Source organism: Phoca vitulina, unplaced genomic scaffold, assembly GCF_004348235.1.
Source record: "Phoca vitulina isolate PV1807 unplaced genomic scaffold, GSC_HSeal_1.0 scaffold30, whole genome shotgun sequence".
Classification (NCBI taxonomy): Eukaryota; Metazoa; Chordata; class Mammalia; order Carnivora; family Phocidae; genus Phoca; species Phoca vitulina.
In genome coordinates this window covers 22,682,855-22,753,345 of record NW_022589733.1, presented here as the reverse complement: position 1 = coordinate 22,753,345, position 70,491 = coordinate 22,682,855, and the positions used below count along the sequence as shown (strand labels likewise).

Genomic DNA, 70,491 nt, shown 5'->3' with positions numbered 1-70,491 from the left:
GCTGCCACGCCCATGTGGGAAACACAATCTCCAATAGCTCACGTCTAGGATGACCCCCAACATCAACTTGGTCCACATGGTGCAGTATCCAAGCACGTTCTTGAGAAACCCCAGGATAATAGCCACATTCGCTCTTCAGGGAGCCGGCTTGACGCCTCTCAAGCAGCCAGCATCCTTGCCGGGGTGCACACACCTTACCAGACCCTAGACGTCTCGGTGTAGGTAACATCTGTCATGGCACAGCCATGGTGTGGTGCTAGCTGGAATCCTAATCATCATGCCCATGGGACCAGCCGTGCAGATGACAGTCCAGGCCATCGAATACAAAGGGGACTCAAATGACCACACTCAATGCTACTGACACGCACCTCCGCGAGCTGGACGCCACACTGCTCTGACACTGGGCGTTACTGACAAGACCCCCAAATCCCACGGGGCAAACACCAGCCGCTTCGTTTAAGACAATCCATCACCCATGGACACTGGGGAGGGTATGTGCTCTGGTAAGCACTGTGAATTGTGCAAGACTGTTGAATCTCAGATCTGTACCTCTGAAACAAATAATGCAATATATGTTAAGAAAGAAAAAAAGAAGAAGAAGAATGTAGCAGGAGGGGAAGAATGAAGGGGGGGAAATCGGAGGGGGAGAAGAACCATGAGAGACGATGGACTCTGAAAAACAAATTGAGGGTTCTGGGGGGGGGGGGGGGAGGATGGGTTAGCCTGGTGATGGGTATTGAGGAGGGCACGTTCTGCATGGAGCACTGGGTGTTATGCACAAACAATGAATCATGGAACACTATATCTAAAACTAATGATGTAATGTATGGGGATTAACATAACAATAAAAAAAAATAAAAAAAAAAAAGAATGGTGCTTGACAATAAATAAAAACCATTAGGAAACCAAAAAAAAAAAAAAGACAATCCATCACCCAGAGGTGCTCGTGGCTGCCACCCCAGCATTTCCAAAGCTTGCTTCTGCTGTCTGCTCCCAGGCATCCCGGTCCCAACAACAAGGGACCATCGATCGTGCTGGCAAACCCACGACTGAAGGACTGCCCCACAGCAAGCTCCACGAGCATTCAGGAAAAAAGCTGCCAAAGCCTGGAAGAACATTCTCACTCCTGGGCAGCGACAGGGGAAATCCTGGGGAGATGTTAGAGCAGACACACAAGGAGTTAAGCAAGAGGAGAGCTGAACCTTCTACATCTATGGAGGAAGATTAATCATTTGAAAGGCGAGGAGTCAAAGACCCTCATCATATGCAGGATGCCCCAGCACGAGGGCGCCCAGAGTCAGGAACTCTTAGACCACTTCCTAAATAGTGGGGACCCCCAATGCTTCCGATTGTTCTTTCACATCTGTTTCCTACTGGGTCATCTCCTTAAAACCCTTCTCTGCCCTTTCCCCTGAATGAAGAACTACCAATTTGAGGTCTGTGGTTTAAAAAAAAAAAAAAATGTATTCACCACAAAAGAAGATTACCTCAAGATCTTGTTCTCCACAGAATTAACTATTTAATTGTCATTGCAGCTCAAGTTTTAATAGTAAAGGACTGAGTGATTTATGTTGCATTTAATGCTCTAAAAGCCTTTTAGGTTTGAGTGAAAAAGAAATACAATAAAAATGAAGTTCCAATTGACCCAGCTGCCCAGCCAGGTTAAGGAACCAGTAATTTATATCAAACAGGGCTGAGGTTTGGAATGCCTATGGTCCACCAACGCTGAAAAACCCTTTGCCAGGATTTCACTGGACCCTCCAGACTGTGCACAGAAGGAGGCAGACAAACGGAGGCTCAGAAAAGTAACTTTGCTATAAATTTCAGGACAGCAAATAATGGCCCCTTACGGAAGGCTTGCTGCGTAGAGAACTGTACAAAGCAGGAGCTCTCCACCAGAGGCAACCTGTCCCCCCCCCCCCCGAAGACATTTAGCAATATCTGGAGACATTTTTCATTGTCACAACTAGCACCTCGTGGCGAAGAGCTACAGATGCTGCTAATCATCCTACAATGCACAGGACGGCCCCCCACGACAGAGTCATCCGGACCCAAATGTCAATAGCACCGAGGCTGAGAAACGCTGGTCTCGAATAAAGACACTTGAAACCCCCAAGGCGTCCAATCTTGTCACGACCCCCACCCCACCCCCGCCGGCATCTTAGTATGCAGACCCGGTGCTTGGGGGGACAAGTGACTTATGCACATACACACAGACACAAGGCTTTGCGGTCTTGGAGCGGGTGGTTCACCAGTCTCTGATGCCATTCAACCCCTGATGTCCTTCCACAACCCCCCCAATATCAGGCACCCAAAGATATTGAGGTCAGAACTCTTCCTAATTAGGGAGTATTCCCTTTTTTTTTTTTTTTTACCCTTCTAAGTAGAAGAAATCCTGCTCCAAAGAACCTGTGGCCTGTATTACCTCATTTAGACCTCACGGCCGGGTAACCGGGTCTGGACTGTTCTGTGACCATGTGACAGAGGACGACCCTGGGGCACAGAGAGGGTTAGGTAACTCTTCTAAGGGGACACAGCCAGGGAGTGGCAGAGCTGCAGGTGAGGCCCGGGCACTCCAGGTTCAGGATCCCGGGAAATGCAGGGCACTCCGACTCCAGCCTGGCTTTCCGTGGGGTTCCTGCTCCCGAGCCGCCCTCCACTCGCTGGCCAGCCCTGCGACAGCGCCCTCCGTGGGACACCCAGCCTGGAGCAGAGGCAGCGCCCTCCCAGGGCGGCCGCGTGGGTGGGGAGAGGGCCCCTGCGTCGCCTCCCCAGCCTCCCCGAGGGGCAGGACTGGGCAGGGAGCCACGGTCTGCGTCAGCGCTTCTCATCTCCGAGCGCGCCCACCTGTGAACGCCACCCGCCACCCGCCACCCCGGTGGCCGATTCACGGAGCCAGCAAGTCAGCGCCAAGGCACATCGCCCGTGCATCACCTGTGTCACCCGAGCTGCCCACCCAGGCTTCCGCCAGGCCCCTCTCTGAGCTCCTCACAGGCCCCCGCAGCCAGCAGGCATCTGGGAAATAATGAGTAACGGGGAGTCCCCGAGGAGTCCTCATTCTTCCTCCATTAAACCTCTCCTTGGGCCCCTGAGTCTGTCTCTGCTTTTGTTCCATGGCAAGAGGTGGCCGGGGGCGCCGGCGGGCCAGCTGTGGTGAGGGACCGAGCGGACTCTCCTCCTCCAGCTGAGACCGATGCCCGGGCTCAGACATCTGGGCCCCAGGACTCGTCCTCTGTCCTCATTTCCGGCCAACGACTCTTCAGTCTCACCACCGGCTTCCTGTGGAAAGCCACCCAGCGTGGCGCCTTCGCATCCCCGGAGGCCTGTGACAAGCAGGAGACTGCATTCGAGCAAACTGTCTTCACAGGCACATTTTTCTGATAGTTTGTAAATAGGCGTGTTCAAATTGAAAATCTTTGTTTCAGAAAACAACAGCCACCCCGGTTTGACAGACGTTACCCATCTGCCATATGGGCAATACGGCCCACATCTGGCCCCGCCTGGCGCTCCTCCACTCCCCAGCTCCGTTCCTTGACTGGCTTGCTCGTCCCCCTAGTTGTGCCTGAGTGGCTTTTGGGAAGGGGCTGGGAAATGCCCAGTGCAGGACCAGTCTCCACAGCAGGAGAAGGTGGGTTTTCTGGACTCTGGTCCCCTAAGGGCAATGTCTGAGGCCATGAAGCATGGAGATGGTCCACATAGCAGCACCACAGCCCAGGATGACCTGGGGGTGCTCTGCATCCTCAAACAGGCTAGAAGGTATGCACCCTGCCATTTGATGGAGAAGAAGAAAGAGGCCCAGAGAGGGGAAGTGAGTGTGTCGAGAGCACACAGTCAGTGTCAGGGTAGGGAGGGCAGGGACTAGACCTGCACTCTGGGCCCCAGGCCTTAGTGTAGTTGAGAGCTGGTGACATCACCAGAACCTTCTTACTTTTCATCCCAGAGAACAGGCTGTGAAGACGAGGGTCTCTTTCCCCATGCTCGGCCCCACAAGGAAGAGCCAGCCAACTGCCCTAGGCTCAGAGCTGCTGCAATTTCCCTTGTGGGCATCCTGCCGCTGGGGTCAGCATTTCCAGTCAAGAGGGAGAGGACTAGGACACCACAGGTAGGGATCTAGGTGGGGCCAGAGCGCCCCCTGCTGTCTAACTGCTAAGCAACCCAAACCTCGGGTCTGCCTCTCAAATTTCTTAGGGTCCCTGCCCAGGAAACTTGAGGGTCGGGTTCAGCGCATACCCCTCCTGGGGAGTTTCTCCTTTAGCTCTAGACAACCCCAGAGGAACCGCCAGGATCCCTGTTAATGGGAAACTCATGCCCACCATCATTTCCTTTCTCTCCCTTGCTGCATCCCCGAATGTGTCCGGTCAGCATCACATATTGGTGGCTTTCGGCAGCCCAGCCACTGGGTCTGGTACGTTAAGAACCAGAAATGAAGAGCCACTGTCCAAGGCCCCGTGGAGTTTCCAGAGTGAGGCAGATAACCAAGGAAACAGTGAAGCAAAGATTTGATGAGGTGACTGCAGTGGGATGGGGGACCAAGTACCAAGCAAATGGATGGGGGTGGCGGTTCTAGTGGCAGACATGTGAGCTCTCAAGAGGAAAACAGAGGGAGACAGAACATGGAAAGGCATCTCTGGGGGCAGGGACAGACACAGCCAACGCCCCTCCTCACTCATCCCTTGTCCCAACTGCTGCTTCTTCCTCCCTCCTTCTGTCCCTCCTAACACCATGGGTCACAGTGGCTGTCCACCTCAAGAATCTACCCATCTCTCCAGGCTGGCCTCTCTGGCCAGGTCCATGTCTGGTGGGATCCCTAGGACTCTCCCAGCCCTCTTACCTCGGCCCTGCTGATGAACACTTGGGTTTCCTGAATCCTGCACAAGCCTGTCCACAATCTGGACATTTGAGAATTCAATACCTGGGAGATACTACACAGGGGATTCAGCAAAGTCTAAACCATCCTTTGGCCCTAAGAAAGAGAAATCATCCCAGGGAAGCAGGAAAAGTATAAAGGAGTCATGCTGAAGCAAGTTTCTCTACAAGTTCAGAGCAAGGATCAAGTTCACCTGGGCCCTTTTAAGGCCAGAGGAAGTGGTGAGGAAGGGATGTGGTCCCTATGGGCAATAGTGGCAGGATTTGCATGGAGAGGCAGAGTCAGGAGCAAAGACTTGGAGCAGAAAGGCTCAGGATGAGTCGGTGGGAGGTCCCAACGAGTACTTCCCAAGAGGCAGCTGGAAGGTTGGAAGCAGGAAAGGGACATAAAGATTCCCAGCGGCTATGACCAACCTACACTCCAGCCAGGGAGGGTGGGGACAGCTTGAGGTCACCCACATTTAGCAGAGCCTCGGCCCTTGAAGGTGTCCTGCAAACGACCATCTCCATAGGAGGCCAGCATTCAACTCAAGGGCCGTTTAATACTCAAGGTCCAGATCAAAACAGAAAATTTAAGTCATACTCTTGTACCTTAAGCCTGTTCAGCATAGAGTGGGGATGATGAAAATCCCTCATAAGGTTACAGTGAGGACTGTCTGTGCTAATACACCTTCCCTACCTGGCGTCTGGCAGCCGCTTGAAATCATGACGACTCCATTCTACTTCTTAAAACCCGCTCTTTCCAAGGCTTGGGAAGCCTCTGCAGCCCCTTGACTTGCTCCTTCAGTCTCCTCTTGCCCCCTAATTAAACGGTAGCATTTGTGAGTACTGCACATACCTGAAATCACTGTACATATATGAGCCATTTAATCCTACCACCCTGCTTTCAAGATACGTTCTGTTCCTTCCCAATTTAAAGGTGAGCAAACTCAAGGACAGAGCTCCCACATGCACACAATAGAGGTCTGAACGGGGGAGGGGAGTGTTACTGGATCAAACACCCCTCTCCTAGGCCCGTGTGCACAGGGTTCCCCATCCAGGACCCTCAAACCATGCCTTCTCGCTCCATAATCCCTCCCCTGGCAGCTGTGGGGGCCAGTCTCACTTCGTTTTGAGCCTCCGTCTTTTCCTTTGATCAACAGACCCACAGTTCCAAAGGCCAGTGTATTATATGCATACAGATGGCTGTCTTCCCCTGAAGCCCGACCAGCTCCAAGCGCCTGAGCCTTTCCTCCAGCCTCAGCCTCAGGCACCTCCCCAAGAGCACGGGGTTCACTCTCTCCAGAAGGCTAGTTCAGGTGGCCGTGCTGGTCTCCTGCCCCCGATGTGGGGTCCTGGGGAGCAGCAACCTGTCCTCAGGAACCACTCACAGACCCAAGCATGGTAATGAAGGACTCGCCTATCTCAACCAGTGAGCCCTCCCAGCTCCCCTATTTTGGCTCACAGCACTACCTTTCATCCAGTCCTCCGAGACCCGAAGCTGTCCCCTTGACCCATCCCTCTCCAGCAGCCTTCTCATTCCCCCAACTGTCCTCTCTGCTTGGAACCACCCCCCCCAACTGCCTCTCAGATTGTCCCCTTTCCCCACATTCCAACTGACCAACCGCCCACCTGCAGCCCCCGGCAGGTTCAGGTCAAATCCAAGCCCCCCTGGGTCTTGACCACACTCTGGCGTCTGTTAGAGTTAGTTCCCAGGGTGCGTCTCAGCCAGTGAACCACAAACTCCTTGAGGACAGGAACTGGCTCTTCTTCCATTTTTCATCCCCATGAAACTGATCGGCCTGGCACACAAAACCATCGATATATTTTGAGTAAATGAATTTGGGGATTTAGTTAAAGCAGAAAGTGTTTGATTGATAGAGAGCCTTTGATTTTTTTAAAAAATGTTAATTATATGTATTTTCTGACAGAGAAACATGAAATTGCCCAGGTCTATGCTCCTCCTCGTGCAGCCATCACACCTACAGTGTTGGTGTTTTATTGATCTATTTGTTTATTCTGTTTTGAGTGTTGACGAGTCACTCAAACATTTCTGGAGCCAATGAATAAAACTGGTGTTAAAGCTCACCTGGTCCAGGGCGATCTGCACCTGAACACTAGAAGCGCCCAGGGAGTTTGTTAAAAATACAACCCTTAGCCCCCTTTCTAAGAGTCACCGAATGACAATCTCTGGAAGGAGGGCAGAGGGCTTTCACTTTTATCCATTTGTTTTTAATTTTTAAAACTTTTCATTTTCAGACTTAATAATCAAGCTCCCACATACCCTTCACCCAGCTTCTCCAGATGTTAGCACTTAGGTAACGGTGAGCGCCAGGATCAAAACGAGGACATGCACGTGGAGATGTTAACTAATCCGCAGACTTCACTCAGATTTTGCCAATTGCTCATTAATGTCCTTTCCACGTTCCAGGAGCCAATCCAGGTCACCACCCGGCACTCAGCTGTTTGAGCTGACGGATCTCTGGCTGCGAGTGCGCTTGTACACGTTCTCATATGTTTGAGGACCGCTGTCTTTGGGTGTGTGTGCGAATTGTCTGTCCAAGTCTTTTCCCGTTTTTCTTTTGGAGAATCTCATCCTCTGTCCCTTAATTTTTAAGAGTTCTCTACGTATTAGGGATCTTAAACTCTTCATCCTTGCGGCGAAGCCCTTAGTTTTGGGTGTTGCGAGTATTTTCTCCCAATTTTTTAATTGTCTTGACTTTATGGTGTTTTTTGCCACGTCCAATTTGCCAATGGTTCGTTCAACTGCCTCTGGATTCAGAGTCACGGTTTGAAATCCTTTCTTTATATGGAGCTTAAGTGGAATTTACCCATGCTTTTTTTTTTTACCCCACTAGTACTTACATGGTTTCATTTTTTACATCTAAATTCATGATCCATTTGAGTGTATTCTTCTATACAATGTGAGCTATGAATTTAATTCTCTCTCTTGAAATGACTGCCCAGTTTCCCAGCACCATTTATTAAAAAGTCTATCATTGCTTCTGAGATTCGAGATGCCACCTTTATCACACACTAAATGTCCATTTGTACTTAGGTTTATTTCTGCACTTTCTGTTCTATTCCACTGGTCTGTCTATTCATGTGCCACGGCCATACCGCTTTAATTACAGACGCTAATGGTTTGTTTTAATGTCTGGTGAGCAAACACTAATGGACCCTCCACCTTTCCAACGTTTCAATGTTTTCCCTGGATATTCTAGCAGGTTTATTTTTCATATGAACCTTACTATCAACAAACCACGCCCCTCAAAACAACTCCAGGAAGAAGTCACCAGAAACTTCCTAAAAGACACCCTCAAAGGCCAGAGGAGAGTTCCTCTGGCCCAACCATCAACACAGGTGAAATCTGGCTCCCGGCACCAACAAGAAGCCAACCTGTGGGGTCTTATTCTTCCTGCTGAAGGTGCTCCATGTGAGCCGGAAGCCTCAAAATCAGTTCCTAGGAGTCATCTGGGGTGTCAAGTGGATGGCAGGCCTCCTCGCTCACCCAGCTGGGGTCCCACCAACAAGAAATCCTTCTCCTCGAAAGAGTGGATGTCACAGGCCACCTGTCATCTCTATGATTTCCATGATCATCCCAAAACAAAGATGCCCACTCCACCAGGGAGCTCCAGCACAGCCCCACCCAGGAGGACCGCCTGGGCCCCCCTCCCCCAGCCCAGGATCCCACATACAGTTAGTTCCCCAAGACCTACTGAGAAGACGCAATCTGCACTTTCCCCAAGTTAAGAACCTCCTTTTGCCCAAGAAGGTATATGCAGACAACAATCTGAGGTTTGGGAGTTTTCAAAAACTGACCACTACAAAGACCACTGCCTAAATGCTTTCCTCCTACCGAATGACCTTCTTAGTTTAGCTCCTACCAGCTCTATAAGTTAGAAATTTACGATGAATATAATGCTGTAAATAAGTACTTTTTTGTGGATGAATAGCAAGCATTCCCCAGTTATTTTGATGGGCAGCCGGGTTTGGAAACCAGGGGAACAGAACCGAGGGGACTGGGATGGGGCAGCTCCGGGGGCTCCTCCTGCTCCCTAGCAAGCGCCCTTGAGAAGAGCTGGACCCTCCACACCAGGCAGTGAGTCGGGGAGCTCAGCAAAGCCAGAAAAGGTCCTCGGGCTCACAGTGCTCAAACGATCAGCGATGAGCAACAGTTACCACGGCTGCCTCTCTGTGCTAGGTGGACGCCGAAGCCCAGCGAGGCTGATTCAGGTGTGATCACCACTTGATGGGAATAGAGAGGTTAAGACAACCAATCATGGCCGACCTGGAGATGAACAGAGGCACCTCACTCCAGCAGCCACGCACCGTTGTCTCCAAGACCTGGTCCTCTTAAGGGCATTACGAGAGGTAGAAGGCAGAGGACTTAGTCCCCCCTCCCCAGGGGGCATGGCCACGGCCCAGGGAATTTATGGGACGCTGGTATCGTAGAATAAGCTGGGAGGGACTGACCCTGTTCCTTCATAGAGGAGAAACAAACCCAGGAAGTGAAGACACTTTCTGCAGATCACGCAGCCAGTCAAAGCAGAGACCAGAGGACAGGTCTCATAGGCAAGGCTCCTTGGCATCCACTGCAAAGCAGTTGGGTGTTAGAGGCAATGCAAGGCTGCCCCCTGGAGGAAGGGCCGGAAAACTGCAGGCATTCCTTCACTTCGCATGCTGGCGGATTTCAAGACCCTGACCCTCCCCGGGTGGGGGTTGGGGGGGAACGGAGTTCTACTTTCTTTGCTAGTGCCCTCCTGCCGAATCCCCAGGACCCTGTCAACGAAGTCCTATCAGGGGCCCAGTACACACAAAGCAGCTTTTCCTCTCACCGCGTCCCTGAAATCACCGACCCCAGGAACACCTAGAGAGAATGGCTTTTCATTCACGGAAGAGGCATTGGGATGGATGCAGTGGAGACAGAACCTGAGAAGATAAACCTGTCCGTCTCCTTGGAGGTGATAATGTGTTGGGTGTCTCAAACACAGTCTGTGGTGCCCAGAGAGCTGGAGTGGAACAGAGGGGAGGACCAAATACCCACCAAAGAATCAAGGGAGGGGCTCACGGCAGGCATCATATCTGAGCTAAGTGTGAAGAGGGAATGATTTCAGTAATGAAGAAGCCAGTAAGAAAGTCCCAGGGAGAGAGAGAAGGCAGAGCCTCCCCCTTACCATTCCCTGGTGCCTGCTTTTCCCCTCAGCTCCTCACTCCCTGCCCACCCAAGTCCTGGGAGGTCTCTGACACTGACTCATCACCATAAGCCCCCACCCTCAGCTGCACCGGCCTCTCCTCTCAGGCCCTCCCCTCTCGGACCTATCAATAAGCAAAAACTAGTTCTTATGTACCTGCTGCAGGGAGTCCAGAAAATTCCAAATCAACCTCTGCCCCAAAGAAAGAAATCATCTCAGGGGAAGAGCAAAGGTTGCAAAGAAGTGACGGAGAGAGAGAAACATCTCTGCTAGTTTCAGGCCCCTGTGCAGGAGCCCAGGAAGCAGATTAGGATGAGCGGGCAGACGGGAGGAAGGCAGGAAGGCCCTAGATGGTTCAGCAGGACAGTTCATCTCGTCTGGCTGGGAGGCTGAGGGTCGGCCTTATCACTGCAGGGCCCTGATGGCTATGTCCCCTAAAGGACAGTGAGAAACGACTCAACATTGGGCGCGGGAACACCTCGCCAAATGTATCTAGAGAGATTCCTAGAACAAACCGTGTCCTTCCCTCTGCAGCTTCTCAAGGTGGGAGAGGTAGAGGGAACTCTGGCTTCACAGCTCTGACAGCGCCTGAAAACCCCTCCAGCTGTCAGACTCTGCCTCCTATTCTTGGGGCAGAATTTGTGCCACCCCAGGACGAAAGGGAGGGGAAGCCACAAAGTCAAGGCTGGGTAGCGGCTGAAAGGAAACCAAACCCAAGCCGGTGACTCTCCATGCAGTGCTCCTTGCTCACTGCACACTCTCCGGTCAGCTCTGAGTCTGAGCAGGAGATGGCAGCAGAGAGGGCTTGGGGTGGGGCCCAGAGCCCCCGCCACCCATCCTTGTGAATATGCTGTACTTAGGGGTGGCCCAGATCCTGTCCCTGGATCACAGAACACCCCATCAAGAGAGGAGGCAAGACTGACACATAGGGAACTGAGAACAATCTGGAAATCCAGGGAAGTAAGAGGGAATCAGTGTGAACTGTGTGGTACGAGAGATGACCTGAAACCTGTTTCCGATGGAGCACCAAAACCCTTAAAGGCGCAAGGAGGGGGGAAGGGGCTTGTCCCACCAGATATGAAAATATATTGTTACTGTGGCGAAAGCAAGAATTCCACAAGAGCTGGGGAGTGAAGAAGCTGACAAGTCCAACGTAGTCTTCTTACCTGTAATACTCGCCAGGTAAATGGGACAGGTAAACGATTCCTTGGGAGCCATCCCTCTGGGCATCTGCAACAGAAATTTCCCTACAGGAATAAAGGAAGAGGGAGGAAAAAAAAAGGAATAAGGAAGGAATGCCTTCCTAGAGAGGGTTGTATGTTCAGCCCATCCACCCATCTATCCACCCTACATTCTTATTACAATGAAATTTAAAACCCTGCTTGGGGGAGTGGCACCAGTCTTCTGCCCTTCGAGATGAGATGCCCCTATAGGTAATAAGGGAGCAAATTTTTGGAAAAAAAAATACAAAAATAGAGAGTCTAATAAACTGACAAGTCCAAGGTAACCATAGTTTCTTCCCTGCACTTTCCTACTGAATTCACCTCCCAAGAGTCTTCTGGAATTTTCTCTCCCTTCCCCTACCTCACTCCCACCCCTAATCCAGGACCAGGACATCACGCCCCAAACAGCTCTCAGCCCCTCTCTCTCCGTCATCCCACTCCGTCCCGCGCCCCGCCTGCTACCAGGGCCCTACCCACCCCCATACTCAGGGGCGCCCCCTGCCGCCCACCCGCAGCCGGTACCGCCCCCTCCAGCCTCTGTCCCCGCCGGTCAGCACCGCGAGCCTGTCCTCCCTCCCACCTCCCCGCCATCAGGACTGACACCTGGGCTCGGAGGGCCCCTCTCACCTGCCCTGCGCCCGAGTCAGGCGCGCGCCTTCCGAGTGCCCGAGCGCGCGGGTGGGGTCACCCTCGGAGCCGGTGCACCTGCCCGGCGCGCCGCTGCTCGGGCCGGGTCGGCGCGGGGCTGCGGGGCTCGGCGCGCGTTCTCTCCGCGGAGACCGCTCTTCTCCCAAGACCGACCCTCCTTGCCCCCGTGTCTGTACATCCAACGGCGTGGGGCCCGCTGCGGGGCAGGGACCCCCGGGTCGCTGCAGGGAGCGACAGACGCGCGGAAGCGGCTCAGGCGGCGGAAGGGGCCGTAGGCACTTCTCTTCACTGGTAAAGAAGACCTCGCTTCCAGCGGCCCTCTTGGCGCAGTGGGCAGCGCGTCAGTCTCATAATCTGAAGGTCCTGAGTTCGAGCCTCAGAGAGGGCACACTTATTTTGCTGTGCTCCAATGCGGTGTGTGCAGAAAGACTTGCAGCGAGGGGCTCCGAAGCCCTCCCGGTAGCGGGACGCCCGCGACCGAGGAACGCACGTCCCCAGCAGCAGGGAGCCTCACTCAGCAGGAACGCAGGCCGGAGGAAGGACCGCGGCCCCGCCGCCGAGAATGAAAAGCCGTAAGTGAGAAAACGCGCCGTGTTGGCGCGACTGCGGGGAGATGGACCGAGCGTCGCCGAGTGGTGCGCTTGCTTTTGCGGCATCTGCGAAAGTGCTTCTTCGGGATCACTTCCCTTTGCCCCAACTTCTCTCTACTCGGAGCAAGACCGTGTCTCCACGTTCTTTTTGGCTGTCTCCAGAGGCTGTACCCTCGCTCCATCCCAGACCCGGCTTTCAAGAGCCGGCCGAGGAGTGGGGGGCAACCTGGGCAGGCAGCGCGGGCCCCCCACGTGGCCCAGGACCGCGAGGTGGGGCGCTGCCCTGGCGAGGCCTCGCTCTACCCACAGCTGCAGCTGAACCCTGCAAGTTTTGATTATTCAGTTTACAATAGCTTCCAATTACTTTGTGATTCAGTTTCCTATTATTTACAAGTATATTTCTTATTTTCCAAAATAGGGAAATTTCTGCTTTTTATTATTCATTTCTATCTTAATTGGTTGCATTGTAGTCATAGTGATGTGGTTTGAAGTGGGGTTCCCGAACCAATGGTCAAAAAAGAATTCTTGAGAGGTTTTTGGTGCAAAAAGGTGAGTTTTTTTTTATAGCCCTGGAGCAGGACTCATGGGCAAAAAAGAGCTGCAGTGGGATTGTGAGGAGCAATTGATGATCTACTTTGGAGCTGGCGGAGGTAAAGACAAAGGAAGTTTCCAAAAGGATTTTTCGTATGTTAAAGAAGACTTACAGGATCCTGGAGGCCTGGAGAATGTCGAGCCAAGGTGGTTTTTCCCTCTAGCAAAGCATTGACAGTAAAACAGTTGGGAATTCCTGGAGGAACGTCTTACTCTGCCTGTCTCAAGTATTTGTCAATGGGCTACAAGTTATAAGGAAATTTAATTTTATCTACATTTCTTTTGCCTTTGTTCTCCACATCAATAAAATATATTTTTTTATTTTATATACGTTATATATTTTTACTTCTTTTTAATTTTTAAAGTAAGCTGTACACCACGGAGGGGCTTGAACGCAACACCCTGAGATCAAGAATCACATGCTCTACCAACCGAGCCAGCCAGGCACCCTGGTCATAGAATATATTCTATAAGAACTAAATCCTCTGAAGTGTATAGCTCAGTGTATGGTCGTGTTTTGTAAATGCTTTTTGTGTATGTGGGGAAAAAATACGTATTCTGTACTGGTTGTATGCATTGAACTATGTTTCCTACTAATGTTCATCTTCTGTATTCTTTTTTTTTTTTTTAAGATTTTATTTTATTTATTTATTTATTTGAGAGAGAGACACAGCGAGAGAGGGAACACAAGCAGGGGGAGTGGGGGAGGGAGAAGCAGGCTTCCCGCGGAGCAGGGAGCCCGATGTGGGGCTCGATCCCAGGACCCTGAGATCATGACCTGAGCTGAAGGCAGACGCTTAACGACTGAGCCACCCAGGCGCCCCTGTATTCTTTTTTTAAATGTTATTTTTTTTGTCTGTTTCAACTGTTGGTTATTGATAGATTTGTCTATTTTGTCAATTTGTATATATTTTGAGGCTACATTAATAAATGCATAAAGCATAGAATTCTCGTATCTTGGGAATTGAACACTTACGAAGTGCTCACCTTTTTTGCAAATACTGCTTTTAATTTTAGACTACATGTGGTCTAATAGTAATATAATATCAGCTTGCTTTGATTTAGTGTGTAGAAGCATTTTTTTCTATGAGTTTCATACTTTCTGTATCCTTGTTTTAATGTCTCTTTTAGGGGCACCTGTGTGGCTCAGTCAGTTAAGCATCTCCCTTCAGATCGAGTCCCGCATCGGGCTCCTTGCTCAGCAAGGAGCCTGCTGATCCCCCTGCTTGTGCTCTCTGACAAAATCTTTAAATATATATCTATCTTTTAAACACATATATTTGAGGGCGCCTGGGTGGCTCAGTCGTTAAGCGTCTGCCTTCAGCTCAGGTCATGATCCCAGTGTCCTGGGATCGAGCCCCGCATCAGGCTCCCTGCTCAGCGGGAAGCCTGCTTCTCCCTCTCCCACTCCCCTTACTTGTGTTCCCTTTCTCGCTGTGTCTCTCTCTGTCAAATTAATAAATAAAATCTAAAAAAAAAAAAAAACCACACATGTATTTGAGGTATTTTTAACCCAGTCATATAACCTCTATAGATTAATAGGAATATTTACTCTATTTATATTTAATATAATTTATTGGTATGTTTAGATTTAAATCTACCATTTTATTTTATTTTTAAAGATTTTATTTATTTATTTGACAGAGACAGCGAGAGAAGGAACACAAGCAGGGGGAGCGGGAGAGGGAGAAGCAGGCTTCCCGCTGAGCGGGGAGCCCGATGCGGGGTTCGATCCCAAGACCCTGGGATCAGGGCCTGAGCCGAAGGCAGATGCCTAACGACTGAGCTACCCAGGCGCCCCTGAATCTACTGCCTACCAAACCTGTAAGGTTTCCATTTTTGTTCTGCCTGTTTTTATTTAAATTCTAGTTAATTAAGGGGCACCTGGGTGGCTCAGTCAGTTAAGCGTCTGCCTTTGGCTGAGGTCATGATCCCACAGCTGAGGTCATGATCCCAGGGTCCTGGGATAGAGCCCCACATCGGGCTCCCTGCTAGGCGGGAAGGCTGCTTCTCCCTCTCCCACTTCCCCTGCTTGGGTTCCCTCTCTCACTGTGTCTCTCTCTGTCAAATAAATAAAATCTTTAAAAAAAAATATTATGTTCCAATGTGCCAGCATTTTCCATCTGGAAACTGTACCCTTAATATTCTTTTAGTAATTAATCTAGAAATTCCAATGCTACTACTTGACTTATGAAGACTACTATTAACTGGGACTTTCACCTTTTTTTTTTTTTTTTTTAAAGTAATCTCTACGCCCAACGTGGGGCTTGAACTCACAACCCTAAGAGATCAAGAGTGGTGTGCTCTGTGGACTGAGCCAGCCCAGCACCTGAGGACTTTTACCTTTTTTCCAGCAAAAAAATTTTGGAATTCTTTTATCACTCTAGTTACTGCCTCCCCACTTACATGCTTTTTTCTTCTTTCAGTTCTCTCGGACACGTGCCTAAGAGTGGGACTGCTGGGTCCCATGCTGACTCTAGGTTGAACATTTTGAGCTACCAAACTGTTTTTCAAAGCAGCTGCACCATTTGGGGTTCCAATTTCTCCCCATCCTTACCAACACTTGCTGTTGTCTATTTTATTCCAGCCATCCTAGCAGGTGTGACGTGGTATTTCGTTGTGGATTTGATTTGCATTTTCCTCAGTGATGGTGAGCATCCTTTCCTGTGCTTACTGGCCATCTGTGTATCTTCTTTGGAGATACGTATATTCAAATCCTTTGCCCCTTGGACAATTGGTTTACTTGTCTTTTTACTGTTGAGTTATAAGGATTCTTTATATATTTTGGGTAGAAGTCCCTTACCAGAAATAGGATCTGCAAATATCCTCCCCCCTTCTGTGGGTTGTCTGTCCCCTTTTATGATGGTCTCCCCGAGGTGCTCATTTTTTATTCTGATAAACTTTATTTTTGAAGAAATAAACACTGCAGATGGAGTTGAAGCTCCCTTTTTGTCACTTTACGACCCAGTTTCTCTCCCTCCCTCCCTCCCCAGAGATTACCACTATTCTGAACTTGATCTTTGTAATTCCCTAGTTGTTGGTTTAATTGTGTAAAATACACATAACAGAACTTATACCATCTTAACCACCTTGAGGTGTATAGCTCAGTGGCATTGAGTACGCCCACGCTGCTGTGTCCCCATGACCACCATCTCCAGAATCCTTATCACCTTGCCAAAGTGAGACTCTGTCCCCATCAAACACTAACCTCCCATTTCTCTCTCTCCCTCAGCTCCCTGTAACCACCCTTCTGCTGTCTGTCTCTCTGAGTGATCGAAAGACCTCGTAGGAGTAGAATCACAGTATTTGTCCTTTTGTGACTGGCTCCTTTCACTTCCCACAAGGTCTTCAGGGTTCACCCATGTTGCAGCAGGTATCAGAATTTCCTTCCTTTTAAAGGCTGAATCATACATTCCCTTGTGTGTGTGCATATTACAGATACATCACATTTTGCTTGTCCGTTCATCTGTAAGTGGACACTTGTTATAAGTTTGTGTCTTGCCCAGTGGATGCTTCCACCTCATGGCCCTGCAATGCCCCAGGGCCTCCACCTCCTCACCTTGAGCTGGTAGGAGACTGAGAACCTGGAGGGGACGTCCCCTACTCCTTTAGCCTTGGTCCAGGAACGAGGCTCATTCCTCTCTCATGATCCATCGACAGGAACTAGGTACCTGACCGTATCTCGGTGCACAGGATGGCATGCTTGGTCCCTGGCTTTGCGCCTCCTCCCAGTGACAACCCTAAGCTACCAACTTTAGCTGTCTCAGCTGTGCCAACACCCAGCAAAGAGGAGGCAGAATGGGCAAGGACAAGGAAGCAGGCCTCTATGACTTGATTTCAGGAGCTGGGCTTTTTCTACCTCGAGAGGGCCAGACAGAATATTACAGAATGCCAGAATGAAAATCAGGCCTTCCAAAGACTCAAATAAAGCCAGATATCCTCAAGCAGCAGCTGAGAGAGAGAGAGAGAGAGAGAGAGAAAGTGCACGTGAGAGAGCGTGCACGAGCCCTTCCTCGGGATATGGTTAGACCAGCTCATGGAGTCTTAACCTGGGTCAGGAATGGAGTGTTGATGGTCTACACTTACAAACAAAACCTAAGTCTGGTGTAAAATTCCTTCCTGAGGGGGATCTAAGCAATCCATCACGAGGAGTTTGTTCTTTGAAAAAACTGACCACATGATCAGGCCATTTTGGTTTTTGCTCTTCTATTTTGTTAATTATAAAGGCAAGTTTCCCCACCCAAACCCAGAAATCAGTGGTAAGAATACTAACAGAGGAAAAACCCCTACGCCGTATCATAAAAACCTGCGCACACAGGCGAGGCGTGTCCTGGGGGGAGGGAATGGACAGAGCCCGGCCACCAAGGGTCAGGCAGGGCTACCGGGGCCGCGGAGGCTGCCCTCCCCTCAGCCTGCCGGCCTCCTCCGGGTCTTCACCAGCAGCAAACTTCAGTACAAGAGCTGGTAAACCGTGGCTCTGTTCTCGGAGCCCGTGACCAGATACTGGTTGTCAGAAGACACGTCACAACACAGGACATCCGTAGGCTCCTCTACCTACAGGGAAGGAGGCTAGAAGAGTGACCACAGGCAGGGGCCAGGCATGGGCCACAGATGAAGGCCTCACTTGGGGCTGTTTCAAGGGTAAGGACAGACCTAGGGCTCGGTCTGGAGACAACGGGGCAGGTCTCAGGGCTCACGGTGGAGCCCGTGAAGTCACAGAACCTTGAGTCCTCATTCCCCTGGATCTAGTAAATGGACCCAGATACCACCCCAGAGGTATTTTCCGGCACTGTCCTCGGGACCCGGCCCACTGGGATCTGGGTCTGAGCTCTGAGAGCCTGGGTTTGCACATCCCTCCTCCCAATACCTGAAACAACCTTTGTAGAGAAGGTGCGGCTATGCAGTGGATCGCCTCGTCCAGTGTGGTCACAAAATAGCTCCCTGGCGAAGGAAAGGCAGGTGGGGAGGCCAGAGACCAAGCTTGCGTTCCAGTCCCAGCTCCATCCCCAAGGTGACTAGGAAAAGAGCAGCTCTTCCTCTGGCTCAGTGTGCCCATCTATAAAAATCCGAGACAAGAGCCCAACCATTCCCTCCCCTGGCCCTATCCTCCTGCCACACTCAGGATGGTGCTCAGTATCACTGCACAAAAGGACAATCAGATGGGGCTTCGTGCCTCTTCTGCCTGCCCGTGTCTCCAAGCTGCTCTTCTGTGTAGGAAGGCACCGTTACAGAGAGCCAGAGAGGAGAGGGATGGGGACAGAAGACAGGCAGGGCGCCAGGCCACAGAGGGAGAGGCGGCGGGGGGCAAGGCGGGCGTGGGTGCAGAGGTGAGAGCGGCAGGGACACAGACACCTGCGTCTCCACTTGGCCGGGCTTGGGGCTCAAGAGGGAGGAACAGAGCCTGGAACAAGGCTGGGCCCCAACTCTGCAGAGAAGCAGACATCCCGGGGTGGGACAGGACGCCTAGAGGGGTCGCCTGGCTTCCACTCACCACAGGCGGCAAACTGGAGGTTGTGGTGGTTGACATATTTATGAAGGACTGCCTTAAACCTCTCCCTCCGGTGTGTGTGGAGAATGATGATATTGCTTGTCCTCAGGCCTACTAGCACCCACTCCTCACTGGGGTCGTGGGTAATGCTGAGGATCTGTTGGGAAGGACCGGAGTCAGCACTCCAAGCTGCCCACCCCGTCATTCAAGCCCCCTCGGGAGACTCAGCCCCCGGCCCCCCACCACGGGGACCACCCTCAGCCCCCGGTGGCTGCCCAGACACCTCTTGCCGTAATTCGTGCTGCTGCAACCTCTGGTAGCACCTCAGGTCCCAGGAATATAGTCTGGTGTCTTCTCCTCCTGCCAGAACTTACTGCCTGCGATGTCCACACAGCGGGACCCATATTCGGGGACCTCATGCTTCCTGGCGGGAAAAGAACTCAGAGGTTCACGCGCTGGCTAACCACCGGGACATTTCGGGCCCAGGAAGCCCCCAGGAGCCCCCCACATCTATTCTCCGCACGGACTCACCTAGTCCTACTGCACAGGGGTGCGAGAGAGGTCCAGAAAGGCACACAAGCCTTCCCAAAGGCCTCACTGTCCAGCCCTCCCCTGGGTCGTACCTGATCAAGATTTGGTTCTGCAAATCCCAAATCTCGACAAATCCTTTGAAACAAGCCAAGCAGATCTGGGCATTGGAGGAGAGCGCCCCGGAATAGCACATGGGGCCCGTGGAGGCCAGCTGTGCCCTGACACGGGGTGTGGGTGCCAGATCCCACAGCGTCAGGTTCCGGGACAGACCCCCAGTGATGAGGCGCTGCCCGTCGGGGAACAGCTTGCAGGCGAGGACGCGGGAACAGTTCCCGCCCTCACATCACCTGCTCGAGGCCCGGGCTCCGAGTCCCACGACAGAGGTCACGCTGGGGTTCCCCCAGCCCTCCCCGAACACCCCCCCACACCTGCGAGTCCAGCAGGCGTCCAGAGCGCTCTCGTCCCAGACCCTAATGTAGCCGTGGCCACACGCGTACACGTGGTGAGTCGAGCCGCTGGTGGCAACGGCATAGACTTTCTTTCCCTGGTGGAGCCTGTCAACCTGCCAGCACCTCCGAGGGACCCTCTGCCTGACCACGGCTTCATCCGGAACCGGCGGCTGGGGAGAGAAGAAAGCGGGTGCCCATCGTCCACGGGGGACCGCCTGCCCGGTCCTCTAACTGAGTTCCTAACTGTTCACCCAACGTCCTGAGACAACGCTGCTCGCCAGCAGTGAGAGCAGCGCCCGGCTCAGAGTGCCGCCCCCGCCGCGGACACAGCTCTAGAAGAGGTGACACCGTGAGCCGAAGGCCCTGCACGGTGGCGGTGAGAGCCGGGAGCCGAGTTCCAAGGAAGCAGGGAGCTGCCGGACAGCCACCCCCTATGGGAGAGAGAAGGACACACTGCATGCCCTCCCCTTTCCTTACTTTGGGGGGTAGCGGGGAAGGCAAAGATCCCAAGTGCAGAAACAATAGGACACTTACCATTGCCCCGAGGAACGACCAGACTTCTTCCCTGGGTGGAGGCAAAGGGCAAGGCCGGCCTGCAAGGAAAGATCAATGCCCACCCGCTCACAGAGAGGGCGGCCGACAGCAACAGAACCGCAGGATTCAAGGGGAAGGCTGCTTTCCCCGACACCAGGCCTCACGCCTTGTCCCCCATCCGAGGCCCAGCCTTGGGTTGCCACTTTCCCTGCCCACGCGTCCCAGCTGGGACTTACCAAACTCGGGTCCTGGCAGGAAGCTATGACACATGGACAGGAGCAGGGGTGGGAGCGGGGCGGGTGGGGAGATTCAGTGTGATCTGGAGAGCTCTGTGCTAGGATCCCCTCTCCCAGGGAGAGCTCCCCCCTCCCACCACCAGTCTGGTTCAAGGGAGACCTACCTGGGGCCCAGCTCTGCTGTGGCTTGTGGCTCCTCCTGGGGGAAACAACTGGCCTGGAGCTCAGATCTGCCTAGAGTCTGGAGGACCGACTGCTGCAGGGTCCCAGCGCTCATCTCCTGATAAACCAGGCCATGCTATGTCAGGGAACCTGGGGGCCGCTGGGGCATCCCATACACCCCCTCCGGTTGGGACTGTGCTTGATGCTCATGCTGGGAGGAAATGCCAGAGCTTTCTGGCACGTTCCTCCTCTCCTCTGGTTCATCATAAATACTGAGTATACTAAACAAAGCCTCTTCCTTCTCTCTACTCATGTTCTCATATCAGTGACGACCCTGAGCCACCCGGTTCTAGGGCTGGAGAACGGAGCCCATCAAACTGCGCCTAGTCGATCAATTCATCCTAAGCCCCTGCAGCAGGAGAAAACAGATGCAGATACACAGATGTGCACTGTTTAGGATCTATTTGCACGGGTCTGAGAACACCTCTGTTGGCGAGAGGATTCAAAAGATTGGTTGCTGACCAATGTTTATCCTAAATGTTGGCAGTGAGGGTGTTAAGGGTGAAAGTGTCACACAGACGTTTTGAGATGTTAGTAGCAGGTGTTATGTTATTCCTTCCAGACATACAGAGGGCATTTCCAGTCCTACAAAATCAAAGTCACCCTCTAGTCCAGCAGTATACCTCTCCACTGAGGACTCATCCCCAGTGTGAACAAGGGGCAACGGGAAACCCCACACGCGTCACAGGCTCTTTCCCTGCCTTGAGGGGGCAGCGTGGAAGAACCCAGAGGCGTCATGCGAACACGAGGTTCCGTTTGGATGGAGCAAGGTCCCGCCATGACAAGAGACGTTGGCTGGTGGGGATATTCGTCTCTCCTATGGGGCAATTCTGAGAACTGGAGGCAATCACGTGTGTAGGAGACACAGAATTAGGTAAGGCTAGCGGTCAGCCCCTCCATCTGTGGACTGTGCCGGGGACCAGAGCTTTGAGGATGTAAGGCAGACCACGTGCCTTCTTCCTCCAGGCCTCCCAACAGGTAGCCCCAGAACGGGCCTGGGGAGAGCCAGCGTTCCCCAACAGAGCACAGAAGCTCAGGGTCAAAACGACGGTGGGGCTGGGGCGGGGATCTTCCCCATGGAACCCATGACCTGATGACCAAGCTCCAATGCTTGGCTCTGAGACCCCCACCCTCCCCACACGCCCCGGCTGTCACCCCAGAAACGATGCAGGGGCAGCTGTATTGCCAGACTCTACTACTCTGGGCACCTCGAGCTCTCGCTCGGCGTCTGGCCTTGAACCCAACACTTGACTTAGCTGATCCCACTGCACTCTCCCGACTGCGAGCCCCATTTTACAGATTTTAAAAACCGAAGCTCAGGTGAGCAAATAACTAGAAAGCACAGGGAAAAGGTTCAAATCCGCCCCCCTTTCCCAGGTCCAGCTCTGAAGAGTCTCCTTTCCCACCTCCCCATGAGGAGAAAGACAAACACCCACTGTAGGTACAAAGGCGGGTGCCCTCCGACCTAACACCTAAGTCCAGGCAACATGATGTTCCAGCCCGAGCGCCGTCTGTGACAGCAGATGATTGGACAAATCCCGTGGCCGCAGGAAGGGACTGGGGAAACGTTATAGGAGGTGAAGGTGGCATACGACGCAGCTGTTAAAAATAACAAGAACATGGGGCGCCTGGGTGGCTCAGTCGTTAAGCGTCTGCCTTCAGCTCGGGTCATGATCCCAGGGTCCTGGGGACGAGCCCCGCATCGGGCTCCCTGCTCGGCGGGAAGCCTGCTTCTCCTTCTCCCACTCCCCCTGCTTGTGTTCCCTCTCTCACTGTGTCTCTCTCTCTGTCAAAATAAATAAATAAAATATTTTTAAAAAATAATAATAACAAGGACACATCTTCGAGGACCAGGAAAATTCCAAGGTGTGAATGAGGGGAGGGGTGGATCCAAGGTCCAGAACCAAGTGCATAATATGCTGCTTTGGTGTAAAAGGAGGGTGGCAATTAGAACCTATCTTTGCATATGTTTGTATGCACATAATAAAGTAGGAGGACGAGTTGCCTTTGGGAATGCAAATTGACACACCAGCAAGACTAAGGGAGAAAGATCTGCCTCTGCCTAACTTGGGATAGTTTCTGCACAGGTGTGGCTCTTTGAACCCCAATTTAAAATTGCTAGACCCTGAGTCTTTTTCTTAACCAAATCCTTCTTTTTCATCTTCCCCAAAATGATAATTTGGGGTCCTCATGACGCTTAGTTGCTTAAATAATTTAACAAATTCACCCCGACATGCATCAGGCTCCTTTAAGTGGGCTACCTGGGCTGGCCCAGCCCTGTGGAGGGGGCACCCAGAGCACACACACACACACCCCCCAGCCAGTGGGATGAGGATGGGCAGGGAGGGCCGGGCAAGCTGCCCTCGGGTAAGGCTCAAAGGCCGTGAGGCCATTGAGGCCAGGATCTCACAGATGAAGAGGATTTCACCCTAAGAGTAAGACAAGGCTTTCTAGAAAAAGCAGAAGGAAGAGTCAATATCACTGAACCCCCTCTGCTCTCTCCCGAGAGCTGGAAATGCAGAGACCCCTCCCCTTAGCAGGCAACTCTTGTGCAAGCTTCAGTACAAAATGCTAGTGCTGGGGGGAGGGGGGCCATTCTGCCAGCAAGGCGGGCCCTCGCCAATCCCCCCACGGCAGGAAACTCACCCCTGAAGACAGAAGCTCAAAACCCGGAGAAGGGAAGGCAGCAGAACTGAAATCTAACCCGCGCCGGGACCCTCCCTCCCTCCCTCCCACACCCAGGCACTGCCCCCTCCCCTGCAGGACTGCTATTTTTAAACCTTAGCCTAACTGATAAACTGATAATCAAGCCCTGGGTCAGAACCCCCAGCGTGGCCACCACCTGCCTTTTCCAATTAGCGCCCCCCCCGCCCGTGCCCTTGGGAGAGGGCTGGGATGGGGGTCTGCCAAGGAAAGTCACAGGCAGGAGGCAAGATGGAGTGAGAAAGTTTTAAGGGGTAAGTCTTTGGATGCGGTTATGGCCGTCCCACAAGAGCCAATGTTTGTGCAGAGACGCAAGCTGGCTGAGCTGTCCCCAAGAGCGGGTGCAGATTCTCATCTCCGGGTGCATCCCCTTAGGGTGAAGGCTGGCTTGGGCTGAGGCCACTATGGGCTACTATGGCAGGGGAGGGGACCCCACCTCTGCCTGGCTCTGTGACCGTTTGTCTGTCGTTCACCAGTGTCTCTGAAAGGGAAGACCAGGGAGACCTTTCTTCTTGGCGGCGGTTCTCAAATCTGAGCACTCATCAGAATCCCCTGGAGTGCAGGGCCCACCGCAGACACCCTGATTCTGTAGGCGTGGGGTGGGGACCCAGACTGTGTTTCTAACAAGCTCCGGGTGCCACATCGGAGAACCACGGCCAGCCCCTCTGTCTGGTGGTCCCCTTCTCTAGGAGTGATCGGGAGGTGAAGCGGGATCCTCTCCTGCTCCTCTCCCCCCGCCCCACGCACCCCCTGCCTCTGGCCCACGCCTCCCACTGAACACACTCTCTCTTTTATTCAGGTTCCGAACGTTCTTCCTTCCTTCGAAGCAGAAGTCCTGAAATGGCCGCTGCATATGGAGAAATCTTTTACTGCCCCGACCTCTAATCTCCAAAGCTCTGTCTCTCCCTGTCTCTCTTTCCCTATCATTTATGCACCCCTCGTCCCCAAAACTTTTATGGTTGCCTGTGTCCTTCCAGATAAGGCCTGGCATTATCCTTGGCCCGGTATTTAAGATCTATCCCCTGCCCGGCCCGGCCTGTTCTCACTTTTCCCCTGATTGTACCTTAACCCAACCCCCAAAGACCTTGACTGTACCTTTCCACCCTCACGCTTCTCTCATGCTGTTCCCTCATCCAGGAATGCTGTTCCCTGTCCATTCACATATCACATTTATACCCCCGCCCCCATACTCCGAACACGTTGCCAAGTCCTTGGGGAACTCCAATTTGCGAGGGAGGGACAGAGGGGTATTGACAGAATTCCCCAGCTGACCCATGATCCATTTTTGGTGCATTAATCCCTTTTCTGATTCTCACAGGAAACCTAACAGTGAGGCAGGGATTTTATCCCCAGTCTGGAAATACAAGAATTAATTCGGGGCATCAGAGCCTCATGGAGACCTATCCAGGATCTCACTGAACAGTTGAGAAGAGCTAGGGTCCAAAGCCAGGCCTATGTGATTTTTAAAAATCGTTTATGAGGGAGCTGTATTGGGTCATAGGGGTTCTTTCTCTGTTCTGCCTCCGAATCCTTTGGCCAAACATGTGCACCCCCTGTGGCCTTTTAGCTCTCCTAATGGTGTCTGTAGATGAACAGAAGTTCTTAATTTCAATTCAGTCCAGCTTATCTAGTCTTCTAAGGTTAGCCTTTTTTTTTTTTTTTTTTTTTGAGTCTTATTTAGGAAATATTTCCTGCCCTCAATATCATGATGATATGCTCCTTTGTTTTATTCTAGGAGGTTCTCTATTTTACCCTCCACATCTAAATTTTTTAAGTTTAGGAACTTGGCAATATCTAGAAGGGGTTGCAAGGAACACAGAGAGTCCAGGACACAAGCCTGGGCCTCGCAAGGGGCAGGCAGCCAGCCCAGCAGTGAGGAGCCCAACCCTTCCGTCAAACTGTGCTGATTTGAATCCCAGGCCTGCCACTTCCAGGCAGCTTTGACAAGTTGCCGGCCGGTGCCTCAGTTTTCTCCTCTGTAAAATAGGGGAGAGAACAAGATGACATCCTTCCTAAAGCTGGGGTCAGACCCAGAGGTTAACCTTGACGAGGCCAGGTTTCAAGTAAATGCCCAGTAAGGGTGAGCAATTCTTAGGGGTCTGAGGAAAAGGAAAGAAAAAGAGGTTAGAGAGGCTGGTGGGAGGACCCCTGTGCAGGGAGTTGCCAGAAGGGGCACAGGGCCTGGATCATAATAGGCTGCATTGCAGGGCACTGGACGTGCATTTCTGGGTTATCACTGTCTATTTTCAGCTGCCCCAGGAGGGAAGTTACGTTTAAGGAAAACGAGGTTCAGAGAGCTTAAGTAACTTGCTCAAGATCACACAGCAACGAAGGGCTGGAGTTGGGGTTTGAGGCCAGGTTCACACAATCCCACACGGCGCTCTTGCAGGCCGCAGGGAGATGGAGGATGCCAGGAACAGGGAGCCAGTTGACTTCAGCAGCCTGGAGAGGGTGGTTCTGTGCATTCTTCGGCCAGGCCCTGGAATGCTAAGATTTGAGTTGTCAGACATTGAGAAGAACACAAGTGGGGGTACAAAGTACTCAACTGAGACATCTGAACAAAAGAAATGGGGCAGCCTCTGAGGGGTGCAATATCAAGAACAGTGGTTCTCAAGCTCAGGCGCAAGTTAAAGTAACCTGGGTGCATACCAGTGCTCAGGCATCTCTGCCCTCCCCATTCCTATTAGCAGGGCTGCAGCCTGAGCATCAAGATGTCTCAGAGCTCCCCCTGGGATTCCAATGTGAGCTAAGGTTGGAAACCACTCAAGTGGAGGGTTTTGCAGAGAAGGGAAACAGGACCATAGTGTTCTGAGAGGGTAGAGGGAAGCAGGTGGGAGATAATCAAGAGGCTGGGGAGGGAGGGACAAAAGTGACAAAGGAAGACCCCTGTGGTCTTGGGAATGGTTGAGGTCAAGGGCACAGAAGGAGTTTAGCTTAAGATGGAAAGGGGAAATGACCACAAAAGGGATTTGTAACCTATATTGGGAAAAGACAGTTCCACTCTATTGTCCCCTCAGCCTTGTCTGTGGAGGGAGGCACCCATCTTGAGCCCAGGCTGGACCACGGTTGGTGGCCAACAGGTGGGAACAAAAATGTGTGAACCAGGGCACTGGAGCTTCCAGGCAGAGGAAACAAACTGGGTCCAGGACCTCAATCAAATGCACCTGTGCACCCACCCACTCACCGATCATCTTTCCCTCCAAGTGGCCAGTGAGCACAGTTTGATTGCACCCCTGCTGCCCTGGGCTCTGAGGACACAGGGCCCAGCCTACAAACCTGGCCTTGACCTTTGTGGATTTCAGTCTTTGGGGTGCAACCAACAGTTGAACTGTGAATTACAGATCAGAGTGGAAAGCAACATGGTGGAGTTAGGGAGGGTGTGACAGGTGAGCACAGAGAAGGGGGACACACCATGCGAAAGGTCATGAGGGGTCAGTGAGGTCTGCGACATGAAGGATGAGAGGCATTTTGGGGGGAAGTGGAGTGGAGGAGAGCATAGGAGAATATTCTAGGTAGAGAGAATAGCAGATGCAAAGGTTTGGAGAAGTGTATTTTAACAACTGGGAGAATTTTCTAGGGGCTAGAGCACAGAGAGTGTGTTGTGGGGGCAGGGAGGGTAGGGATGCGTGTTCTAGTCTAGGGAGAGTGGGTGGGGAGCCCCAGGGGGTTCTGAGCTGGGGAAGACAGGATCAGACTTGGGTTTTGAAAGTACTTGGCCTGCTCTTGAGTGGATAGAAGGGGGCAAGACTGGAGTCTGGACACCAGTTAAAAGATGCCCAACATTAGTAGTCATCAGGGAAATATAAATCAAATCCATAATGAGATACCACTTCATATCCACTAGGGTGCATATAACAACAACAAATAATAAATGTTGGTGAGGATGTGGAGAAACTGGAATGCCTAGGCCCTGTTGCTGGGAATGTGAAATGGTGCAGCCCCTGTGGAAAACAGTTTGGCAGTTCCTCAAAAAGTTAAACACAGAATTACCACATAACCTAGCAATTCCACCCCTAGGTATATACCTGAGAGAACTGAAAACAGAGGCTCAGATTTTTGTACACCAATGTTCATAGCAGCACGATTCACAACAGCCAAAAGGTGCAAACAACCCAAGTGTCCATCAACAGATGGATGGATAAGCGAAATGTGGTATATCCATACAATGACTCATTAGTCGCCAATAAAAAGGAAGGAAGTACCGATTCATGCTACAACATGGATGAACCTTGAAAACATTACACTAAGTGAAAGAAGCCAGACACAAAGGCCACATATTGTTGGATTCCGTTTACATGAAATATCCAGAATAGGCAAACCCATAGAGACAGAAAGCAGACTAGTGCTTGCCAGGGGCTGGGGATGGGGGAGAGATTTCTTAATAGGAGGTTCCTTTTGGGGTGATGAAAAAGACCTGACACTATATAGTGGTGATGGGTACACAACACTGTGAACGTACCCAATGCTACTGAATTAGACACTTTGAGATAGTTAAAATGGTAAATTTTATGTTATGAGTATTTTACCACAATAAAGAAAAAAAAAAGCTGTGTCATGAGTTATTAGCCTCCCAAGTTCCCACAGCATTTCCCCCTCCTCCTTCGTCCGGCAAACACCAGACAGTTTAGCTGGTGGTTTTCTTAACCTCTGCTCCCCGAGGAGAAGAGCCAGCCAGTTGCAGGTGCCCCTGCCCCCAGACACCCTGGCCAGCTATAGTCAAATGGAAGCTTGGGGCGGGGGGTGGGGGGTGCGCAGCAGCACCGGGTGGGCAAATACTGAGGCCAGAGAGCTTGAATCGTCCTAGCCGGACCTCAAACTTCAGCCTCCAAATCTTTATTTGGGGGGTGGAGCGCCCTCTGGTGGGCAACTGGAGAGCAACCAAATTCTAAGACGTTTGCGCTCACAGGCCAGGGCGCTCATCCGTGGCTCCCCAACCCGGGGAATTCACCTGGACATCCGTTGTTGATGAAGATGTATAAACCATATAAACACAGGCACCAAACACTTCTTCCCTTACTGACTCACTAACATTATCCGCTCAACTGAAATTATTCAACTAGCAAGGTCCTGCCTAGCCCAACGAGCTGCCCCCGCTCCCACCCCCCAGCGACTTCGTGGTCCCCAGGGTAAGACCGGAAAGCCGCAGCTCCAGGAAGAGCGCTCAGAGAGCTGGTGGGGGACACCGCACGGGGCACCCAGTGCGGGCTAAGGAGACCCGGGAGGCCAGCGAGGAGCATGTGGTGTTTGGCTGAGCTCAGTGTGAAGGCAGGGAGAGCCCTCTGGGCAGAAGGGACACGGCAAAGCGTGGCTAGGCCCCTGCTCCCTGTTGACCTGGTCCCTGCACTGACTCTCTCCTCCCCCACTGTCATGTGGAGGCCAGCTCACGGTTCTTTACCACATGCCTTTCCCAGGAGAGCCCGGCTATGGAGCCCATCTCCCTCATCTCTTGTTCTTCCTACCCACCTCACACCCGTGGGCGGCCCTGCGTGGAACGCTTGGATTCTGTGGAACGCATTGCGATTTCCGTCCTGAATCAAGGCATCATTAAGCAAAACCGCTGCCCTTGACTCTCGGGCCCACTGGCAACTGCCCCCCATCCCCTCACAGTCTTCCACAGCGGCTCTACTTAGGAGGTTACAATACGCGCTCTAAGATTTCCGGGGGGGGGGGGTTGAGGGGAAAGTTTGCAATGCGCTGGCCTAAGCGTTCTAAGGGTCCTTCGGACCCCCCCTGCCTGGCGTCGAAGGTCATGTGCACCCCACCCCCACCCCCGGCGGACTCCCCAGGAGAGTGTTCCACCAAGGGCTCATACCCGGCTGCCCCAGGACTCTGCTCCAGGGATACCCCCGGGATAAGGGCAGGGAGGAGCCGTCCCGCGGCCTCACAGGGGCGTTTCCGGGCTTCCCGCCCCGCGGGGAGGGCGGCCCGGGGCGGCCCGCGCCCTGCAGGGAGCGAACCGGCCACCGGGGGCCACTGGCTGCTAATGGCTTCTCGCGCCCAAGTGCAGGTCGCAGGGCCCTGGACGCGCGCAGGCCCGACGCTCCTGCCTCTCCTCGCACCGAGGCCAAAACAGTGCCAGGGCGGGAAGGCGCGCGCCCAGGCCGGCCGGGGAGTGAGGCGGCCGCAGAAGGCCGTCACCTGGCTCCGTACGCCGCGCGCGGTGGCCCAGGGCGGCTGGGATCCAGAGCCTCGGGTCCCCATCCTGGGAGCACGTGGGCCAAGGGCTCGCAGGCCAAAGGCGGGTGGCCGACACGCGGAACGGGTGGCCTAACTGCCCCTTACCGTGGCTGGCTGGAGGAAGTGGGCCGAGCAGCGCAGGGGTTTCCTGGAGGCTGGGCTTCAGCTGAGCGGGGGTGGGATTTCCGTGGCCGGCAGGAGGTGGGGGCCACACTGCAGGATCACCGGAGCCACCCGGGCCTGGGAGGCAGTGGCAGGGCGAGCTGGAGCAGAAGGGAGGCTCGGGCCGCTGGCAGCCCGAACGACAGGCGGAGGAGCCAGGGCCCAGCAGAGCGGGCTCAGACCCAGGGCTAGAGCCCCGGCAACCCTGGGACAAGTTGGATTTGCTGGGGACCACGGGGTCTGTGCGGCGCCCGGGGCCTGAGAGCAGGGGGAAGGGAGCGCAGGGAGCTGTCCCAGCCCGTGGACTGGGGACTCGGGGCGAAGGCCGAGGTTCGCCTCATCTCCAGTTCCCCAGCATTGGTCAGCCCTGGCCTGTGGAAGGGGAAGGGTGTCCTCAGTTCCCTATCAAGAGACAGGCTAGGAGACAGCGTGGGCTTGTGGTGTGGGGAGAGTGGGGACCTCAGAGGCAGAGGTCCAGAAGCCTCTGCTCACAACCCCCAGCCCCAGTGCCAGGAGGAAAGGGGTACCAGCCCAGGAGTAGCTGTGCCGGGCCTCTTCTTCCCCCAGATGACACTGGAGCCTTGCCTAGCTTTGGCCTTTCACCCCAGGCTGTCCCCTGACCTGCTGGGTGCCCATGGACAGCCACATTTTCCTCTGACCTGGACAGGACAGGACCAGATGCTCTCTGAGGGCGCTTCCAGTGTGACAGGCCAGGCTGGAAGGGTGTGCTGTAGGGACAAAACACACTGGGACTAAGGGAGAAAGGCTTTATTTAATCCTGGCCCTTCCAGGCCCACAGCTCCAGTTCAGAAAAAGAGAAGAGCTTTTGTGAGGGGACAGAGGTCTCCAGTGCCATGGCTCCTTTTTTCCTGGTAAGGCTCCCATTGGACCCAGGCAGCCCTGGGCTGGAGTAAGGAGCACTGAGCATACAAGATGGCAGGACTACTGGCTGATGGAGCCGTGTGACTGCATGAGGCTCCACAGGTGTCTTTCTTCCTCCTCTTGTCCTTAGGATCTGAACAGAGCACCTGTCCTGGACAGTAACAAACCTAGAGAGAGGGAGAAAACCCTCAGGGGCCATCTGGGTGGGAAGGGCCTTGAGTTCTGGGACCAGCCCTCACCCTGCACTGACAAGAGCCTGAGACCCAGAGAGACCGTGGTCACAGAGGACACTGGTAGCAGATCCCAGACAGTAGGTTCCGTCCTTAGTGGTTCTTGACCCTCCTAGAATCCCCGCCTTGGTCTTGCCACGGCAGAGAATCAGGGTCAGATGAGGGGGAAGAAAGGCCGTGCTCCTTCCTATGTTCTGGGGCTCCAGGGTCTGGCCTCCACCCTTGCTCAGCTCCCAGAGTCTGGGGGCAGAGCAGTGGGACTTACACACAGTGGCATCCCCCAGACACTCTGCTGAGGTCCTATACCACATCATTAGCTTTCTAACAGGAATGGCTCCTTTGAAATACTCAAGATAGCATCCCTAGCCAACACTGGTTGCTCAAGCTACAAAACATGCAGGAGCTGGGGTCACTGGCCTATGGGGGTGTACATAGGGTACACTGTGTGTGACTGTGTGTGTCTATGGGAGGGTCTGTGGAAGAGCGGTCTGAGGGCTCCTTGGGTATGATTGTGTGCATATTTCATTTTCAATCCTTAGAGGACTGTGACTGAACATCTCTTTATTAGATTTTTTTAAAGGCCTGCTAATGTCATTTTTCTGGGTTTTATTAGATTACTTTTCTCTTGATTATAAAACCTATCTTTACATATTAAACATTTATATCATAAATTTTACAAAGGTATTTCTTTTTGTGCTTTATCTTTTAACTTTATTTGGGATTATTAAGAACATAAATATTTAATATATTTATATATATTATATATTTTATATATATTATATATATTTTTTCTCCCATGAAATTAAAAAATTTACTCATCTTTTCTTTCTACGGAAATCTTTATTGTTTATCCTCTTTACAAAAGTGATGCATGCTTGGTGTCAAAAATGAAAGGGAAGTAAATTTAGGCAGAGTGAATATCTACATGAATCTTCCTATCCAAGAACAAGGTTTCTCTCTCTCCCCATTTATTTTTCCTTTTTTGGCCCTCAATGGAGATTTCTTTCTCCATATAGATCCTGTGTAATACTTAAGTTTATTCCTAGGAGAGCCACTTTTCTTGATGCTGTTGGGAATGGGATCTTTTCTTTCATCATATTTTCTAATTGGTTGTTGGTATAAGACAAGCTATTTATTTTTGGTTGTTACTTTTTAACCAGTCATCATTCCTGATTTTAAAAGTAAGATGGAAAAGATGTGTTTCCATGGGAAGATGCCATATTCATTTCCCTCAAGGTTTTCTACCACGGTGAATCTGATGATACCTGATCCGTTTCATTAACTTTGAGAGTTTTCTACATCCTTCTCATTACGATTTTCCTTCACTATGGACACTTTGATGCTGACTAAGTTGGAAGCTAAACCTGAAGGCTTTCCCACACACATTACACACATAGGGTTTCTTCCAAGTATGGACAGTCTGATGTATAATACAGTCAGAACTATAGCTGAACCCTTTGCCACACTCCACACATCTAAAGGGTTTCTCCCCAGTGTGGCTTCTCTGATGCCGAATTAAATGGGCATTAACGTGGAAGGCTTTTCCACACTCCTTACATTGAAAGGGTTTCTCTCCAGTATGGATCCTCTGATGTACAATATAGTCAGAACTACAGCTAAATGCTTTTTCACATTCCATACATTTGAAAGGTTTCTCCCCAGTGTGGATTCTCTGATGCCTAGTTAGTTTGGCATTGATACTGAAGGCTTTCCCACATTCCTTACACTGATAAGGCTTTTCTCCAGTATGGATTCGGTGATGATCAAGTAGGTTTCTTTTAGAAGTAAAGCATTTCCCACACTCATTACATTCAAAGGGTTTCTCCCCAGTGTGAATCCTCTGATGCTGCATTAGTTTTGCATTAACGTTGAAGGCCTTTCCACACTCATTACATTCATAGGGCTTCTCCCCGGTGTGGATTCTCAGATGCTGCCGCAGCTGGGAGTTACACCTGAAGGCTTTCCCACATTCGTTACACCCATAGGGTTTCTCCCCCGTGTGGATTCTCTGGTGCTGGATTAACTTCCCTTTGACACTAAAGGCTTTCCCACATTCGGTACACTCATAGGGTTTCTCACCTGTGTGGATCCTTTGATGCTGGATGAGTTTTGCATTATTACTGAAGGCTTTCCCGCACTCCTTACACTGATAGGGTTTCTCCCCGGTGTGAATGCTCTGATGCTGCCGCAGCTGGGAGCTGCACCTGAAGCCTTTCCTACACTCATTACACTCATAAGGTTTCTCTCCAGTGTGGATTCTCTGATGTTGAATCAATTTTGCATTAACACTGAAAGCTTTCCCACAGTCACTGCACTCGTAAGGCTTCTCTCCAGTGTGGACTCTCTGGTGTGTGATATATGCAGAACTGCAGCTGAAGCCACTTCCACACTCCTTGCACTGATAGGGCTTCTCTCCCGTATGGATCCTCTGATGCCGACTTAGACTCCCGTTGACGCTGAAGGCTTTGCCACACACCTTACACTGATAGGGCTTCTCCCCGCTGTGGATGCTCTGATGGGTGATATAATGGGAACTGGAACTGAAGCTTTTCCCGCACTCCACACATTTGAAGGGTTTCTCCCCACTGTGAAGTCTCTGATGCCAAATTAATTTTGCATTAATGCTAAAGGCTTTGCCACACTCCTTACACTGATAGGGCTTCTCCCCAGTGTAGCCATCTTTATGCTGAGGGTTACGCCTGAAGGTTTCCACTAATTCTTCACATTTAAAAGATCTTTCCCCCGAATTAATTATTTCATGCTGAATAAGTTTTGTGTCAAAGCTGAAGGCTCTCTCCAATCCTATACGTTCAGGGGGCTGCTCTCCAGTGCTGACGCTGTGACACTGACCCAAGTTTGGACTCTGACTAAAGAAATACTCCTCCCCAGGGTTGCTGTCGTCTTTCACTATTCCGTCAATGACGCTGCAGTTTTCTTTCTTTATGCTTCCTACTAAATGGACTTCCTGCTGTTTCTCTAGAATACAGGCTTCTGAAAAGTCTGTGTCCTGGGAAAAGTCCCTCTGAAGTTCAAATGATGTATTATGTTTTTCTTCATACATTTCCTTTATCAAATTATTGTCAGTCTGGACATCAATATCTACTATTAAAAAAACAGAAAACATAAAGTATCATGTAAGATCCATGTTAGAGAAAAGAAAAGAACTGTGGTAAAAGGAATAAAGAATCATAGGTAAGGGGCGCCTGGGTGGCTCAGTCATTAAGCGTCTGGCTTTGGCTCAGGTCATGATCCCAGGGTCCTGGGGTCGAGCCCCGCATTGGGCTCCCTGCTCCGCAGAAAGCCTGCTTCTCCCTCTCCCACTTCCCCTGCTAGTGTTCCCTCTCTCGCTGTGTCTCTGTCAAATAAATAAATAAAACCTTAAAAAAAAAAAAAAAAGAATCCTAGTTATCAAGGGTCTCTTGAAAATCGCCAAATTAGGTCAAAGAATCTAAGGTTCATCATAAGGTGAAATAATATGTAGCCGGTAAAAAAGAAAAAAAAGAAAAAAAAAAAGAAACAAATCCATATATGTTGATGTGAAAATATGTCCAAGATACACTGTTAAATGGGAAAAAAAAGCTGAGAAATGGATGTACGGTAGATTCCATTTGTATAAAGGAAAAATAAAATGGGCCAATATATACCTATATATTTGTATGTGCGTGCCTAGAAAACTCCTGGAAGAATACACAAGAAACTGAGCAAATTGGTACAGAAATTTTGGGAGACTTTGTTCTCCAGTATGCTTTATACACTTTCTGTACAGTTTTGAGCAGGAACGATTTAAAAAGATTACCAACCTCTATGCAAATAACCAGTAACATAAAGGTTAAATGTGACAGCAATGGAACAAAATCCTAGGTTTTATCCACCGGATGAGCATTCTTTCCATCACACCACACTTTACTCTGCAGTTTTTTCTCAGCTATCCCTGTGTCCTTAAGTCCCTTGTTGATAAAAATGGAAACTGCTTAAGAAGGAAAAGGCACAGGATCTAACAACATGTAGCAACACAGGATGGCAAGAGTTTACAGCAGCAGGAGGTGAAAGGGAAAGAACTTTTTTCTTTTCTTTGAACTTAAACTCATGGCTTTCCAAAATTCCTCCTTCACCTTTTTCCTGCTTAGAGAAGCCATCTTCTTCTTACCTTTTCTTCTTCCTCTTCCCTCAATCCTGAAATTGGTCAGTCCCTAATGTTCTTTTTTTTTTAGATTTTATCCATTCATTTGACAGAGAGAGAAAGCACATAAGCAGGGGGAGAGGCAGAGGGAGAGGGAGGAGCAGGCTTCCCACTGAGCAGGGAGCCTGACGTGGGGCTCAACCCCAGGACCCCGAGATCATGACCTGAGCCAGGCGACTGAGCCACCCAGGAGCCGTTGTCCCTAACATTCTTTTTGGAATCCCTACAGTCCCAATAGAGCTAAGGATCTTTTGTTCCCAAATTTCTCAAAACTGATCTCAAAATGCTGCCTCTATTTTTCATCTCTCATCTCTCCTCAACCACAGGTAATAAGCCCCCTGCCCCAGTATTTCATTCTAATCACCCTCAAGAGACCCAAGTGACCTGGATTTCCCTAGCAAGCATTTTCAAAACTGTTGGTCTTTTCCCAATTATAAAAATAGTAGTCATCCCTAATATCAGAAAAGTACAAAGAAGAAAATTCAATTTACGTGAAATACAACCACCTAACAACTACATCTAATCTTCTGATGTATCTCCTCCCCCAAAGATTTTCCTTCCAATCATTTTTCTAAAAATGTTTTTATTCAAAATTGAAAATATTTTTCTTCCTTAACACTAATAATGACAATTTTCCATTATCTTTATTCTGTAAAAATATTTTTTAAATTGCTAAATAGCATTCCATCCTGCAGAGGTACCTTAAATTAACCAATTCTCTCTATACTGAATGTCTGGGTTATTTCCAACATTTTATTATATAAAATTATGATGAACTTTTGTGCATGCACATCTTTGTCTGTATCTCTGATTAGTTTATTAGGAGACTCTAGGAGGGAATATCCAGACTATCAAGGACAAACTTTTAAAAGGCTCTTGATATGTATTGCTAAAGTACTTTCTGGAAAGACTACTGATTCACATTCATCCCCAAAAGTCTATTCCAGTTTGGTGTATTCTCTCCATCAATATAATTGTTCTCTGTATGAGCCAGGGAAACTGAAGGAACTCCATGAAAAACTGCTTTTTGCTTATTTTCCTGCTTCTATTCTTGCCAGGACCTGTACCCCACCCCACCTTGTACACACCTTATAGTACAAATGATGTATGTCCTTCTTATAAGGGTCAAGGAGTTAATGACTTTTTGGGGTCTTTCAGCACGGGTGATAACACCTAAGGAATGACCAAGCAGGGACGTCATATACGTTTTCTAGACCACTGACTCTAGACCTCTTGATGCCAAAACCCCCTGGCTCCAGGCAATACGTGCTTTATGGAGGACACCTGGACACTTGTCTTTGTTCTGACCAGTTCCTGGGTGTCTGAAGAGGACATGTACACCGGATCCCAATCCTCAATAAAAACCCTAGACCCCAAGCAAAGGAGAGACTCACTCTCTTTTCCTTTCTCAATCTCCCAAACACTCCATCTGCTATACTCTATCACTTATACTATTCAATAAACTCTGCTCTCACTTCCTCCTGGCTCCCATTTGGTTTCTACCCTACTCAAAGCCAAGGACCCTCTTGGCTTGTCCTGCAGGACCCATTCTGGGTCCTTGGACCCAGCCTACCTATGTCAAGTGTGTTAGGTGGAGCATCTCTGTTTTAATTTGTATCTCATTGGTTTCTACTGCGGGTGAAGCTTTTTCACATTGATTAAAATTTGTACTTCTGATGTGGATCAAACACTTATATTCTTTGCCAATTTTTCTATACTAGTGACCTTCTATTTACCAAATCCTATGGTGTGGCAGATGCTACTGGTTACTTAACCAATATCCATTCTCCCTTTTTTCCTTACTAACACATTCTCCAATTTTTTTGAGGTAGCAATAGAAACTACAGCTAAAAACTGTATTTTCCACACTCTCTTGCAGTAGGGGGGGGCCATAAGACAGTTCCAGCAAATGAGATTTAAACAGAAGTCACCGGATGGGCCTTCTGAAAGTTTTTTTAAAAGAGTCAACTCTGCTGACGTGGGCCTTGTGCCCTGTACCTACCTTCCCCTCTGTCTGCTTAAAAGCTATTTGATTTCCTGCTCCAATTAACCTACACACACTAATTAATGTTTCCATTCTCAGTTTAGATCATGATGGTTATTCGAAAACTTCAAAGACTTCAGTACTGTCTGCTGACTATGGAATGAAATCCAGACTCCTCTGAGGAGCTCCACAACATCACTTTTTCCCCCTTAATCTGGCTGAATGACCACAAGGAACAAAAATCCACTGAATCTATCTTTTTATTCTTTAAAAAAATTTTTTTAAAGATTTTATTTATTTATTTATTTGACAGAGAGAGAGCGAGAGAACACAAGCAGGGGCAGCGGCAGGCAGAGGGAGAGCGAGAAGCAGGCTCCCCGCTGAGATCATGACCTGAGCCGAAGGCAGCCACTTAACCAACTGAGCCACCCAGGTGTCCTGAAACTATCTTTTTAAAAAGGAGGATTCATTGAAAGGATACAAGAGAATCTATGCACCACAAATGCAGTAAGTAAATGGGAAATCACAAGAAATGGGAAATCATCTGGCAACTACTCTGCTTAAGCCAACGAGAAGCTTGCTACTTCAAGTATGGTCTAGGAACCAGAAACACTGGCAGAACCTGAGAATAGAAATGCAGAATCTTGGCCCTATGCCACACTTACTAAATGACAACATGCATATTTGCAAGACACCCAGGTGATTCACTTGCACATCATTTGAGAAGCACTGAATTGAGAGCACTTTCTCCCTTCCACCTTATTTCCCACAGCTTACTATATACAGCTGTCTCCTCCAAAAATAAATAAATAAATAAATAAAAACTAATACTTCATTGAGCACACACTATATGTTAGGCATATTATTCCATTTTCAGGGATAAAAACACTGAATCTTAGAGAACTCAAATAACTGACCTGCTTAAAGTCACAACTAGGAAGTCATATAACTAGGAATAGCAGTTGGGATTGGACCTCAGTCAAGTCTACTTCAAAGACTGTACTTTTAACTGCCAGGCTATTCTGCCTTTCTGTATAAAAAGACTGTTAATTCTCCATCCATCACATTAAGTGCACAATGCTTAGGAAGTAGCAAGGACCCAAAAACACCATCCATTAATTTCATCTGAGAAAGGCAGAATTCCAAAATTAGGCCTGGAAAGAATTAGAATGAAAAAAGATCTGTTCTTGGAATCAGAAACAGCAAACTGCAAAAACAGTCAGGTCTCAACTGTACCTATCTCTATAAATCATCAGCATTTATTTAAATTTTACCCTGTACGGCTGGCTCATAAATGTGGCATGCTTATATGTTGCTTAAGTTGACCTTCTTCTTAAGGAGTTAAACTTTCCCCCATAATAGGCAACCTGTGTGTCCCTTACCAGTCCAGAGGCCCTGGGGGCCTGTTTCTGTTCCATCCACCAGTGGAGATGGGCCCCCCAGCTCACCTGCTCCCTCTAGTTGTGAGATCACAGCAGGTTTGAGAAGAGAAAATCCTGTTTAGGGGAAAAGAAATAGGAGAGACAGGTGAATAATCTCCCACAGATGAGTTCTTAAGCATCTCCTCAGATTGTCTTGGCAATAGGAAGGCAAAATAAGAGCGCTAGGGGATCCCATGCCTAATGACTATGGGAAAGTCGGGGATGGGGGCAATTGGAAAGATGCGGAGCTTGGAAGGTATATGTGTGTGTGTGGGGGGAGGGGTCCTGAGAAGGTGTGGGAGGAGTTGGGAATGGCCCAGACTTGGGCCCAGAAGACCTCAAGATATGCAGGTCGGGTGAGGGTGAACCTGAAAATAATGCTGTGTGAAACAGTAAGTTTCTTTTTTCCACAGTGTCTAAACCATAACTTCTAGAGGGAGGATAAAGAGTGCACACCAGTCCCAGCCAAGTCCTGTACTGGCCCAAAAAGGGCTTGAGGTTCACCCTTCCCAGCAACCCCTGACTCAAGGGGGATTAGGAATCTCAGCACCTGCGGTTCCCACTCAGTAAAGGATTACCAGAGACCCCACCTGCAACCTGTTAGGGGGCAATAAGCCAGGAAACCCCAACTGGCAGAGTCTGGGTCCCAGGGGGAGAGAGGCCTTACCCAAGGAGGCCACATTCCCATAATTCTCCAGCATCACCTCCCTGTACAGGGCCCTCTGTGCAGGGGACAGGCCAGCCCATTCCGTCCGGGTGAAGTACACAGCCACGTCCTCGAAGGTCACCGACTTCTGAAACAACAGGTTCCTGCTGCCCTAGGGCCAATTCCATGGCTCAGGCCCTAAGTGAGGGGCAGAGGGCAGTATAAGGGTTTGGGGAGGGAGCTTGTGAAGAGCACAGAATTAATAACAAGGGGAAAGGTTTGAGAAATAGCACCTGGAAAGTAAACAATGAAGAATATCTGACATCTCTCATGGCAGGGAACCTCATGCCATATTTTACGTTTATAAAAGATATCCTAGGTTGGGATGACAGAAAAAAAATTCCCATATCAAGTTCCCCCAAAGCAACTCCATTCTTTCAGTTAGGCCCTGTCCTCAGTGGCAGATGCAGCTCAGGACCAACCCACCAGCATTCCCACTTGAGATCTTGGCTTCTCCATCCTGCTCCCCTCACCTGTAAACCTCCAGCCACCCCCGGAGAACAGCTATGGCCTCCATCTGGTCCAGCCCCCGTCTGTCGCCTGACTCCCGTCACTGCCCCTGCTACGAAGGGCTGTGGGGCTGCTTGAGCACCTCCAGCAGCTCAGCACTGCCCTGACTGGCTATGGTGGGGGCAGCAGCCCATTCTGCTTCCAGAGGCGTCTTACTGAAAATCCAACATTTTCTGTTACCCTCTCCCATTCATGCCTCTCGTCCTTTCCAACTTTACCCAAGAACTCACTGTTTCTCTGCATCAGGGCTGATGGCTCCCTTTGGGCAGCTGCAGCCTCTGGTTGCTCTCTCCCCCCCTCAGTCTTTTGTAACAACCTTGGGGATGCACTGGCAGGGGTATGCCCTCAATTCCTCTCTGTCAGGATCTGTCTTGCTTCCTTCCACTGACCTCCACCCATCAACAATTCTAGTCCAACCTCTGGGTGAGTCTGCAAGTCACTCATCTGTGACCTTGGAACTTCTCTGAACAATATTAAATGCCTTCACTGCTGCCACCACCACCCTTTACCCTAGTACGTTGGCGCCACCTCCTGAATTCAAACATCCCCCACCATCTGTGCAGGAAATCTCAGCCAGAAACCTGGGGATTGTTCCCGACTCCTCCCTCTCCCTTACCCTACCCCCAGTCCTTTGACTCTCAACATCCTAAAGATCTTTATGTTAAGCATGACTTGAATTGGATTCTTTAACAACTACTTTCCTTGATGAAGCCCACACCACACCTGGACCAATGGAATTCTTTCTGAAGTGGTCAGCTTCTTTTTGAATCACCCCTAAAAATTATTCCCTTGAAAGCCATCACAACTCTGACCACATTAACTTCACAGGTTGCACACATGTCACAGGGATGAGCAGTTAAGAATCAAACACCGGCTGTATGACCTTGGGCAAGGCACTCTACTCCCCTTTGCCTTCATGTCTTTTGTGACAAAATGAGCACAACACAGCACCTATCTCAGAGGGCAGGTGTCAGGACTGAGCGATCCATGCAAGGGCTTAGTATGGTGCCTGCAGCGCAGCAAGCCTCAAACAATGTTACTGGAGTTACTGTGACTATGATTATTCCCAACCTGTAGTCCATGGAGGTCCATGGATGCGCTTCAGGGGTCCGTGAAGTCCCTGAAATTGTAGGGAGAATTTGGTTTGCATGCTTATTTTCCTGAGCGGGGGAGGGTCCAGAGCTCTTATCAGAGACCTAAAGTTGGAGCCCCTGCACCCAAGCCCTGAAAGCCTCTCCAGGACACAATGAGACATCCTGTCCCATAGGACTTCCTTTCTCCTTCTCCAGACCCCACTCCGCTCATCTCGCCGTCCCCACCAAATTAGAGGCACAGCCACCCTTTGTGATGATCTGGTCCTACTACTCCTCTTCACCTACAGCCCAGTCGCTGGGCATCCTAATCCTCTGCTATCCCCCTCCATTCACATCCACGCATGGAGCATCCTCCATGAGCAGCTTCCATGTCCCCTATTCACCCGAGGAGCAAAGAACCTCGGTGTGCAGACCACTTCACTCCTGCCTTCAGGGACGCTCTCCGGTTGTTTACATCCCTTCACATCACCACTCTTCCCACAAGATCCAAGCAGAAGCAAGGAGGGCCCCTCCAGCTTCCACCACAAAGCTCACCAGCTTCCCTTCTCAGTTTTCTTCAATGTGAAACTGTTCAGAGGAAGAGCTGAAGGAGCCACAGCTCACCTGGGGCCAGGCTGTCAGGAGCATGGCTGCCATCACCTGCTCCCCCTCTCAGAGAAGGGCTGGAGCTGAGGAAAAACAGAGAGAGACAAGTGTGAGGCGAGCCCCGTGCCAGGAGGAACAACACAGCCCCTCGCAGATGTGAGGTGCAGGCAGCCGGTGTCCAGATAGGAGTGCCGTGGGAGTTGCCACAGGAAGAAGGGGGCGATCCGTTCACTGGCTCAGTGCCCAGGACCCCTCCCAACCATGGCACTGATGCTCATTGCCAGGAACCCTAGGATTTCACAATTCTGACGTATGTCACATACACAAGAGCAGACATAAAATGTACTCAGGGCCTAAAGCACAATAAAACAAAGACCCACATAGCAACAATTCAGCTTAAGAAAGAGAACATTACCAAGATCTTGGACTTGCTTGTTTTTCTCTAAACAAGCATCACTCTCGATTACACTGCAGGAGAAGCCAGGCTGGCAGGGCTGTGGCCCCAGCACAGAGACCTGAGTCAGGCCCCTGGGAGCTGGAGGAGACAGCTTTTCCCCTACTTCCTGCCTGCTCCCTCACACAGCTGAGTGTCCTCAAGAGCCCCACTATCTCTGTGGAGATCTTGGGCAGCCAGCCTCCCGCATGGCCCAGGCTTACCTTTGAGGTCCCAGGCTGCCTCCTCATGTTCTCCAGCCCTCTGATAGTGAAGAAGCCAGAGCCTCAGCTCCCAGCGAGAGGGGATCACTATATCATCTAGGGTCCCATGACCCAGCATGCCTTGTTCACTGTTTTCAAAACATTTGGACTGCTTATTTTCAGGTTTTTACTGCTCCCAAAGTCAGTCTTGAAAATATGTGTTTCCCTAAAATATCATCCATGTCTTCTAGGATTTCAACTTGAGTGCAGAGTTGTGGAAAACACAGGTTCACGATTCTTTCCATTTCCTCCATATCTGGAGCCACTGTGCCTTTCCCACTTTTGAATATATGTCCTTTCTACACCCTTTCCCCTTTGTTAATGTTACGGATGGAACATGTCCCCCCAAGATTCATAGGTTGAAGTTCTATCACCCAATATGACTATATTTGGATATAGGACCTGTGAGGAGGTAATAAGGTTAAACAAAGCCATAAATGTGGGGCCCTACTCTGATAAGGCTGGTGCCCTTATAAAAAGGAGGAAGAGACCCCAGAGTTCTTTTTCCACCACATGCAGACACAGTGAGAAGACAGCCATCTGCAACCCAAGGACAGCCCTCGCCAAGAACCAAATTGTCTGGCACCTTAAACTTAGGCTTTCCACCTCCAGAACTGTGAGAAATAAATTTCTGTTGTTTGAGCCATGCAGTCTATGGTATTCTGTTATGGTGGCCTGAGCAGACTAATAAAGTTAAGTTGAACAATGGTTTGTCTATTTGAATGTTGTTTTATTTTTAAAGAACAAATTTTTCTATTTATTTAGAACACCACTCTTTTCTATTTCCTTTTAGTTCATTAAGTTCTGCTTTCTTTGTTTCTTTAGCTCTGGAAGAGCTCCACCTCTGTGAGAGGTACACCTTCTGTTCCCTTCCAAATCCTCTGGTCTCAGTCCAGTGCCAGAGACTTTGACCAGCTTTGCGCAGGTATAACCTACCAATGCATCCTCAAGGATCTGTACCACATATGGCTGATTCCTGCCCTGGGGCTTCTCTGGTGTCCTGTGGGGGACATCTGCAGACACCTATGGACACCTGCTAGGTCCTGAAAGGCAGAGAGGAGTCACTGCCTGTGAGACCACCTATGACTCACAGGGGACAGAGGTCAATGGACAACTCTTTTCCCCTTCAGTCTCCTACATGAGATTCCAAGGCTCCCCAAAGATCCTGCAAGACTGAGCACCAGTTGCCTATGGACAGGCCAGCCTGACAATGCATCCTTGTATTGGCTCTCCCTCCTGTCTCACTCCCCTTGTCTTTCACTCTGCCTTTGGAATACATTCCCAAGTAAACTGCCTGCACACAAACCTCTGTCCTGTGTTCTGCTTTTGGGGGAGGCTAGACTACAAAAGGCTTTTTTCTACTTTTTTTTTTTTTTTAAGATTTCATTTATTTATTTGAGAGAGAGCAAGAGTGAGAAAGAGAGAAAGAGCACAAGCAGGGAGAGCAGCAAGCAGAGGGAGAAGCAGGCTCCCACTGACATCAGGCTCCCAGCCTGACTCAGGACTCGATCCCAGGACTCCGGGACCATGACCCAAGCTGAAGGCAGACGCTTAACCGACTGAGCCACCCAGGTTTTTTCTACCTTGTTGAGGTTGCATGATTTATTCATTTATTTTCATTCTTTCCTATTTAGCAATTAAAATCTATAAGGCCATAAATTTTCCCTCTGAATACACTATTTGCCACATGCCAGAGGTTTGTTTTTTTTTTAATATTTCATGTTTTAATTAATTACATTTTATAGCCTGTCAGCAAGTGTTTTGTCTCTGACCACAGAATTCTTTAGGATAGTTTGTTGCTAATTTCTTCTCTGTTCATAATTTCTGGCTTTACTGGCTGGTGTTTAAATAACCTGGTCTATTCACTTCTGCTTTACAGATTTTGAGGGCTTCTTTTGTTGGCTGAAGTGTGAATACTTACAAAGAAAACTTATTCTATGATAGAAGAACATATCATTCTATTTGAATCTAGTAAATCAACTCTACTAATTTTATTATGTAGGTATTTCTCTGGAATCCATGATTACTTTTACTTAATTAAACTGAGATAGCCAGTAAAGAGCAAACTCTCACAAAACACTGAGCCTGTATGTATCACAGACAAATCTTTTCAAGTCTTTAAGAAATGAGTAATTCCAACACTACTGAAACTGTAGGAGAGAAGAGCAAAATAAGTTTCCTGGTCCTTTTTATGATGCCAGCACAACACTGATACAAAAACCACAGGCCAGCCTCCTTTAGGAATACTGACAGAAAAATCCCCAATATAAAGGCATTGACTCCAATAGTTCATTAAAGTGACATACCGTGACTAAAAGGGATCATCCCACGAATGCAAGTAAAGCTTAATATTAGAATACAGATTAGTATACTTTTCCACATGAATAGATCAAAGAAAGATAAACACACTCTCCACCCCAACAGATGCCAAAGGCATTTGAGATAAAATTCAATACTCATGCTTACATTTTAAAATTTATGCCTTAGAGAAACCCTCATATGTAGAAAATATGTACAAAATTATTCATTATCAGTATTTGAATACTAAAAAACTGGATACAACCCACATATCCATTAAGAATACATAAATAAATTGTCCTATCACTTTTAAAAAGGAATATTATCCAGCAGCAAAAATGAATGGCTCATAATTACACACAACTACACAGATGACTTTAGGAACATAATATTGAGTCATACAAGTCCCAGATGACTACAGACACTACAATGCCATTTGCATAAAGCTCAAAAATAAAATTAAACATTGTCTACAGACCTATTTTATCAGATAAAATTATTTTTATAAATAGGTAAGACTATGATTAATGCAAAATTCAAGATAGTTGTTACCTCTAGAGGGGTGGGAAGCTGGGAGCTGGGTTGAGAAGCAGTACTGGAAATATTCTCCTCCTTAGTGGGGTGGTGCGTTCATGGGTACTCATCTTACTACTATGCTTCTTAAATGCCATGCTAGATGCAGTCTTCAGTATGCATGAATAACATTTAAAAAACATACTTATCTCTATGATATGGAGTGATTTCCAGAATATACTGTCAAATGAAACAAGCGAAGTGCAAAAGGCAGTGTGCTACCTCTTGTGTACAAAAGAATAGGAGTATAAGAAAATATGTGTGTATCTGGTCATTTGTACAAGAAAGAAATAGAAAGGGGGCCCCTGGGTGGCTCAGTCGTTAAGCGTCTGCCTTCGGCTCAGGTCATGATCCCGTGGACCTGGGATCGAGCCCCACGTCCGGCTCCCTGCTCAGTGGGAAGCCTGCTTCTCCCTCTCCCACTCCCCCTGCTTGTGTTCCCTCTCTCGCTATCTCTCTCTGTCAAATAAATAAATAAAATCTTAAAAAAAAAAAAGAAAGAAATAGAAGGATAAATCAGAAACTAAGGAGAATGGTTGCCTCAAATATGGGTAGGAAATGAAAGGAGCCTGGGATGGAAAAGAGAATGAAAGGAAACAGGGTAGAAGAGATGAGGAGGGTAGTGACGCTTCTGAGTTTGCCTTTTTGTTCTGACTTTCATAACCATGTTTCACATATCCAAATAAATAAATACACATATATTAAATTAACCAACCAGGATGGGATGGGGGTGACAACCCAAAAAGGAATACAAACAACATCAAATGAGCTTAACTATACTATAATTGAATAACATAACCACACTGAAGTGGTGGGAAAGAAAAGAACTAAGTAACTTTGGAAAGCAGTATTTTAACTAGGTACTATAAGGTTAAAAAGACGTCTGCCCAAATGCTTCTTGAGGATGCAGGATTTATTATTTCATTCTTTCCTATTTGGCAATTAAAACCTGTAAGGCCGTAAATTTTCCTCTGAATACACGATCAGCCACATTCCAGAGAGGTTTGTGGTTTTTTTTTTTAATATTTCATGTTTTAACTACTATTTTATTATAGTATAATTTTCGTATAATTTTCACGATGGTATGAATGAGCAATTCTGGAACTATTTTATGTGTATTCTAGAATTGAGCAAATAAGTGATTACAATGTAGAAATCATCCCCAAGTCACTGCCATCCCAACAGCCCGAGACGAGGGCCAAGTTACCTTTTGGAACTGCCAGCTCCAGAAGACAGTGCTCTCCAAAAGCCGGGCTGCTTCTACTCCCGGGTGACTGGGAGGGGCTCTGCTTTTTCTGTGCTCTCACTGAGCCCTGATTCACGACCCTATGTTAGAAGTCAGGGGGCACACGGTCCATATTTGAAATGCATATAGGTAAGAGCCCCTGTACGACTTCAACATGTCAAAAGACTCGCGATATCACAATCCACTTCACCCCTGCAAATATTCCACCCACTGGCTGCTCCGACACATCTTCCCGAAAGGTCACTGGCATCTTCCCCGAAGACAGTGCGGGGCTTCGTGGCTGTGACAGGAATCCACGCTTCGCCTTCCAATTCGGTCACCAAGTCCAAAACGGGAATCTAGGACGGGCGCAGTCGGACCGCGGACCACCGCCCTACCCCCTCCTCCAGGAACTGGAGGCGCATCCCCACCGCACCCACAATTACCGGCCAGGGCACCGCCCCCGCCGGCCGCAGCCCCACACTCACCTCCGCCACCGGCGGCACCACCGCGCAGCCGGAAGTGCGTCACCAGGCCGCGGCCGAGTCTCTCTAGGAGCAGCGTTGCTCCCTCTTGTTGGTGTTCCGGCCCCGCCCCTGCAGCCCGAGTCTCAGCAACCGGGACTCCTGTGCCCCGCGCCCTTCTCTGGTGGGTCCCGGCCGCAGGGCCATTATTCCTCGAGGGGGGCTGGGGAAGCACCAGAGGGGAGCTGGATTCACCCCCGGGGGTGGCGCTGGGGATCTGTATTTTAGTAAAGCTGCAGGTGCAACCGGTTTGGGAGTTTCCGGCCCGGGCCTGTGGATCTATCACAGGCTGTCACACCTAAGGCCGCCTTTTTAACAACTGTTTCCTGGTGACCGCTTTATTCTCCTGTCCTGAAATTCACAGATGGTGACTTAGAAGTTCGTAGGTAATATAAACAACCCACATTTTAAAAACTGATGAATGGATAAGGAAGTTGTGAGATAGGTAGATAGATAGATGATCGTAATATTACTCAGCCACTGAAAGAATGAAATCTTGGCCATTTGAAACAGTGTGGATGGAGCTAGAGGGTATTATGGTAAGTGAAACACCATATGATCTCACTCACATTCGTTGAATTTAAGAAATAAAATAGATGAACACTGCGGATAAAGAGAGAGAGAGAGGCAAACCATAAAACAAACTCTTAAGGATAGAGAACAAACTGAGGGTTATTGGAAGGGGATGGGTGATGGGTATAAAGAAGGGCACTTGTGATGAGCACTGGGTGTTGTATGTAAGTATGAATCACTAAATTCTACTCCTGAAACTAATACTACACTATATGTTAACTAACTAGAATTTAAATAAAAACTTGAAATTACAAAAAAACCCTAATATTATGCTTTAATAGAGGAGATATAAAAGGAAAATGATTTGTAAAAATACACATTTCAGTATGTAAATGGTCATGACTGCTATAGACCTAAAGGTCAAATATTTGCCTTTTCACATGGAATGTGCCTGAACGCCACAGCCACAATGCTGTCTTTTATTGAGGTTTCAAAAATCACAAGCTGTGATCCAAAATGGTGAACACTTCTTGGTAAGGTTTAAGTGAAACAGTACAATCTTCTTTTGATTTCACAGTAGTTTTATTCCTAGAGAATCAACATACGTTAAAACTGTGTAAAAATTCATTTAGCTGAAACAGGTTCTGGATTCAGCTCACTTATAAATGGTTTTTACCTACATGAATGTCCAGAAAGACCTGAAAGTCTGCAAAAACTTTTCCAAATAGGTGGGAGCCTTCTATGATTTTCAGGACTCGTGACACTCCTGGCTCCCATCTAACACCACTAAACATTGCAACAAAAATACTCCCATAAAATTTCAAAATGAGCCCAGGGGAAAGGGGAACAGCACGAAAAGCCATCGATTAGACCATCCTTAGGTACCCTCCCAAATTTGATAGTGCAGGCATTTCTTCTAGCTCTGATCCCTAGGATGCTACAGCACTGGGATGTGGTTGGCGGCCGGCCCTACCTGTCTCTCCAGCCTCTTAGCACTCTCATTCCTCCTTCTCTCTCAACTTCAGCCCCACGTGCTGAACATACTGTTCTCTAAACCTAGAATGCCCTTCCCTTCCCATTCCAACCGTCCATCTTGACTGTTGCTTGAAGTCAAGGCTCAAATCCCATTTCCCTTGGAAAGCAAGCTTTTTCTGACCACCCAGAATAAGGCAGGCCCCCAGTTACATGCCATCACAGCACTCTGTATTTCTCAGTTTAAGTATCTGTCTTTGCTCACTCCAGGAAGCAGGGACTGTATCTATCTTGTTCAACATCATTATCCTCAGCTAAAGCACAAGCCCTGGCACAAAGGAGGCATGTAACAAATATCTCCTGTTGACATAATCCAAAGGCTCCAACCCCAACTCCAGAGCAGAACCCTTCTTTATTTCTGTGCCCCTGGAAGTAAGATGTATCTTATGCCTGGAATCATTAACACTGATCACTGTCAGGAGGCTTCTGTTTTGCCTTGTCCCTGATCACCACTATTTCCTAAAATGAGCACTTTACACAGCTTCTCTTGTTCAGATAGGAAAATGGTCCCAGGATTTGGCAGAGTAATAGTTGGGGATTACACTGCTCTTGGCAATAAGTTTTTTTTTCCTTTAGCAGAGCTTTAGCTAGGACTGAGGGCTTGTCTAAAGAGATAGGAAGGAATTAGGAGATCACAGTGTCACAGAAATGCTGGGCCCAAATGCTGGATCATAAACCTGTCACTAATTTTACAGATAAGAGAATAAGGCCTCCTAAATAACATGAAGCTCCTACTCCTGAGAGTACTAGGACAGGCACACGCCAAGTTACAAAAGGCCTGCAGAAGCAGAGACCACTTGTCTGTTAATCTCTGTTCTTCCCTTATATATTAACAATCTCTAGCAAGCCAAAGACAGTCTAGAAAAAATAACACACTTTCTGGCCCTCTTTAAATTTTCTTTTTAGATTTTATTTATTTGAGAGAGAAGCGGGAGAGGGAGAAGGAGGCTCCCACTGAGCAGGGAGCCAGACTCAGAGCTCAATCACAGGACCCTGGAATCATGACCCGAGCCGAAGGCAGATGCTTAACCAACTGAGCCACGCAGGCATCCCTAATGTTTTTATGTCTGCTAACACATCTGGCCCTCTTTAAAGTGTGACTGTGTGACTAACTTCTGGCAAACAGGCTACAGGAAAAAGTGATGCCATGCTCCTAAAGAAAAGGAACATGCCTTCCTGGCCCAATATCCCCATCAGTTACGTGGAATGCTGACAAGGGCGTAAGCATCTGACAAGGGGGTAGACCATGTGAATGAGGATGTGGCCCCTGGGGATGACAGAGCTACTAGGAGATACCATAGAGCTGCTGTACCAGCCCTGGACTGCTTACCTTCAGATGATATATGAGCTAGAAATAAGCTTTCATCATGCTTAACCACACTGATTTGGGTTCTTCAAATCAATACCCAAGACCATAGATAGCCTTATAGAATACTTTTAGGAATGAGGAATGATGGAAAAATAATATGCACTTAAAATCAAAACATACTTAAAGATTTAGGCTGGTTCTCATATTTCACTGCTCTGTAAGTCCATCTCTATGCTGGGCCTGCAGCCAAGTGTCCTCCTGTTCAGCTTTAAGTGCCCTCTGTCCCTACAGTCCCAGAGCCTCCCTAAAACCCTTCCTCCCTGCCCACTGGGAGAAACTGACAGATCTTCCCCCTGTTAAAATATCTGTTTTTGGTGTTTCCAGTTTTAAGAAGACATAGTAAAGGTTGTTCTGCCTACGTCTCCTCTTGAAAATTATGGGAAAACAACAAAAGTCTGTTTGGGGTTCATTCCAAGAATTCAAGATTGTTTCAGTACGATAAAAATTTCCTTTACTTATTGATATTGTGAATTAAATTAACAAATCATTCAATCTATTATGTGGAGAAACAGAGCAGGGAGAGGTCTCATTTACAAAAGCAACAAAGCAACCAAAAAAATTAAGACTAAATTTAATAATAAATGTTTAAGACATAGATGAAGAAAAATGTAAATACTCAGGGACTAAACCACTACCACCAACAACAACAATAAAAACTTGTATATGGAAAGGCACAGGTAATTTCTCAAAGAAAGGACATTCATCTTGATTTAATCTATAAGTCCAATTTCAAATAATTTGGGGGGAAAAAAAAGAATTAAAATGGGAGGAATTGCCCTACCCAAATAAAGTCACAATGGGATTTGTTTTGGAACTTGTGAAATGATCCTAAGGTTCATCTAGGGAAAAAAATGTTATATATTTATAAGGTACTACTAAAACTTAGAAATGCAAAATGATTGAAAGTTAAAGAATGGATATACCAGACAAGTGTTAAGCTAAAGGAATAATGGCATTAACTATATTAATATAGCAATGATTTTGAGACAAAAAATATCACTAGGCAGGGTTCCATTTAAGGCAATATAGTGAATGATATAAACTAGTATCTAGAAATTTAGGATAAGATATAATTTATAACATCATTTTATACTTAGCTCACAGGAAAATATACCCAGGTACCAAAACTTAACAAGAAACTAAACCATAGGTTAGCTGCCCTGACTGATTTGGCCGACATGACTGGAAATAGTTGAGATTTGAAGATCTTAATATCTGCAGAGGCTGTATTATAATATTCAGGAGGCCAGAAGAAACAAGGAGTAGGAACTGGGGCTTCTCACACACACATACACCCACCCAAATGCCTGGACCCATGAAAGGATAAATTAGAAAAAGAAATCTTCCCACTAGTAAAGAGAGATAACAAAGAACGTTATAGTCCTTTCCTAGGTTTTGGAGTGATAGTGGGGATGTCCCCTAAGAAATTATAATCATAGTCTGTATTACTGAGTACATAGTTTAAAATTAATGCTAATTACTTGAACTAGTAACTCATAATCTAAGAAATTAAATTAAAAACAAATCCTAGCAAACTAATGAAATAGTCACTACAGAATTTGGAGACAATGACATTTAAAATTTATTATAACTGCATCCCACAGATTCAAAAATTAGAGACATGGAAAATATAGAAATGACCTAAATCAAACTTCCAGAGATGAAAAGTGCAATGTACAATCAAAAATACACTGGAGAGAATTAAGAGTAGATATTGAAAAAAAAATACCTTTTTAAAAAATGTAGTGAACTTGAAGTCATAGCAGTAAAAACTATCCAGAAAGAAACACACAGAGAAAAGAAAATCAAAAATAAATGAACAGTAACAAAACATGTACAGGATTTGCATGTTGAAAACCATAAAATGCTGATGAAAGAAATCAAATCAGATCTAAGCTAATGGGAATAAATACCAGGTTCATGGATTGGAAGATTCAGCATAAGAAAGATGTCAGGTCTCCCCAAATTGATATACAGGTTTAATGCAATTCATACTAAAATCCAGCAGATTTTTTGAAGATATAGACAAGATTATTTTAAAATTTATATGAAAAGGCAAAGGATCTAGAATAAGTAAACCAGTTTGAAAAAGGAGAATAACATGAAAGGAATAGGTCTACCAAATTTCAAGTCTTATTATGTAGTTACAACAATCAATACTGTGTATTATTGGCAGAGGAATATACACACAGATCAATGGAACAGAATGAAGAACCCAGAAACAGACCCATACAAAAATGCTCAACTTATATCTTTTACAAAAGTGCACAAGCAATTCAATAGAAGAAAGATGGCTCTTAAAAAAATGGTGGTGGAGCAATTGGACATCCATAGGGAAAAAATGAATCTCAACCTAGGTATCACAACTTATAAACCCAAAATGGATTACAGACATAAATGTAAAATGAAATTATGTAAAATGTAAATGTAAAATGCTTAGAAACAAACAAAAGAGAAAATCTTTAGGACTTAGGGCTAGGCAAAGACTTCTTAGACCTAACACAAAATGCATTAGTTGTAAGAGGAAAAATGGATACAAGAGACTTCATCAAAATTAAAAAACTGTTCTCTACAAAAGATCCTGTTAAGAGGATGAAAAGACCAGCTACAGAGTAGGAGAAAATAGGTGCAAACCACATATCCAGCATGTACTAGCACATACTTCTTGCTATATTTCTGGAATATACAAAGAACTCTCAAAACTCAACAGTAAAAAACCAAGCAATCCAATTAGAAAATGGGCAAAATATGTGAAGAAACACTTCACTGAAGAAAACAGATGACAAATGAAAGATGTTCAACATCATTAGCCATTAGGGAAATGCAACTAAACCACAATACCATTAACATAAATATCTACCAGAATGACTGAAACAAAGCAATAGTGACAACACCAAATGCTGTCGAGGATGCAGAGCAACTGGGTCACTCATATGTTACTGGTGGAAATGTAAAATAAAATGGTGCAGTCACACTGGAATACAGTTTGTCAGTTTCTCAGGAAACCAAACATGCAATTATCACACAACCCAGCACTTCTGGGCATTTATTCAAGACAAACGAAAATTCTCACACAAAAACTTGCACACAAATGTCTATAGCAGCTCTATTCATAACAGCCCAAAACTAGAAATGATGACGCAGATGTCCTTCAACAGGTGAACAGTTAAACCAACTGCAGGTTATCTATACTATGGAATATATTCAGAAATCAAAAGGAACAGACTATTGATACAATCTCATTCAATCTCCAGAGAATTACACTGAGTGAAAAGGCCAATCCCAAAATGTTATATACTGTCTGGTACCATTTACATAACATTCTTAAAATGATTCTTTAAAAGGAAATAGAGAACAGGTTAGTGGCTTCCAGGAGTGAAGGAGAGGGTTGTCTGTGGCTCTAAAAGGGCAAAATGAGGGATCCCTGTGAATATGGAAGTGTGCAGTATGTTGACTATATCCATGTCAGTATCCTGATTGTTGTATTGTACTTTAGTTTTACAAGATGTTACCTTTGGAGGAAACTGGGTAAAGGATACATGGAAACTCTCCATATTATTTCTTACAACTGCATGTCAATCTATAATCATCTCAGAATTAAAAGTCTAATTAAATAATAAATGAACAGATCATTCATGAGCTGTGGGACAACTCCAAGCAGCCTTAAAAGGTTAGGAGAGGAGAAATGGAAATACATTTTTATAAGGTTTTTATGCTTTACATGAAGTGGTATAATATTACTTAAAGGTAGAGTGTGCTAAGTTTAAGATATATAGTCTAAATCCTAAAGAAACCCTAAAACAAAAACAGTTATAGCTGAATAGCCAGAAAAGGAGATAAAATGGAATCATAAAAATTTGATCCAAAAAAGGGCAGGAAATGGGGTGCAGGGGGTGGGAGAACTATGGGACAAACAGAAAACAAAGAGCAAGGTGATAGACTTAAACCTAATGTTAATAAGTATCTCAAATACAAGTGATTAAATATTCCAATTAAAAAACAAGAGATCACATTGATGATGATGATAAAAAAGCAGGACTACAGCAACAGCCAAACCAAGTACTTCTGGTTCTTGAAGGTAGTTTTCCTTGAAATACCTCATTTGGCCACATTACAACCACATTAGATAACAGCAAGCTGCTAACACCCCAATGTTCTTTGTATCTTCCAAGTCATGCAAAAATGCAATATAGATGGTGGGCATGAAATGAAAAAGAAACAAACAGGTAAGTTCGTTATGTGTTATCAAGTGCACTAACTTAACACTGTCTGGTCAGTAAGTTCAAAACACTTAGCAGCCAGCTGTTGAGGCAGTGTGACCTAGTAGGAATCATACTGAGGAGTCCTGGCTCCTTCACTGACTAGTTATGAGTCACTGGGCAATCACTTCATTTTTCTGAAACTCCATTCATTCATCTGAAAGATGGAGTAAGAGCACATAGTTGTAAATACTATATGTTGTTTCACTTAAAAGTGCATACAGTATGGCCTGGGATTCAGGCATTGCTCAATTAATGTTAACTTCTTTCCTCTTCCACCTTATTTGTGCATCTGAGTAGCAGCCAACCAAAGATACCAGGTCCTGATTTCTGGAACCTGGTAAATGTTGCTGTAAATGGCAATTTTTGCCGGTGTAATGTGTGGATCACCGGGGTGAGTCCTAAATGCCACGTTTCCTTATGAGAGAAGCAAATGGAGATCAGACACAGAGAGGGGGTGATGTGAAGACAAAAGGAGAGATTGAGGAGTGATGTGGCCACAAGCTAAGGAATGCTGGCTGTCACCAAACACTGGAAGAGAAAAGGCACAGATTCCACCCTAGAGCCGCCCCAGGGAGTGCAGCCCTCCCAACACCATGATTTCAGCCCACGAACACGGATTTCAGACTTCTGGCCTCCAGAACTAAGAGAATAAATTTCTTTTGTTTTATGCCTCTAAATGTGTGGTAACTTGTCATAGAGCCACAGGTATACTAACCATGACTAATTCAAAGATGGTTACTCAGTTGGAGGGGGTTCCTGACAGTGGCACTGGGGTCAGGGACCATGGATGCTAATTACTCAACAAAGAAGTCCACATTCACGTTATCAAAGTTGTACAATAAAAACGTAATGTTTGTAAAAAAAAAAAAAAAAAGTCCACAAAGATGAAGATGGTTAGGGCGCACCTGGGTGGCTGTCATTAAGTGTCCGCCTTCGGCTCAGGTCATGGTCCCAGGGTCCTGGGATCAAGCCCCGCATCAGGCTCCTTGCTCAGCGGGAAGCCTGCTTCTCCCTCTCCCACACCCCCGCTTGTGTTCCCTCTCTCGCTGTGTCTCTGTCAAATAAATACATTCTTTAAAAAAAAAAAGAAAACGATTAAACATCACTCGGGCTATCACATCTCAAAGCTGAAATACCTCAAAGGAGCCAGCTCCTGGTTCAGGTACAGAATAGAAAATACCCATTTTTCAAATGGTGTTTCCGAGGGTGAAGGGACCTAAGAGCCCGGTCCTCTGCCTCCTGGGTATGCCATATTAAGATACTGTCTGTAGTAGACATGTCTGTTTTAGCTCAACCTATGCTTTCCCTCACTGTTGCCTATTCCCCATCTACCTCCCTCTCTTTGAAGTCAGGTACAGCCTCATCCTGACTTGTTCCTGATATTCTCCACCTCTATGGAGTTTATCAGTCTCCTCTAACAGCCCCTCTTCTGTTACTGACCTTCCCTCTGATCTTGACAGGGCAATATTGGGATGGCCAGGACACCAGTGGGCTCTGAAACCAGGCTGCCTGTGTTTGAACCCTGGCTCTGCTACTTCTGTGTCCTTGGGTGGCCTAATTAATCTTTGCCTCAACTGTAACATGGAGCTAATTACAGCAACTACTTCATACAATTAAATGTGTGCAGTGATTAGGGACGTGCCTGACACAGGGTGAGCGTCAAGTGTATTACTGCTGTGACATCATTTATTAAGGGCAGCTGCGGCTAACGTGGCAACATGTGAAACTAAGTCAGGGAATCTGTTACTCTCACCAGTTTTTTCTGAGTGCTTTTAGATCATCTGCCCTCAAAATGATCCCCCTGGGGCACTTGGGTGGCTCAGTCGGTTGAGCATCTGCCTTCAGCTCATGTCATGATCCCAGGGTGCTGGGATCGAGCCCATCAGGCTCCCTTCTCCCTCTGCCTGCTGCCCCCTCCCCCCCCGGCTTGTGCTGTCAAGTAAATAAAATCTTAAAAAGAAAAAAAATGATCCCCCTGAAAATAACGCACGTGTGTACCAACAGCAGGCAATAATTGTGGTATATTCACGTAACAGAATGCCACTTGGCAATGAGAATGAATCTACATTGATGATTCCGTTCACGTAAACATTTGTGACGGTAGAAATCAGAAAAGAGGTTACTGTGAGAGAGAAGTAATGACTAGAACCAGGCACAAGGAGACATAGGGTACTGGGATGTACTTCTTCCTGATCTTGGTGATGATAAGGCCATGTTCTTGGTAATATTTCAGGTTGTACACTTTCCTGTGTGTATATTATACTTCAATTTTTAAGTTAAGTGATTCCCCCAGCCTGTCACTCATTGGTCAGTTCAACTGCTGCCGAATAAGGAAGAGGTGGTGAAGCCACCAGGTGGCAGACTTCAGGGAGCAGGTGAAGTCTGGAATGTGGCAGGGTGACTGCCACAATGGCTGGCAGCGAAAGGGCACAGGAGACAAAGGAGGGCACAGACCACATTCATCACACCTCAGTTAAAGAGCCAGCTCTGTCTTCCTACTGACACACCCCAGCACTCCCTCTTAGGAGAGAACTAGAGCCTTTCCTTGGCCCACTGACCAATTCAAAGGGCAAGGGGGGCATGCTATTCTAGACATGCTGGTAAATGGCATGCTGTAAACGCTACAATAGCCCAGCATTTACCAGTTTAATCCCTAGAATAGCACCCATTCCAAATAAAAATTGAGTAAACAAAATGAAAGCTTTAGGAGCGGCAGCTTTTGGTTTCACAGGACTTATCCTGAGAATGGACTCCCTGAGGCAGGCACAGTTTCGCAGTAACATCAAACTCGTATCACAGCTTAAATAGCTACAACTTCTATATACTGGTACCCTGATGTAGCCAGGCTCTTGCAGTACAGTGGGTTTTCCATTCTTGTTACAATCACAGGGACTGCTGGAACTATAGCTAAAGACTTTCCCACACATCATACACGTAAAAACATTTCTCCAGGGGCACCGGTGGCTCAGTCGTTAAGCGTCTGCCTTCGGCTCAGGTCATGATCCCAGGGTCCTGGGATCGAGCCCCGCATCAGGCTCCCTGCTCAGCGGGAAGCCTGCTTCTCCCTCTCCCACTCCCCCTGCTTGTGTTCCCTCTCTCGCTGTGTCTCTCTCTGTCAAATAAATAAAATCTTTAAAAAAACAAACAAACAAACAAAAAACATTTCTCCATCAGGTTTGTTAGCCCTGAAGATTTTTGTTAGAGTGATAAAGCTCTCTTGCAAGGAAAGAAAACCTCCCCTGAACTTGCTTGAACAAAAAGACAACAAAACAAAAACAAAATTAAACATATTGCTTACTGGAACTCAAAAACCCAGCTGTACTTCTGGCTTCAGATATGGTTTAATGTAGTTGTTCAAACAGAAGCTTTGAGGGTGATTGCTCTGCAACTCTGATTCCTTTTTTGCTGTGCTTTCTCCTCAGCCTCCACAAGAATCTAAGAGTTCCTCTCAGCTTTAAGACTACGGGGAAAAAGTAGAGTTATTTCTTCCTATTAACTCTTGCCGAGTCCTGGGACTGTAATTGGACCACGTTGGGTAAACTACTGACATCTGAACCAACAGCTATGGCTTAGGGGAAGGAATGTGCAGCTGAGCCAGGCCTGTGTCCCACATCCTGCTCCTGAGTGGAAGATGAAATCCAAAGGGAAATTTAGTGTACTATTACCAGTAAAAGGGGGTGAAAAATTCTGGGAGGCCAAAATGACAAATGTCCAGGACGACAGGTTTCTCTCCGGGGTGGACATGCTCATGATGACCTAGCTTGGAAGAAGTCCTAAAGGTTTTTTCATACTTGACACACTCATAGGGTTTCTCTGCAGTATGGTTTCTTTGATGCTGAAGAAAATTTCTTTTGCTAGCGAAGACTTTTCCACAGGCATCACATAAACAGGAAGATTCCTGAATATGGATCCTTAGATGCCTTTTTAATTGTTCCTGAGCACTAAAGGCTTTTCCACAATCTACACAGTCAAAGGGTTTCTCCTCACTGTGGACTCTCTGGTGCCGAGTTAGTTTTGTATGAAAATTGAAGGCCTGCCCACATATTTTACAAGAATAAGGCTTTTCCCCTGTGTGAATACGCTGATGTTGGCTAAGATGAGAAGTCCTTCCAAAGCTTTTGCCACACTCATTACATTCATAGGGTTTCTCTCCAGTGTGGATTTTCTGATGTCGAAGTAGTGGTGAATTACCAACAAAAGCTTTTCCACACTCATTACACTCATAAGGTTTCTCCCCAGTGTGGATTCTCTGATGTATGACAAACTCGGAACTACTGGTAAAACTATTTCCACACTCTCCACAGAGATAGGGCCTGTCCCCACTGTGGATTCTCTGATGCCTGATCAGATTTGCATTATCATTAAAGGCTCTCCCACACTCTTCACATTGATAGGGCTTCTCTCCAGTGTGGATTCTCTGGTGCCGAATTAATGAAGAATTGCCATTAAAGGCTTTTCCACACTCATTACACTCAAAGGGTTTCTCCCCGGTGTGGATTCTCTGGTGTCTAACATAGTAAGAAAAATAACTGAAGCATTTCCCACACTCCTCACATCTGAAGGGTTTTCTTGCACAGTGGATTCTTGGAACCTTTCCTTTAATATTTTTCACTGTGGGGATTTCCTGGTGCTTTTCCAGTTCACAGGTTTCTAGAAAGTTGGTTCCCTGAACAACACTCTTCTGCAAACCATGTGACAATATCACATCTCTTTCTCCAGAAATTCCCTGTGTTGATGTGGACTCATTGCCAACGTTGGTCTCAGTATCTAATAAAAGAGAAAACACAAATGCCACCTGAGAATTATGCTAGAAACAAACAAAAAGCATCAAAAATTATAGGGTCTTTAGAGATTACTATTCCAACCTCCACATCGAACTGCTAGCAAGACCAGGCTACTAAAATTAAAGTGCCAAATATCACACAGAGAACAGTCAAGGAGAAACAGGGTATTGGTATACACAGCACACATCAGATTGCTTCCTAAGCTTTTCCAGACTCCGTATTTTTTGAATAACTTCTCTCTGGTACATTCTAGTATCTCTTGACCTTATCATATTCATAGGCCTACAAAATGCCAAAGGCACAGGCCCTAAGAGCAAGTGGTGACACTGGGGCTAGCAAGACTCAAGAGTCAGAAAGCACAACAGAACAGAGTCAGAATACAAATGTGATGAAGGAAAAAGGTTCTTTTAAAAAATTCATACCCAAAAATAAATAAAAAATCCATACCCTGTAAATAGCCCAAACGCCTGGAGACACTAAGCATTAAAGGCACTAGGCTGTGACAAGACAAGGGAGAGAAGAAAATCACACTCAGAGGTTCTTAAATACAGGACATCCCACAAAGGTTGTTAACTGCAGGTCCACAGAGGACAATGAACTCCCTAAAATTGCTGGCAATTCCCGTCTTGTTATCAGACTCTCACAAAAGTCTGGATCTCAAACACGCAGAGACTTTATTTGGAAAGGGAAGAATACAGTTTACCTAGATACACAAAGACTGCAGAGTAGTTCTCATTTCAGCCACCTGTAAAATGGCATTTGTATTCCAAGACTGTATGTCATTTTACCTCAGTTAAAGTCATTCTATTTTTTTAAAAGATTTTATTTATATATTTGTCAGAGAAAGAGAGCGCGCACAAGTAGGGGGAGCGACAGGCAGAGGGAGAAGCAGACTCCCTGCTGAGCAAGTAGCCCAATGCGGGGCTCAGTCCCAGGACCCCGGGATCATGACCTGAGCCGAAGGCAGACACTTAACTGACTCAGCCACCCAGGTGTCCCAAAGTCAATCTATTTTATATAAAATGTTGGGCTAATTTTAACGTTAATCTCAGGTATCTGGGACTCATCTAATCAAGTTCGTCCTTCAAGTGTGTGTTAAACGAGTAAGAGCCCTTGAAGAAAGGCAGTGGGAGAGGAGACATTGGAGACTGAAGTAAATAGGGTGCTCAGTTATAAAACCAGGACTGGGCAATCAATGACCAAAATACTCTATTTTCCTGATGCCCCATAATCTGCCATCATCTAGATCAGGATCCCCACAGCAGTTCTTCCAAGCCATCACCTTCCTAGGTCTCTAGCCATTACCCCCACCTTCCTGCTGAAAGAACAAAGCTGCCCAGATGCAGTGCCCTCAACGTCTTTCCCTTCCATTTCTACACCCACTCATTACAAGCCATTTGCTGCCCTCTCAAGTCTCACACTTCCCAATCAGCCCTGATGCCATCTCCTCCCTCCCCCTGCTACACTGCTCTACCAGCTGTATCATCCTTCCTCTTCATCACCAACCTCCTTCTGCAGATCCTCAAATCCACTTGGGCTTAACCATCATCCCTTCACATCCAACTTTTTCTTTCTTTCTTTTTTCAAAGATTTTATTTATTTGACAGAGAGAGACATAGAGAGAGGGAACACAAGCAGGGGGAGTGGGAGAGGGAGAAGCAGGCTTCCCGCCGAGCAGGGAGCCCGATGTGGGGCTCAATCCCAGGACCCTGGGACCATGACCTGAGCCGAAGGCAGATGCTTAACGACTGAGCCACCCAGGCGCCCCCCAACTTTTTCTTATAGTAGTATTTTTCAAACTGCTTACCCATTAGTTGTGAAATGGACATAGTATGTAACTATCAGACAATTTTTAAAATGAAACACACTAGCCTAACCTAGAACAGAATTCACATACATTGCAATGCCAAGGTAAATTTTGTCTCTTGAAACTCCAGTCTCAAAGTACATAATGCGTATACAGGGTGAAGCTCATAATAAAAGAGTTGGTACAGTTGTATTTCATTTCTAAACTTACCAAAATAAACTTATCTAAAGTGCTGCCTATAATCTCGGGAAACAAACTGAGGGTTGCTGGAGTGGTGGGGGGGTGGGAGGGATGGGGTGGCTGCGTGATGGACACTGGGGAGGGTATGTGCTATGGTGAGCTCTGTGAATTGTGTAAGACTGTTGAATCACAGGCCTGTACCCCTGAAACAAATAATACATTATATGTTAATAAAAAAATAAAAAATAAAGTGCTGCCTCACTTTCCTCATCTCCCATTTACTCCTTCTCTACAAAGTATCTACCCTGAAACCCCTACCCTTGGCTTCAGGTCCATGTTCCCTCTTGGGGACGCTCCTCTGTCTACTTTCTCCTCCCTGTCTCAATAAAATTAAATATCCCTTAATATTTAAGATGCAGCTCTTTTTGTTCTCTGGGTGTCATTTTAATTAAAACTCTGGTAGAGTACCCTTGCATCTACTCCTATAGACCTGACATTTATCTCAGACTCTACACCTGCCTTCTCTGTGGCCTGCTCTGGCCATCCAATTATACATATTCTAAAGGAAACTCAGACTCTGTGCTCAGATCTGAATTCACATGAATTTAAAAAGTTTCTTTTATGTCATGACTTCCCAGTGTTACCTGACTCAATTCTCCTCTTTGATGGCCAAGTTTTGATAAGGTCTGGTCAATGTTAGCTCCACATGCTCTTTCCTCTTTCTTGTTTGCACTGCCACTATCCCCTATCCAATTTACTCACTCAAAAGTTAACACTTGACATGTAGTAAGGGTTTTTAACAAGATTCTATACCTTCAATTTCCTTCAGGCCAATCCACAGCACATACTATGTTAATATTTCACAAATACAACCAAATATGGGCCTATGTCACTAGAGGCAAGGTCACGGTGGCAGGGGTCACTGCTCCTGCTCCTTGTTTGCTTTTACCTGCTCTTTCACTTCCAGTTCCCAAGCCCCAAGTTCATTAGGATAGAGCCCTCAGGTCCACCACCAACTCTGAATTCTAGATTTTCCATACAAGGCTGGGTGGGTAAGACACACCAACTACATTCATCTACACCATTGGCTGAGTAAAGGGGGTCAGGATATACTGTAGACTCTGCCAGCCCCAGATTCTAGGAAGTCTTATTTAGCCTTCGAGTCCTAAGCTTCATACTCCCCCACTGCTTACTAGAAAAGACAAACACTTGTAGGTGCTCCAGAAATATCCATTTTAAAATATGCTCCCCAGGTGACTGTCCCTGAACATTAAACTGCTAAATTCTTCCCAACAATTTACTGGATCCTCTACTCCTTTTCTTAGGCCAGAGACTACCTTTTTTTTCACATGGGATCCATTGTCATAAGTCAAATTTGGAACATATAGCCTGCTACTGAAGAAGCTTACTTAAGCTACCAAATGGGAATTTCTCCAACTTCTCCTTCTGCTGTGCTCCCATAGCCCAATACCTATATGCCAAGAACAGCACTTAACACACTTTTTTTTTAAAGCTCTTTACATCTGTCTCCATAGCATGTATCCTCCAGAGCTTCTTAAACAAAGCTTGGCACATGGCAAGTGCTGAAAACCACCTGTGAACAAATCCATCCTGTCCTAAGGAGGACCACTGAGATAGGAAAGGCCAAAACTCAGAAAGGAGTAATGGATTCAAAAATTACATGAAATTTACTAAGGGGAACTTGTTATCTTAATAAGAGTTAAAATTAATGGAAAAGGTTTCATATTTTACTTACTAGGAGAAATCATCCATTTTATTTAAATCCTTCCCAGCATGGTTCATTTTAAAATACACTGCTCTATAAAGCTCCATAGTTGCCAGTTCTAAACCTTCCTCCTTACCTTGACAGATGTCTTTGGTCCTCTCTGCAGATGGGTTATCCTGTGCCTCCAAGCCCCAAGGCAAATTCCCTCCCTCCAGAAGTGAGATCAGGGCAGGTTTGGGAACTGGGTATCCTGAAAAGGGGGAGAAAATGGCACCTTTCAGCTGTGGGTCTGCTGTGTCAAAAGAAGGAAAACCCCAAGAGCCTCCATAAGAGTAAGACCCACAGAAGAAGGCTCAGGATTGGGGAAAGCCAAGATTTGATCAAGAAACTGAGCATCTGTGATCCCTTCCTACTTAAGAGTAGGTAAGTTAGTGAGATCCTACAAGATATATGCAAACACAGGGAATGGGTCACACCCTTCCCTAGACAAGAACTTACCTCTGGCAATGGAAAGTATGTATTCTTTACTGTGTAGAGTCCCTTGGAGGATGGGATGTACTCTTACCAGGGGACAATTCCATACACTGCTACCAAACTGACTCAGTATCTCTCCCTACCCAGCAACCTTTGAAGTGGGTCATTTGGTTTCAGCCCTGGAGCCACAGAGTGGAAGATACTAGAGACAATCCCTCCCTCTCCACACTGCACACCCAGCCTATTAGGAGAGAACAAGGAAGCAAACAGGAAAGCACAGATCTGAGTCCCAGGAGGAAAGCAGCCTTACCAAGGGATGTCAAGTTCCCATAATTCTCCAGCATAACACTTCTGTACAGGGCCCTCTGTGCAGGAGAAAGGCCAGCCCATTCTGTCCCGGTGAAGTAGACAGCCACGTCCTTAAAGGTCACCACCTCCTAAAACAAAAGGTTCCTGCTGCCCCAGAGCCAACTTTCTGACTCAGGGACAGAGTGCAGGGCATAGGGAACAGTATGAGGGAGGGGTCCTAAGAGGGATGGCTAATGAGAAAAAATGAAGAAACTGGATGTTAGATCATTAAATGACTATTTTTACAACCAAAAATCTGAAACTTCTCTAACAGAAGAGCTTCCATTAGGACATGAAATGTACTATTCTAAAACATGGTAACATTTAAAAAACCTTGGAAAATCTCCCATTAATTAAACTTCCTAAAGCAAATTTCTTGGTTTTATAAATACTTTTAATCTTTTCCTGTTACATCTACAAATGGACATTAGCTTCAATCGGTCTAGACACTCACTCACAGGTAGCATGTCAGGACCTACCTAATCCCTCTTCACTGCCTCAGTGCCCAGGTAATCCATCTGTACCCCACAAGTGCTCATTCTGCCCCAAACCTCAAGCCCACCTTAACAAGAAGAGCATCATGGTTTGCTCTGATGAGCCTGTCTCATCCAACCCCATCTGTGCTTGAAAAGCTACCCTGCCTGTATTCAAGAACGTCTAGCAGAGAGCTCAGTGGAAGAGACAGCAGGCAGCAGTGGACTTGTTGGACAAGTGGAAGAGACAGCAGGCAGGAGTGGACTTGTTGGACAAGTGGAAGAGACAGCAGGCAGGAGTGGACTTGTTGGACAAGTGGAAGAGACAGCAGGCAGGAGTGGACTTGGTTCCTCTCTAGAAGTGGTATGAAGGGAGAATGAGTCAACAACTGCTCAGCAGTCTGGAAACTGAGTGGTGAGGACTGTGATATGGTGGTACCAGTGACTCACCAATACTTACAAAAGATCAGAAGAGGGTGGAAGCTACAGGGAAGACACTGCATCGATTAAAGTCAGGGAGAGGGACCTTCCAGATGTCAGAAGCCCAGGATTGGGACTTGGGATACAGTTCATGGATGCTAAGTTATTGGATAAATAAGTCCCAGGAAGAGGAAATGGTAATCAACACCTAGCAACTCCCCAGTCAAAAAGTGAGCTACAACTCAAGAAATCAATTTCCCAGTCCCACAAATGTAAGGTACTTAATGTTCACTTAACAGATGAAGTCCATCAAAATACAGAGTTCAAGTGATTAGCTCAAGACCACAGAGGCCTGATGGGATCCCTAAATTCAGGTGTCCTGTCCTAGTGCAGATTTTCCCCGTCATAGTCTGCTGGTGCCTCACCTTAGCCAGCAGCACTGACCTTAAGGGTGATGTATTTTCCCTGATTATGAAACCCAAACTTCTTTAAGAGGACAAAGGCTAGAGGCCCCCTTTTCTTGTCTTCCTCCTACTGGCCCTCTGCCCCCACCTCCCAAGAACCTTGCAACCTCACTGATCTCGATCACTCCCACCAAACACCAGATATTTCTACCACCAACCCGAGTCCCTCATTCTCAGAGATCCTTCCATGAGAGTCCCTACTGAACCTGGGGGCTCTTCAGTTCAGCAGAGATCCTTGGAGAACAGGAGACTGTACTTCTGATTCCCTGGACACTCTCTCCAGCCAATGTCTGCAGGGCTTCTGGCTGCTTAGCCCCTCACCATCAGCTTTCTCCCCAACATCCAGTCCTACTGGAGAGAATCAAGAGATGCCTTCCTGCTGCTTTGGTTCTAAGAGTCTTTCCAGAATTATCCCTCTCATGCCCCATTTCCTTCAAATTAGATCTCTGAAGGCTAACCTGAGGGAATCACAGCTCACCTGGTGCCAGGCGTTCAGGGACATCGCTGCCATCACCTGGGCTCCCTCTCAGTGAAGGGCAGGGGCTGAGGGAAGAAGCAAAGAGAACCATGAGTGAGCCTGGCCCAAAGGCTCTCCTTTAAACCAACAAACCTACGGCCAATAACAATACTGCCGTCATTTACCCAATGCCCACTGGATAAGTGGCATATATTTCTTTCAACCCACACCATACAATGAAGTTTGAATTCGGAAGAAACAGATTTTGAAAGGGTAAGTAACTTGCCCTCGGGCACCGGAGCCTGTACCACCATCAAACCGTGCTTCCTCTCCTGGGTAAGATGTAAGTACAGGGAGAAGAGGAGTACACAAAGAGCAAAACAAGCAAAAACAAAATCAAAACCTAACAAGAGGAAACCCAGACCTTTATTTTTAAACATAAACTTTGGGGCCCCTCGGTGGCTCAGTCGGTTAAGCGTCTGACTCTTGATTTCAGCTCAGGTCATGATCTAGGGGTCATGGGATCCAGTCCCACGTTGGGTTCCCCCCTCAGTGTGGAGTCTGCTTGTCCCTTTCCCTCTGCTCCTCCCCCTGCTCGTGCTCTTACACTGTAAAAAACTTTTACTGAGAAACCTAAAAAGTTAAAAAAAAAAAAATGTTCTCAGATGTAAAATACATAAAATACATATCCCTTCATTCAGGCTCCACTTTAATCCTCTGAATTTTCTTTTTCCCAAATGAGAAAACAAGGCTATGAGAATAATTTTCTTTACCAAGGTCACAAGGAGGTGGACGAACTTGGATTCCAACCAGATGTGCCTGATTCCAAAAGCCACGTTTTCAGTTAACTACACTAGATCACTTCCAATTATAATCCCAAAAGGATCTCTTTTATAACATTCTGAGGTTAATATGGAATAGTCACCATGAAAATTCAGAAAAAGAATCACAGAGTAAGTCTTCCTTTTCTTAGACCTTGGGGCCGGCATCTTTTTGTTAACCACTCCATTCTAGAACCCAGTGATGACCGAAACTGATTAGCAAAGGACCCTGAAAGGCCACCTCAACTTGCCCAAATGCTGGGTTATTACTTTAATTATATCATCCCCTACACTTTGTGCTAAGCAGTCATATTCTGCCGAAAAGCCAGCAGCTTCCCTAACCTCACTGCATGCTGTAATTTCCTGCTAGCCTCATCTTGTGCCACCCTCCTCCTTTGTTTAGCCACTCCGGCCTTCCTTCAGTTCCCTCTACTGTACTAACTCAGGGCCTTTGTACCTGCTGTTGCCTCTGTATGAACTACTCTTCTCCAACTTTAGGACCTTTGTAACTGATACTGTCTGCCTACAATACTCTCCAGCAGCCTGACCCTTCTTCACCTAGGTAATACTAGAGCATCCTTCAGATCATCCTCTACAAACCAAGTCGGCTTCCCCATGTTAAACACTACACTCATACTGTGTTCACTTTACTGTATACCACGTCTCCCAGTTTGAGATCACACATTTGCATTAATTTGTGCTTTCTACACTCAACATTTATGTATACTTCATTCATTCCAGGCCAAGTGTGAGATGCAATGGAGAGAGGAAAAACGGATGCGACCTTCTGTCATGGAGCTCTGTCTAAAGGAAAGACACACACTAATCAAAGAGTCTCATAAGTAACTTCAAGATAACAATTGTGATTAGTGCCGGGGGAATCTATCCTAGATGGGAAGACTTAGGGATAGGAACTAACTAGGTTAAAAATGGGGGTGAAAAGCCAAGAAGGCTGTAGCACAGCCGAGGAGAGTGTGCTGCAAAACGAGGTTGGAGAAGTTGCAGATGATGAAGCCATGCAGGGACCTGTGCACACGTTAAAGAGTTGGTCTTCGCCCAAAAGCAAGAGGCCGCAGCTACTGGGTTACAAGCAGGTAGGGTGAACCCATCAGGTTTGATTACTACGTGACTTTCCCATTACACTGAAAGCTCCCTGAGGGCGGGGCCCACGCTCGGCTCCTTTACAGCCGCATCCCGGGAACCTGGAGCAGGGGCTGCCATGCAGCTGCTAGGTAAGTAGACGCGGGCCCAACGGGCAGGGCTCTGCAGCTGTGTCGGGCACACAGGGCGTCTCCTTTCCGTCCACAGCTCCTCGCCCCAAAGCGGCCGCCGCGGGCTGGGGCGAGCAAAGGCACCCGAGGGAGGGCGGAACCGGCCCGCAGGCAGCCTCCGCCTCCCTCCACCGCTGCTTCAGGGCCGCGGGAGGGTCGAAGGGTGCGCCCCTAACAGAGACGACCCGGCCACAAAGCCCACCACTCACCTCAGAAAGGCGCAATGTGCGGCGTGACCGGAAGCGCGTCACCGCGCAGGCCGCGTAGCCCAAGCCGCACGTGCTTCCTCTCTAGGACGCCAGAGCGCGCCGCTCGGTGGTCCCCTGGCTTTGAGCCCCAGGGGGGCGGGCGAGGCTTCTTAACGTGCGGTCCTCGCAGACCTTGAATGGCAGGGAAAGTTGACTGTTTTCGCTGATCTCTAACCGAAATTTAGCATTTCCTTCAATTATGTGTTGGAAACAAACCGCAGTACTATCAGCAGTACCTGTGACTTTGTCACCAATTGAAATCACAGGTATTTTCATATCACATCACAGCTGATGCAGGTATCTCAAAATACAGGCTATTCTCATCCCTAGTTTGAAGTTATCACTGAAAGGCTCACCTTTAGATCATGTCATTTCATTTCACCACAGTGATAAAGACACACGTATATTAATGTTGTTATGAGGGCTCACCTTTAGATCATGTCATTTCATTTCACCACAGTGATAAAGACACACGTATATTAATGTATCACAGATTTATTTTTTTAAACCATTTAACTGTATTTTAATATAACTAGTTTCAGAGTGGTCCACAGATGTCATCACAATGCCAAAGAGGTCGTTAGGCAAAAAAAACCCCAAAAACTGTCCTCCTTAGGGGTAAAGATCCAGTCACAGTAAGAAAGACCAGGATTGCGAAGGGATATTATTTTAGAACTATTTAGGAAGTGAAAACAGTGGAGATTTTAAAAAAGTTTGAATAACAGATATGAGGAGAGGGAGCAATCTATTCTAGCCATAAAGTTTGGGTGACCTGATAGATGAAGGGGTCATTAACCAAGATTCAATTACTTTAGGAACTCAGGAAAAGAAGTTGGTTTCAGGCAGGAAGATTACAGAATTTGGTTTTAGAAATACTGAATACACACACACACACACTTGCTTTATTAAAATGTAATTCATATCCCATACAATCCATCCATCTATAGTACAGAACTTAGTAGTTTTTGGTATATTCAAAGAATTGCACAACCATCACCACAATTTTAGAACATTTTCATCCCCAAAAAGAAACCTCGTAACTATCAGCACTAGCACTCACTTTCCATCTTCCCTGTGATAGGCAGAATAATGTTCCTCTCAAAGATGTCTGGAACTTGTATGTTGGCTTACATAATAAAGAAACATTAAGGCTGCAGATGGAATTAAGTTGCTTATCGGTTGATTTGAAAATAAGATTATCCTGGATTATCTAGATGGGCCCAATGTAATCATAAGACTCCTTAAAAGTGGAAGAGGTCATTGGAAGAGAGAACCACAGAGGTGACAGATTGAGAGAAACTTGTCCCAACATCACTGGCTTTGAAGCTGGAGGGAAAGAGCCACGAATCAAGAAAAGTGGCCTCTAGAAACTGGAAAAGGCAAGAAAATAAAGTCTCTCCTTAGCCAACACTTTGAATTTAGCCCAGTGAAACCCATTTTGGACTTCTGACTTCTAGAACTATAAGATAAATTAATAAATAAATAGAATAAATGTGTGTTGTTTCAAGTCACTGTTCACTGGTAATTTGTTACAGCAGGAACAGAAAATTAATACAACCCAATGTAAAGCTTTCCTCCATTCCCAGACAACTCCTGATCTACTTTCTGACTCTACAGACTTGCCTATTCTCGGTATTTATATCATATAATGTCTATTAAATCTGGACATGAAACAAAGTCTTTATTGTTGGTAATTTTATTAGTCTTCAGAATAATGGAAACCTATGTGTTTGTTCAGTGGCAAGACTTGGGAAGAGCTTGATTTTTTTGCTTGGGGGAGGGGGTTGCTATACTTTTAATCTACACAAACTCTCAACAACAAAAAAAAGACTACCCCAATGAGAAGAAATGTCTCAATTATCTCTGGTAAATGACCACTCCACACAGAGAAGCAGTGTGATTTGAGTTGTGTTTTGAAGTGCTTTAGACAAACTACATACTGCGCCATCTTTCAACCCTGGCCATGAGCATTAGCAGATGCCTCCTACCAAGGCTTGAACTTAGGTGCCCTGTTTCTCCATGATATTTTATTGATTTTTGTGCAAGTCTTTTTTTTCTTCAAATCATTTAGTAAATATAGCAAGATTATTGTCACAGGTGAATGGCAGGTGAACAATTACTGTCACAGGTGACTTACAGGTGAGAATTAGAACTTAAACAGTGTTACTTATTTCCTGCATAGTCACATTTCATGAATCAGAGTGCATACCACTCTTGATATTTAGAGAGAAATTCAGCAGGATTTTGCAATCTGGGTTTCCCTGACCAAGACTCTAATCCAGTGTCCTTAGGACCTTTAGAATGGGGAAAAGCTAGCCATCCTGAAATCCTTTTTGCTTAAATGATGAGTAATTTCCAATCCCAGTTGTCCACACAGTATTCCAGTGAGTCTTCAGGATTAATAAATAGCTAATTGTTGCTGTTCTATTGTACCACCTACAAGAAAATATATACTCATATGCAGGTCTATTGTGGTATCTACCATCAAACATAATTATCTTAAAGCCTTGGCCACTCCTAAGATTCCAATGGGAGCCACCTTCTCTCCTGGTCACCTCACCGCCTGAATACCCGGCTCTCCCTCTAACTCCTATGTTATCTATCTTTAATTTAGACTAAGAGCACTGTAAGTCAGGGGACCCAGAATATAGAATATGATCATGACACACTGGCTGTTATTCCTGACTTTAAAGTGGTGGGGAAAATATCAACTTCTCTCCCAGCTCTCTGGAAAGCCTAGCCACAAATGGACTGAAGTTATAGTGGAACTTAAGTTTCATGCATAAAACTTGGCTGCCCAAAGAGTTACAGTTAAACTCAATGTTTTGTTGCAGTGGCTACAAAGACATAGGATTTGATATGGATTGCTTCCTTGCAGCTGAAAATATACTCGATAGTGATAGAAAGAATGCCTTCCTTCCAAGATTGGGCACAAGGCAGGTATGTCTGCTCTTACCACTACTATTCAACACCGTGCTGGGAGTCCTAACAAGTACAAGAAGGCCAGAAAAAGAAATAAAGGGCATACAGATTGGAAAGGAAGAAGTAAAACTGTTACTATTTGCAAGAGGACATACCTGTCTACGCAGAAAATCCCAGGGCACCTGGGTGGCTCAGTTGGTTAAGCGTCTGCCTTTGGCTCAGGTATGACGCCAGGGTCCTGGGATTGAGCACCATGTGGGGTTTGCGGCTCAGCGGGGAGCCTGCTTCTCCCTCTCCCTCTGCCTACAGCTCCCCCTGCTTGTGCTCTCTCTCTTTCTCTGTCAAATAAATAAATAACATAAAATTAAAAAAGAAAAGAAAATCGCAAAGAATCTACAAAATCTCCTAGAACAAGTGA

At 47.3% G+C, this 70,491-nt stretch overlaps 3 protein-coding genes and 1 non-coding gene across 21 annotated transcripts; 1 reads left to right on the top strand and 3 right to left on the bottom strand.

The window, feature by feature from the left end:
- The first annotated feature begins 12,226 nt into the window (after window positions 1-12,226).
- Window positions 12,227-12,299, top strand: TRNAM-CAU. The gene has a single exon. It is a non-coding gene; the product is annotated as a tRNA-Met (tRNA).
- Window positions 12,300-17,535: 5,236 nt separating this feature from the next.
- Window positions 17,536-20,140, bottom strand: TLE7 (TLE family member 7). The gene is given in 8 exon segments (XM_032424562.1): window positions 17,536-17,646; window positions 17,960-18,033; window positions 18,584-18,737; window positions 18,864-18,943; window positions 18,946-19,004; window positions 19,204-19,448; window positions 19,557-19,730; window positions 20,095-20,140. Coding segments are annotated over 8 exon segments (894 nt in total). The 5' UTR covers window positions 20,098-20,140; the 3' UTR covers window positions 17,536-17,541.
- Window positions 20,141-31,526: 11,386 nt separating this feature from the next.
- Window positions 31,527-57,061, bottom strand: ZNF23 (zinc finger protein 23). Of its 16 annotated transcripts, none has more exons than XM_032424059.1 (6): window positions 46,467-46,912; window positions 45,961-46,079; window positions 41,205-41,269; window positions 38,959-39,085; window positions 38,253-38,366; window positions 31,527-33,808 (listed from the first exon to the last, which is right to left on the bottom strand). In XM_032424059.1, exons 3-6 carry the CDS (start codon window positions 41,235-41,237, stop codon window positions 32,016-32,018), a joined length of 2,067 nt encoding a protein of 688 aa, XP_032279950.1. In that variant the 5' UTR covers window positions 41,238-41,269; window positions 45,961-46,079; window positions 46,467-46,912; the 3' UTR covers window positions 31,527-32,015. The 16 variants fall into 16 exon arrangements, with proteins under 16 accessions (XP_032279950.1, XP_032279956.1, XP_032279957.1 ...); XM_032424065.1 differs by lacking the exon at window positions 45,961-46,079 and adding an exon at window positions 40,579-40,627 and having other exon boundaries at window positions 41,136-41,269; window positions 46,467-46,495; XM_032424066.1 differs by lacking the exon at window positions 45,961-46,079 and adding an exon at window positions 40,579-40,627 and having other exon boundaries at window positions 46,467-46,489.
- Window positions 56,772-67,195, bottom strand: ZNF19 (zinc finger protein 19). 3 transcript variants are annotated; one of them, XM_032424077.1, is made up of 6 exons: window positions 65,585-66,460; window positions 64,833-64,897; window positions 64,561-64,702; window positions 62,960-63,086; window positions 62,312-62,425; window positions 57,314-58,445 (listed from the first exon to the last, which is right to left on the bottom strand). In XM_032424077.1, exons 4-6 carry the CDS (start codon window positions 62,991-62,993, stop codon window positions 57,340-57,342), a joined length of 1,254 nt encoding a protein of 417 aa, XP_032279968.1. In that variant the 5' UTR covers window positions 62,994-63,086; window positions 64,561-64,702; window positions 64,833-64,897; window positions 65,585-66,460; the 3' UTR covers window positions 57,314-57,339. The 3 variants fall into 3 exon arrangements, with proteins under 3 accessions (XP_032279966.1, XP_032279968.1, XP_032279967.1); XM_032424075.1 differs by lacking the exons at window positions 64,561-64,702; window positions 65,585-66,460 and adding an exon at window positions 67,113-67,195 and having other exon boundaries at window positions 56,772-58,445; XM_032424076.1 differs by lacking the exon at window positions 64,561-64,702.
- Window positions 67,196-70,491: the final 3,296 nt, after the last annotated feature.

Excerpts from the sequence above, each read along its gene's own strand:
- ZNF23 (XM_032424061.1), bottom strand. The coding sequence starts at position 41,237 with ATGGCAGCCATGCTCCTGACAGCCTGGCCCCAG. Across the intron at positions 38,367-38,958 it reads TGGGAATGTGGCCTCCTTGG|GATTTTCTCTTCTCAAACCT; the intron begins GTAAGGCCTCTC and ends TCCCCTAAACAG. Across the intron at positions 33,809-38,252 it reads CCCCCAGGGCCTCTGGACTG|TAGATATTGATGTCCAGACT; the intron begins GTAAGGGACACA and ends TTTTTTTAATAG.
- ZNF19 (XM_032424075.1), bottom strand. The coding sequence starts at position 64,865 with ATGGCAGCGATGTCCCTGAACGCCTGGCACCAG. Across the intron at positions 63,087-64,832 it reads CCCTGAACGCCTGGCACCAG|GAGGTGGTGACCTTTAAGGA; the intron begins GTGAGCTGTGAT and ends CTTTTGTTTTAG. Across the intron at positions 62,426-62,959 it reads TGGGAACTTGACATCCCTTG|GATACCCAGTTCCCAAACCT; the intron begins GTAAGGCTGCTT and ends CCCCCTTTTCAG.